The sequence below is a fragment of the Rhinoderma darwinii genome, unplaced genomic scaffold, assembly GCF_050947455.1.
Source record: "Rhinoderma darwinii isolate aRhiDar2 unplaced genomic scaffold, aRhiDar2.hap1 Scaffold_302, whole genome shotgun sequence".
Lineage (NCBI taxonomy): Eukaryota > Metazoa > Chordata > Amphibia > Anura > Rhinodermatidae > Rhinoderma > Rhinoderma darwinii.
Genome location: NW_027463290.1, coordinates 1 through 54,945, shown reverse-complemented (window position 1 = coordinate 54,945; position 54,945 = coordinate 1). Strand labels below are relative to the sequence as shown.

The 54,945-nt window shown below is 41.6% G+C and overlaps 1 protein-coding gene across 1 annotated transcript; it reads right to left on the bottom strand.

Annotated features, from left to right (window-relative positions):
- Nucleotides 1-18,739: 18,739 nt before the first annotated feature.
- Nucleotides 18,740-42,900, bottom strand: LOC142704107 (uncharacterized). The gene is made up of 7 exons (XM_075848260.1): nucleotides 42,684-42,900; nucleotides 42,049-42,216; nucleotides 41,841-41,964; nucleotides 40,003-40,100; nucleotides 29,749-29,863; nucleotides 19,025-19,112; nucleotides 18,740-18,932 (listed from the first exon to the last, which is right to left on the bottom strand). The coding sequence occupies exons 1-7, from the start codon at nucleotides 42,759-42,761 to the stop codon at nucleotides 18,920-18,922; spliced, it is 684 nt and encodes a 227-aa protein (XP_075704375.1). The 5' UTR covers nucleotides 42,762-42,900; the 3' UTR covers nucleotides 18,740-18,919.
- Nucleotides 42,901-54,945: the final 12,045 nt, after the last annotated feature.

The following is a 54,945-nucleotide window of genomic DNA, read 5'->3' as shown; positions in this document are numbered from 1 at the left end:
AGAGGCTCTGTCACCTCATTATAAGTGTCCTATCTCCTATATAAGTAAAGAGGCTCTGTCACCTCATTATAAGTGCCCTATCTCCTATATAAGTAAAGAGACTCTGTCACCACATTATAAGTGTCCTATCTCCTATATAAGTAAAGAGACTCTGTCACCACATTATAAGTGTCCTATCTCCTATATAAGTAAAGAAGCTCTGTCACCACATTATAAGTGCCCTATCTCCTATATAAGTAAAGAGGCTCTGTCTCCACATTATAAGTGCCCTATCTCCTATATAAGTAAAGAGGCTGTCACTACATTATAAGTGCCCTATCTCCTATATAAGTAAAGAGGCTCTGTCACCACATTATAAGTGTCCTATCTCCTATATAAGTAATGAGACTCTGTCACCACATTATAAGTGTCCTATCTCCTATATAAGTAAAGAGGCTGTCACCACATTATAAGTGTCCTATCTCCTATATAAGTAAAGAGACTCTGTCACTACATTATAAGTGTCCTATCTCCTATATAAGTAAAGAGACTCTGTCACCACATTATAAGTGCCCTATCTCCTATATAAGTAAAGAGACTCTGTCACCACATTATAAGTGCCCTATCTCCTATATAAGTAAAGAGACTCTGTCACCACATTATAAGTGTCCTATCTCCTATATAAGTAAAGAGGCTCTGTCACCACATTATAAGTGCCCTATCTCCTATAAGTAAAGAGACTCTGTCACCACATTATAAGTGCCCTATCTCCTATATAAGTAAAGAGGCTCTGTCACCACATTATAAGTGTCCTATCTCCTATATAAGTAAAGAGGCTGTCACCACATTATAAGTGCCCTATCTCCTATATAAGTAATGAGACTCTGTCACCACATTATAAGTGTCCTATCTCCTATATAAGTAAAGAGGCTCTGTCACCACATTATAAGTGCCCTATCTCCTATATAAGTAAAGAGACTCTGTCACCACATTATAAGTGCCCTATCTCCTATATAAGTAAAGAGGCTCTGTCACCACATTATAAGTGCCCTATCTCCTATATAAGTAAAGAGACTCTGTCACCACATTATAAGTGCCCTATCTCCTATATAAGTAAAGAGGCTCTGTCACCACATTATAAGTGCCCTATCTCCTATATAAGTAAAGAGACTCTGTCACCACATTATAAGTGTCCTATCTCCTATATAAGTAAAGAGGCTCTGTCACCACATTATAAGTGTCCTATCTCCTATATAAGTAAAGAGGCTCTGTCACCACATTATAAGTGTCCTATCTCCTATATAAGTAAAGAGGCTCTGTCACCACATTATAAGTGTCCTATCTCCTATATAAGTAAAGAGGCTGTCACCACATTATAAGTGTCCTATCTCCTATATAAGTAAAGAGGCTCTGTCACCACATTATAAGTGTCCTATCTCCTATATAAGTAAAGAGGCTCTGTCACCACATTATAAGTGCCCTATCTCCTATATAGGTAAAGAGACTCTGTCACCACATTATAAGTGCGCTATCTCCTATATAAGTAAAGAGGCTCTGTCACCACATTATAAGTATCCTATCTCGTATATAAGTAAAGAGGCTCTGTCACCACATTATAAGTGTCCTATCTCCTATATAAGTAAAGAGGCTCTGTCACCACATTATAAGTGTCCTATCTCCTATATAAGTAAAGAGGCTCTGTCACCACATTATAAGTGCCCTATCTCCTATATAAGTAAAGAGGCTCTGTCACCACATTATAAGTGCCCTATCTCCTATATAAGTAAAGAGGCTCTGTCACCACATTATAAGTGCCCTATCTCCTATATAAGTAAAGAGGCTCTGTCACCACATTATAAGTGTCCTATCTCCTATATAAGTAAAGAGACTCTGTCACCACACTATACGTGCCCTATCTCCTATATAGGTAAAGAGGCTCTGTCACCACATTATAAGTGCGCTATCTCCTATATAAGTAAAGAGGCTCTGTCACCACATTATAAGTGTCCTATCTCCTATATAAGTAAAGAGACCCTGTCACCACATTATAAGTGTCCTATCTCCTATATAAGTAAAGAGGCTCTGTCACCACATTATAAGTGTCCTATCTCCTATATAAGTAAAGAGGCTGTCACCACATTATAAGTGCCCTATCTCCTATATAAGTAAAGAGGCTCTGTCACCACATTATAAGTGTCCTATCTCCTATATAAGTAAAGAGGCTCTGTCACCACATTATAAGTGTCCTATCTCCTATATAAGTAATGAGGCTCTGTCACCACATTATAAGTGTCCTATCTCCTATATAAGTAAAGAGACTCTGTCACCACATTATAAGTGTCCTATCTCCTATATAAGTAAAGAGGCTCTGTCACCACATTATAAGTGTCCTATCTCCTATATAAGTAAAGAGACTGTCACCACATTATAAGTGCCCTATCTCCCATATAAGTAAAGAGGCTCTGTCACCACATTATAAGTGTCCTATCTCCTATATAAGTAAAGAGGCTCTGTCACCACATTATAAGTGTCCTATCTCCTATATAAGTAAAGAGGCTCTGTCACCTCATTATAAGTGTCCTATCTCCTATATAAGTAAAGAGGCTCTGTCACCTCATTATAAGTGCCCTATCTCCTATATAAGTAAAGAGACTCTGTCACCACATTATAAGTGTCCTATCTCCTATATAAGTAAAGAGACTCTGTCACCACATTATAAGTGTCCTATCTCCTATATAAGTAAAGAAGCTCTGTCACCACATTATAAGTGCCCTATCTCCTATATAAGTAAAGAGGCTCTGTCTCCACATTATAAGTGCCCTATCTCCTATATAAGTAAAGAGGCTGTCACTACATTATAAGTGCCCTATCTCCTATATAAGTAAAGAGGCTCTGTCACCACATTATAAGTGTCCTATCTCCTATATAAGTAATGAGACTCTGTCACCACATTATAAGTGTCCTATCTCCTATATAAGTAAAGAGGCTCTGTCACCACATTATAAGTGTCCTATCTCCTATATAAGTAAAGAGACTCTGTCACTACATTATAAGTGCCCTATCTCCTATATAAGTAAAGAGGCTCTGTCACCACATTATAAGTGCCCTATCTCCTATATAAGTAAAGAGGCTCTGTCACCACATTATAAGTGTCCTATCTCCTATATAAGTAAAGAGACTCTGTCACCACATTATAAGTGCCCTATCTCCTATATAAGTAAAGAGACTCTGTCACCACATTATAAGTGTCCTATCTCCTATATAAGTAAAGAGGCTCTGTCACCACATTATAAGTGTCCTATCTCCTATATAAGTAAAGAGGCTCTGTCACCACATTATAAGTGTCCTATCTCCTATATAAGTAAAGAGGCTGTCACCACATTATAAGTGTCCTATCTCCTATATAAGTAAAGAGACTGTCACCACATTATAAGTGCCCTATCTCCCATATAAGTAAAGAGGCTCTGTCACCACATTATAAGTGCCCTATCTCCTATATAAGTAATGAGACTCTGTCACCACATTATAAGTGTCCTATCTCCTATATAAGTAAAGAGGCTCTGTCACCACATTATAAGTGCCCTATCTCCTATATAAGTAATGAGACTCTGTCACCACATTATAAGTGTCCTATCTCCTATATAAGTAAAGAGGCTCTGTCACCACATTATAAGTGTCCTATCTCCTATATAAGTAATGAGACTCTGTCACCACATTATAAGTGTCCTATCTCCTATATAAGTAAAGAGGCTGTCACCACATTATAAGTGTCCTATCTCCTATATAAGTAAAGAGACTCTGTCACTACATTATAAGTGCCCTATCTCCTATATAAGTAAAGAGGCTCTGTCACCACATTATAAGTGCCCTATCTCCTATATAAGTAAAGAGGCTCTGTCACCACATTATAAGTGTCCTATCTCCTATATAAGTAAAGAGGCTCTGTCACCACATTATAAGTGCCCTATCTCCTATATAAGTAAAGAGGCTCTGTCACCACATTATAAGTGTCCTATCTCCTATATAAGTAAAGAGGCTCTGTCACCACATTATAAGTGCCCTATCTCCTATATAAGTAAAGAGACTCTGTCACCACATTATAAGTTCCCTATCTCCTATATAAGTAAAGAGGCTCTGTCACCACATTATAAGTGCCCTATCTCCTATATAAGTAATGAGACTCTGTCACCACATTATAAGTGCCCTATCTCCTATATAAGTAATGAGACTCTGTCACCACATTATAAGTGCCCTATGTCCTATATAAGTAAAGAGGCTCTGTCACCACATTATAAGTGTCCTGTCTCCTATATAAGTAAAGAGGCTCTGTCACCACATTATAAGTGTCCTATCTCCTATATAAGTAAAGAGGCTCTGTCACCACATTATAAGTGCCCTATCTCCTATATAAGTAATGAGACTCTGTCACCACATTATAAGTGCCCTATCTCCTATATAAGTAAAGAGACTCTGTCACCACATTATAAGTGCCCTATCTCCTATATAAGTAAAGAGGCTGTCACCACATTATAAGTGTCCTATCTCCTATATAAGTAAAGAGGCTCTGTCACCACATTATAAGTGTCCTATCTCCTATATAAGTAAAGATGCTCTGTCACCACATTATAAGTGTCCTATCTCCTATATAAGTAATGAGACTCTGTCACCACATTATAAGTGTCCTATCTCCTATATAAGTAATGAGACTCTGTCACCACATTATAAGTGCCCTATCTCCTATATAAGTAAAGAGACTCTGTCACCACATTATAAGTGTCCTATCTCCTATATAAGTAAAGAGGCTCTGTCACCACATTATAAGTGTCCTATCTCCTATATAAGTAAAGAGGCTCTGTCGCCACATTATAAGTGCCCTATCTCCTATATAAGTAAAGAGGCTCTGTCACCTCATTATAAGTGTCCTATCTCCTATATAAGTAAAGAGGCTCTGTCACTACATTATAAGTGCCCTATCTCCTATATAAGTAAAGAGGCTCTGTCTCCACATTATAAGTGCCCTATCTCCTATATAAGTAAAGAGGCTGTCACCACATTATAAATGTCCTATCTCCTATATAAGTAAAGAGACTCTGTCACCACATTATAAGTGCCCTATCTCCTATATAAGTAAAGAGGCTCTGTCACCACATTATAAGTGCCCTATCTCCTATATAAGTAAAGAGGCTGTCACCACATTATAAGTGTCCTGTCTCCTATATAAGTAAAGAGGCTCTGTCACCACATTATAAGTGTCCTATCTCCTATATAAGTAAAGAGACTCTGTCACCACATTATAAGTGTCCTATCTCCTATATAAGTAAAGAGGCTCTGTCACCACATTATAAGTGTCCTATCTCCTATATAAGTAAAGAGGCTCTGTCTCCACATTATAAGTGTCCTATCTCCTATATAAGTAAAGAGGCTCTGTCTCCACATTATAAGTGTCCTATCTCCTATATAAGTAAAGAGGCCCTGTCACCACATTATAAGTGCCCTATCTCCTATATAAGTAAAGAGGCTCTGTCACCACATTATAAGTGTCCTATCTCCTATATAAGTAAAGAGGCTGTCACCACATTATAAGTGTCCTATCTCCTATATAAGTAAAGAGCCTCTGTCACCACATTATAAGTGTCCTATCTCCTATATAAGTAAAGAGGCTCTGTCACCACATTATAAGTGTCCTGTTTCCTATATAAGTAAAGAGACTCTGTCACCACATTATAAGTGCCCTATCTCCTATATAAGTAAAGAGGCTCTGTCACCACGTTATAAGTGCCCTATCTCCTATATAAGTAAAGAGGCTCTGTCACCACATTATAAGTGCCCTTTCTCCTATATAAGTAAAGAGGCTGTCACCACATTATAAGTGTCCTATCTCCTATATAAGTAAAGAGACTCTGTCACCACATTATAAGTGCCCTATCTCCTATATAAGTAAAGAGGCTCTGTCACCACATTATAAGTGTCCTATCTCCTATATAAGTAAAGAGGCTCTGTCACCACATTATAAGTGCCCTATCTCCTATATAAGTAAATAGGCTCTGTCACCACATTATAAGTGTCCTATCTCCTATATAAGTAAAGAGGCTGTCACCACATTATAAGTGCCCTATCTCCTATATAAGTAAAGAGGCTCTGTCACCACATTATAAGTGTCCTATCTCCTATATAAGTAAAGAGGCTCTGTCACCACACTATAAGTGTCCTATCTCCTATATAAGTAAAGAGACTTTGTCACCACATTATAAGTGCCCTATCTCCTATATAAGTAAAGAGGCTGTCACCACATTATAAGTGCCCTATCTCCTATATAAGTAAAGAGGCTCTGTCACCACATTATAAGTGTCCTATCTCCTATATAAGTAAAGAGACTCTGTCACCACATTATAAGTGCCCTATCTCCTATATAAGTAAAGAGACTCTGTCACCACATTATAAGTGTCCTATCTCCTATATAAGTAAAGAGGCTGTCACCACATTATAAGTGCCCTATCTCCTATATAAGTAAAGAGGCTCTGTCACCACATTATAAGTGTCCTATCTCCTATATAAGTAAAGAGACTCTGTCACCACATTATAAGTGCCCTATCTCCTATATAAGTAAAGAGACTCTGTCACCACATTATAAGTGTCCTATCTCCTATATAAGTAAAGAGGCTCTGTCACCGCATTATAAGTGTCCTATCTCCTATATAAATAAAAAGGCTGTCACCACATTATAAGTGTCCTATCTCCTATATAAGTAAAGAGGCTCTGTCACCACATTATAAGTGTCCTGTTTCCTATATAAGTAAAGAGACTCTGTCACCACATTATAAGTGCCCTATCTCCTATATAAGTAAAGAGGCTCTGTCACCACATTATAAGTGTCCTATCTCCTATATAAGTAATTAGACTCTGTCACCACATTATAAGTGTCCTATCTCCTATATAAGTAAAGAGGCTGTCACCACATTATAAGTGCCCTATCTCCTATATAAGTAAAGAGGCTCTGTCACCACATTATAAGTGCCCTATCTCCTATATAAGTAAAGAGGCTCTGTCACCACATTATAAGTGTCCTATCTCCTATATAAGTAATGAGACTCTGTCACCACATTATAAGTGCCCTATCTCCTATATAAGTAAAGAGGCTCTGTCACCACATTATAAGTGTCCTATCTCCTATATAAGTAAAGAGACTCTGTCACCACATTATAAGTGTCCTATCTCCTATATAAGTAAAGAGGCTGTCACCACATTATAAGTGCCATATCTCCTATATAAGTAAAGAGGCTGTCACCACACTATAAGTGCCCTATCTCCTATATAAGTAAAGAGGCTCTGTCACCACATTATAAGTGTCCTATCTCCTATATAAGTAAAGAGGCTCTGTCACCACATTATAAGTGTCCTATCTCCTATATAAGTAAAGAGGCTCTGTCACCACATTATAAGTGTCCTATCTCCTATATAAGTAAAGAGGCTGTCACCACATTATAAGTGCCCTATCTCCTATATAAGTAAAGAGACTCTGTCACCACATTATAAGTGCCCTATCTCCTATATAAGTAAAGAGGCTGTCACCACATTATAAGTGTCCTATCTCCTATATAAGTAAAGAGGCTGTCACCACATTATAAGTGTCCTATCTCCTATATAAGTAAAGAGGCTGTCACCACATTATAAGTGTCCTATCTCCTATATAAGTAAAGAGACTCTGTCACCACATTATAAGTGCCCTATCTCCTATATAAGTAAAGAGGCTCTGTCACCACATTATAAGTGTCCTATCTCCTATATAAGTAAAGAGGCTCTGTCACCACATTATAAGTGCCCTATCTCCTATATAAGTAAAGAGGCTCTGTCACCACATTATAAGTGCCCTATCTCCTATATAAGTAAAGAGGCTCTGTCACCACATTATAAGTGTCCTATCTCCTATATAAGTAAAGAGGCTCTGTCACCACATTATAAGTGTCCTATCTCCTATATAAGTAAAGAGACTCTGTCACCACATTATAAGTGTCCTATCTCCTATATAAGTAAAGAGGCTGTCACCACATTATAAGTGCCATATCTCCTATATAAGTAAAGAGGCTGTCACCACACTATAAGTGCCCTATCTCCTATATAAGTAAAGAGGCTCTGTCACCACATTATAAGTGTCCTATCTCCTATATAAGTAAAGAGGCTGTCACCACATTATAAGTGTCCTATCTCCTATATAAGTAAAGAGGCTCTGTCACCACATTATAAGTGTCCTATCTCCTATATAAGTAAAGAGACTCTGTCACCACATTATAAGTGCCCTATCTCCTATATAAGTAAAGAGGCTGTCACCACATTATAAGTGCCCTATCTCCTATATAAGTAAAGAGGCTGTCACCACACTATAAGTGCCCTATCTCCTATATAAGTAAAGAGGCTCTGTCACCACATTATAAGTGTCCTATCTCCTATATAAGTAAAGAGGCTGTCACCACATTATAAGTGTCCTATCTCCTATATAAGTAAAGAGGCTCTGTCACCACATTATAAGTGTCCTATCTCCTATATAAGTAAAGAGACTCTGTCACCACATTATAAGTGCCCTATCTCCTATATAAGTAAAGAGGCTCTGTCACCACATTATAAGTGGCCTATCTCCTATATAAGTAAAGAGGCTCTGTCACCACATTATAAGTGCCCTATCTCCTATATAAGTAATGAGACTCTGTCACCACATTATAAGTGTCCTATCTCCTATATAAGTAAAGAGACTCTGTCACCACATTATAAGTGCCCTATCTCCTATATAAGTAAAGAGGCTCTGTCACCACATTATAAGTGCCCTATCTCCTATATAAGTAAAGAGGCTCTGTCACCACATTATAAGTGTCCTATCTCCTATATAAGTAAAGAGGCTCTGTCACCACATTATAAGAGTCCTATCTCCTATATAAGTAAAGAGGCTCTGTCACCACATTATAAGAGTCCTATCTCCTATATAAGTAAAGAGGCTCTGTCACCACATTATAAGTGTCCTATCTCCTATATAAGTAAAGAGGCTGTCACCACATTATAAGTGTCCTATCTCCTATATAAGTAATGAGACTCTGTCACCACATTATAAGTGTCCTATCTCCTATATAAGTAAAGAGACTCTGTCACCACATTATAAGTGTCCTATCTCCTATATAAGTAAAGAGACTCTGTCACCACATTATAAGTGTCCTGTTTCCTACATAAGGAGATCGGCGCTGTAATGTCGGTGACAGTAATGCTTTTTATTTAGAAAAACGTTCTATATTTACCACGTTAGGAGCGATTTTAGCTTTATGCTAATGAGTTTCTTAATGCCCAACTGGGCGTGTATTTCCATTAGACCAAGTGGGCGTTGTAAAGAGGAGTGTATGACGCTGACCAATCAGCATCATGCACTTCTCTCCATTCATTTAGTCACCGCATAGTAAGGGTATGTTCACACAGCTTATTTACGGACGTAATTCGGGCGTTTTCCGCCTCGATTTACATCCGAAAATGCGGCTCGATAGCATCGGCAAACATCTGCCCATTGAAAGCAATGGGTTTTACGTTGGTCTATTCCCACGAGGCGTAAATTTACGCGTCGCTGTCAAAAGATGGCGCGTAAATAGACGCCCGCGTCAAAGAAGTGCCTGTCACTTCTTCAGACGTAAATGAAGCCGTTTTCCATTGACTCCATGGAAAAACAGCTTCATTTACGTCCGTAATTGACGCCGCGAAAAAGCGCCTCAACATGCCATGTCGGCTGAAATTACGGAGCTGTTTTCTCCTGAAAACAGCCCCGTAATTTCAGCCGTTACGGACACTGCCGTGTGAACATACCCTAACACTGCGTTGTTCACTATGTGCTGTCTTAGGCTATGTTCACACGGGGTATTTTGCCGAGTTTTTTTACGCAGAAACCGCGTCGCAAAACTCGGCAAAAACGGCCCGAGAACGCCTCCCATTGATTTCAATGGGAGGCGTCGATGTCTTTTTCCCGCGAGCAGTAAAACTGCCTCGCGGGAAAAAGAAGCGACATGCCCTATCTTCGGGCGCTTCCGCCTCTGACCTCCCATTGACTTCAATGGGAGGCAGGAGAAAGCGTATTTCTCGCTGTTTTATGCCCGCGGCGCTCAATGGCCGCGGGCGAAAAACGACGCGATAATCGCCGCGAAAATCGGCGTGCAGGGAGAGGAATATCTGCCTCAAAGTTCCAAACGGAATTTTGAGGCAGATATTCCTCCCCCAAAATACTCCGTGTGAACATAGCCTGTTTAGACAGCCCAGCCAGGAAGGGATGTCTATTCACAATCCCGACACTTCGTTAACGTATCTGTGGTACTTACAGCAGAGCAAGCGTAATCTCCCTGTAACCTGTGATTTATAGCGAGATCTCGCTATTTAAGTAATAGTACGTCCTGGTAAAAACTGCCATTCCGCCCCCATCCCATCTGTGAGCAATGACAACTGCTGTCACAAACAGCAGTTGTCACATCTCCTTCCCCAGGGTCCCCGCCGATTAACTCCTTAGAAGCCGCGTTCAATAGCGTTTGCGGCTTCTAAGTGGTTAGAACACAATCGACGGCCCCGCAAAGTGATTACATATGCCCTGATGTACTCCGCATAGTTTACATATATCCTGATGTACTCCTCACAGATTACATATACCCTGATGTACTCCGCACAGATTACATATACCCTGATGTACTCCTCACAGATTACATATACCCTGATGTACCCCGCTCAGATTACATATACCCTGATGTACTCCTCACAGATTACATATACCCTGATGTACTCCTCACAGTTTACATATATCCTGATGTACTCCTCACATATTACATATACCCTGATGTACTCCTCACAGATTACATATACCCTGATGTACTCCTCACATATTCCATATACCCTGATGTACTCCTCACATATTACATATACCCTGATGTACTCCTCACAGATTACATATACCCTGATGTACTCCTCACAGATTACATATACCCTGATGTACTCCTCATTGATTACATATACTCTGATGTACTCCTCACATATTACATATACCCTGATGTACTCCTCAGATTACATATACCCTGATGTACTCCTCACATATTACATATACCCTGATGTACTCCTCACATATTACATATATCCTGATGTACTCCTCACAGATTACATATACCCTGATGTACTCCTCACATATTACATATACCCTGATGTACTCCTCACATATTACATATACCCTGATATACTCCTCACATCTTACATATACCCTGATGTACTCCACACAAATTACATATACCCTGATGTACTCCTCACAGATTACATATACCCTGATGTACTCCTCACACCTTACATATACCCTGATGTACTCCTCACAGCTTACATATACCCTGATGTACTCCTCACAGCTTACATATACCCTGATGTACTCCTCACAGCTTACATATACCCTGATGTACTCAACCCAGCTTACATATACCCTGATGTACTCCTCACAGATTACATATATCCTGATGTACTCCTCACAGATTACATATATCCTGATGTACTCCTCACAGTTTACATATACCCTGATGTACTCCTCACAGATTACATATACCCTGATGTACTCCTCACAGATTACATATACCCTGATGTACTACTCACAGATTACATATACCCTGATGTACTCCTCACATATTACATATACCCTGATGTACTCCTCACATATTACATATATCCTGATGTACTCCTCACAGATTACATATACCTTGATGTACTCCTCACATATTACATATACCCTGATGTACTCCTCACATATTACATATACCTTGATGTACTCCTCACATATTACATATACCCTGATGTACTCCTCACATATTACATATACCCTGATGTACTCCTCACATATTACATATATCCTGATGTACTCCTCACAGATTACATATATCCTGATGTACTCCTCACAGTTTACATATACCCTGATGTACTCCTCACAGATTACATATACCCTGATGTACTCCTCACAGATTACATATACCCTGATGTACTACTCACAGATTACATATACCCTGATGTACTCCTCACAATTTACATATACCCTGATGTACTCCTCCCAGCTTACATATACCCTGATGTACTCCTCACAGATTACATATATCCTGATGTACTACTCACAGATTGCATATATCCTGATGTACTCCTTACATATACCCTGATGTACTCCTCACATATTACATATACCCTGATGTACTCCTCACAGATTACATATACACTGATGTACTCCTCACAGATTACATATACCCTGATGTACTCCTCACAGATTACATATACCCTGATGTACTCCACACAGATTACATATATCCTGATGTACTCCTCATTGATTACATATACTCTGATGTACTCCTCACATATTACATATACCCTGATGTACTCCTCAGATTACATATACCCTGATGTACTCCTCACATATTACATATACCCTGATGTACTCCTCACAGATTACATATACCCTGATGTACTCCTCACATATTACATATACCCTGATGTACTCCTCACATCTTACATATACCCTGATGTACTCCACACAAATTACATATACCCTGATGTACTCCTCACAGATTACATATACCCTGATGTACTCCTCACAGATTACATATACCCTGATGTTCTCCTCACATCTTACATATATCCTGATGTACTCCTCACAATTTACATATACCCTGATGTACTCCTCACAGATTACATATACCCTGATGTACTCCACACAGATTACATATATCCTGATGTACTCCTCACAGATTGCATATATCCTGATGTACTCCTTACATATACCCTGATTTACTCCTCACATATTACATATACCCTGATGTACTCCTCACAGATTACATATACACTGATGTACTCCTCACAGATTACATATACCCTGATGTACTCCTCACAGATTACATATACCCTGATGTACTCCACACAGATTACATATATCCTGATGTACTCCTCACAGATTACATATACCCTGATGTACTACTCACAGATTACATATACCCTGATGTACTCCTCACAATTTACATATACCCTAATGTACTCCTCACAGCTTACATATACCCTGATGTACTCCTCACAGATTACATATATCCTGATGTACTCCTCACAGATTGCATATATCCTGATGTACTCCTTACATATACCCTGATGTACTCCTCACATATTACATAAACCCTGATGTACTCCTCACAGATTACATATACACTGATGTACTCCTCACAGATTACATATACCCTGATGTACTCCTCACAGATTACATATACCCTGATGTACTCCACACAGATTACATATATCTTGATGTACTCCTCATTGATTACATATACTCTGATGTACTCCTCACATATTACATATACCCTGATGTACTCCTCAGATTACATATACCCTGATGTACTCCTCACATATTACATATACCCTGATGTACTCCTCACAGATTACATATACCCTGATGTACTCCTCACATATTACATATACCCTGATGTACTCCTCACATCTTACATATACCCTGATGTACTCCACACAAATTACATATACCCTGATGTTCTCCTCACATTTTACATATATCCTGATGTACTACTCACAGATTACATATACCCTGATGTACTACTCACAGATTACATATATCCTGATGTACTCCTCACATATTACATATATCCTGATGTACTCCTCACATATTACATATACCCTGATGTACTCCTCACATATTACATATACCCTGATGTACCCCTCACAGATTACATATACCCTGATGTACTCCTCACAGATTACATATACCCTGATGTACTCCTCACATATTACATATACCCTGATGTACTCCTCACAGATTACATATACCCTGATGTACACCTCACATATTACATATACCCTGATGTACTCCTCACATTTTACATATAACCTGATGTACTCCTCACAGATTACATATACCCAGATGTACTCCTCACATATTACATATACCCTGATGTACTCCTCACATCTTACATATACCCTGATGTACTACTAACAGATTACATATACCCTGATGTACTCCTCACAGATTACACATACCCTGATGTACTCCTCACAGATTACATATACCCTGATGTACTCCTCAGATTACATATATCCTGATGTACTCCTCACATATTACATATACCCTGATGTACTCCTCACACCTTACATATACCCTGATGTACTCCTCACAGCTTACATATACCCTGATGTACTCCTCACAGCTTATATATACCCTGATGTACTCAACCCAGTTTACATATACCCTGATGTACTCCTCACATATTACATATATCCTGATGTACTCCTCACAGATTACATATATCCTGATGTACTCCTCACAGTTTACATATACCCTGATGTACTCCTCACAGATTACATATACCCTGATGTACTCCTCACAGATTACATATACCCTGATGTACTACTCACAGATTACATATACCCTGATGTACTCCTCACAATTTACAAATACCCTGATGTAATCCTCATAGATAACATATATCCTGATGTACTCCTCACAGTTTACATATACCCTGATGTACTTGTCACAGATTACATTTACCCTGATGTACTCCTCACATACTACATATACCCTGATATACTCCGCACAGCTTACATATACCCTGATGTACTCCTCACAGTTTACATATACCCTGATGTACTCCTCACAGATTACATATATCCTGATGTACTCCGCCCATCTTACATATACCTTGATGTACTCCGCACAGCTTACATATACCCTGATGTACTCTGTCCAGCTTACATATACCCTGATGTACTCCGCTCAGATTACATATACTCTAATGTACTACGCAGATTACATATCCTGATGTACTCCGCCCAGTTTACATATACCCTGATGTACTCAGCACAGATTACATATATCCTGATGTACTCCTCACAGTTTACATATACTCTGATGTACTCCGTCCTGCTTACATATACCCTGATGTACTCCGCTCAGATTACATATACCCTGATGTACTCCTCACAGCTTACATATACCCTGATGTACTCCTCACGGCTTACATATACCCTGATGTACTCAACCCAGCTTACATATACCCTGATGTACTCCTCACGTATTACATATATCCTGATGTACTCCTCACAGATTACATATATCCTGATGTACTCCTCACAGATTACATATATCCTGATGTACTCCTCACATCTTACATATATCCTGATGTACTCCTCACAATTTACAAATACCCTGATGTACTTTTCACAGATTACATATACCCGGATGTAATCCTCATAGATAACATATCTCCTGATGTACTCCTCACAGTTTACATATACCCTGATGTACTCGTCACAGATTACATATACCCTGATGTACTCCTCATAGATAACATATATCCTGATGTACTCCTCACATATTACATATACCCTGATATACTCCGCACAGCTTACATATACCCTGATGTACTCCACACAGTTTACATATACCCTGATGTACTCCTCACAGATTACATATATCCTGATGTACTCCGCCCATTTTACATATACCCTGATGTACTCCGCACAGTTTACATATACCCTGATGTACTCCGCTCAGATTACATATACCCTAATGTACTACGCAGATTACATATCCTGATGTACTCCGCCCAGTTTACATATACCCTGATGTACTCAGCACAGATTACATATAGCCTGATGTACTCCTCACATATTACATATACCCTGATGTACTCCTCACATATTACATATACCCTGATGTACTCCTCACAGATTACATATATCCTGATGTACTCCTCACAGATTACATATACCCTAATGTACTCCTCACATATTACATATACCCTGATATACTCCTCACATCTTACATATAGCCTGATGTACTCCTCACATATTACATATACACTGATGTACTCCTCACAGATTACATATACCCTAATGTACGCCTCACAGATAACATATACCCTAATGTACTCCTCCCATTTTACATATATCCTGATGTACTCCTCACATATTACATATACCCTGATGTACTCCTCACAGATTACATATATCCTGATGTACTCCTCACATATTACATATACCCTGATGTACTCCTCACAGATTACATATTCCCTGATATACTCCTCACATATTACATATACCCTGATGTTCTCCTCACATATTACATATACCCTGATGTACTCCTCACATATTACATATACCCTGATGTACTCCTCACATATTACATATACCCTGATGTACTCCTCACATATTACATATACCCTGATGTACTCCTCACATATTACATATACCCTGATGTACTCCTCACATATTACATATACCCTGATGTACTCCTCACATATTACATATACCCTGATGTATTCCTCACAGATTACATATACCCTGATGTACTCCGCACAGCTTACATATACCCTGATGTACTCCTCACATATTACATATACCCTGATGTACTCCTCACATATTACATATACCCTGATGTATTCCTCACAGATTACATATACCCTGATGTACTCCTCACATATTACATATATCCTGATGTACTCCTCACATATTACATATAACCTGATGTACTCCTCACAGATTACATATACCCTGATGTGCTCCTCACATATTACATATATCCTGATGTACTCCTCACATATTACATATATCCTGATGTACTCCTCACATCTTACATATACCCTGATGTACTCCTCACATATTACATATACCCTGATGTGCTCCTCACATCGTACTCCTCACATATTACATATATCCTGATGTACTCCTCACAGATTACATATACCCTGATGTACTCCTCACATATTACATATACCCTGATGTACTCCTCACAGATTACATATACCCTGATGTACTCCTCACATATTACATATACCCTGATGTACTCCTCACATATTACATATACCCTGATGTACTCCTCATATATTACATATACACTGATGTACTCCTCACATATTACATATACCCTGATGTACTCCTCACATATTACATATACCCTGATGTACTCCTCACAGATTACATATACCCTAAAGTACTCCTCACAGATAACATATACCCTGATGTACTCCTCCCATTTTACATATATCCTGATGTACTCCTCACATATTACATATACCCTGATGTACTCCTCACAGATTACATATATCCTGATGTACTCCTCACATATTACATATACCCTGATGTACTCCTCACAGATTACATATTCCCTGATATGCTCCTCACATATTACATATACCCTGATGTACTCCTCACAGATTACATACACCCTGATGTACTCCTCACATATTACATATACCCTGATGTGCTCCTCACATATTACATATACCCTGATGTACTCCTCACATATTACATATACCCTGATGTACTCCTCACATATTACATATACCCTGATGTACTCCTCACATCTTACATATACCCTGATGTACTCCGCACAGCTTACATATACCCTGATGTACTCCTCACATATTACATATACCCTGATGTACTCCTCACATATTACATATACCCTGATGTACTCCTCCCATATTACATATACCCTGATGTACTCCTCACATATTACATATACCCTGATGTACTCCTCACATATTACATATACCCTGATATACTCCTCACATATTACATATACCCTGATGTACTCCTTGTTATCGTTTCTTTCTTTTTAAATATAAATAAATTTTGAGCTAAAACGACTTTATTTCCACTGCTCAATTCTAATACAATCGATGTAACACCTGTGGTGTCAAAATGCTCACTGCAGCCCTAAATGCTCGCCCTGAGGGGTGTAGAATCCAAAATGTGGTCATTTGGGGAGGGTCTCCATACCTCCGAACACTCCCAGATTCCAGGTGGTGTCCCGATCGGCCGCTGGCATGTCCCGGTGTCAACTGCATCTACGTTCTCAGGACACAGACCAGGGCCAGCGTCCACACATGGTCGAATCGGGCAAATGCCGGGGCCCCCTGCTCTTATAGGGGGGTCCACTCAGCTGACGGCTGCTTTATGCTGCCCAGCTCAATTTCACTTTGCACAAACTGGGGGTCTTTCATATTTGTTCTCCCGTTTCTGCCGCCGCGTGAGTTGCTCCGCAAAGAGTCCAATAAGTCACATGGCACACTAGGGCCACATATGTCATATCACTAAACACTGCAGAATCGGGGTAATAAATATTGAGCTGTGATTCTCTGTTATCATCTGCTGTGTTAGTGAAATAAAGGAATAAAATTATATCTGCAGAATAAGAGAAACATTCGGACATTTCACCCCCACTTTTTATGGGGGGGGGGTAATATATTGTCCCTTGTTGGCATTACTTTATCTGTCCTTCTGTTTTATGTCGTTAGAAAATGTATAAATTTACCAGCAATTGTTTATATTTTCAAGAAAAATTCCAAAAAGCCTCCAGACAGATACAGAGTGATATATTCTGCAGATTATTACACCACTGACCTGTCTACAGATCTGCAGAACATTGCTCTGTCCTCTACTGATAGATACAGAGTGATATATTCTGCAGATTATTACACCACTGACCTCTCTACAGATCTGCAGAACATTGCTCTGTCCTCTACTGACAGATACAGAGTGATATATTCTGCAGAGTATTACACCACTGACCTCTCTACAGATCTGCAGAACATTGCTCTGTCCTCTCCACCTCCTGACAGATACATAGTGATATATTCTGCAGAGTATTACACCTATAACCTTCGGACCCCCATAGAACACAGGTTCCCTGGATAAATTCCCCAATCTAGAAATGAAAACACTAAAAATGGTAAAAATAAATCTGTTTATTATAGAATCGGGTAGAATTTCTGTGCGGTTTTCTGTGGCTCCGGCCCTTTAACATGCGATGATCGGTGAGATGAAGAGGGGGAGGGTCCTTCTTCACCCGTGGATATGGCCGCCAGTCCACCCTTACACAGCTCGATCCTGGATCAGAAGAAACCGGAAACGTTTTTCATATTTTTCAAAGTCGGATCCTAGAAAAGGAAAAAATACAAATAAGCAAAAAAATTCACAAAACCTTCACCACAAGGAGAAGATGAAGACGAGCGGAAGACGTCAGACTTACCGGATCTCGCGTCTGCTCATCACTGGAGGAGTCTTCATGGGAATTTCTGATGGTTTAGGTGGTAAAGACCACAATATTGGGGTGACAACTGCAAAACAAATCAGAAATTCAGTGTCCAGGCGGCTGTAGAAGAGTCGTGAGGTGAGAAGATCATCAGTGGACGGCACTTACTTCACCTAAAGATGGTAAATGGGCCCCGAGCGGCAGATGGAAATAAGATGGCCGCTATCTCTCCCGGGGGTTGGGGGCCCTGATGGTAAATGGGCCCCAAGTGGCAGATGTTATTAAATGGCCACTTTCTCTTTCGGGGGTTGGAGGCCCTGATGTTAACCGTAGCCCCCGAAAGGTCGTCCATCTCCACATCAGGAGCTGGAAATTGGCGTCCGCCAACCTCCATCTTCCCATCCTCCATCTCCACGTCCTCTGGAAACTGGCGTCCGCCAGCCTCCATCTTCTCATCCTCCTCCTCCATCTCCGCGTCCTCTGGAAACTGGCGTCCGCCAACCTCCATCTTCTCATCCTCCTCCTCCATCTCCACGTCCTCCGGAAATTGGCGTCCGCCAACCTCCATCTTCTCTACAACACTCATCATTGGAAACATCACCATCCTCCTCTTCTTCATATGAGACACGTCCATGATGAGAGCCAGCAAGAGAAACTGACACCGCGGTCAATGTGTGACCCCAATTTATAAACTTGATGATGTCACAACCTGAGGGCCATTATGTGCAAACGGAACACATGCAGATCACAGGCCCCGCCCTTCACATGACATCACGCTCAGATTCTCTAGAGGACGTCACGCTCAGAGAAATAGAATCTGCCCACATTCTAGATGACATCACAAGAAGCGTATCCCAGTGAACCGTTACAACAGAGCGGCCATTTATAACGTAATATGGTAGAAGAATACAGACAGTCGGGGGTTTTAAATAAAACATTTTTACACCGTTCACTGTGTGAGTCAAATAATGCCATGTTGTAATAGTTCCGGACTTTTACAGATGCAGCGATACCAATTTTATTATTATTTTTTTATTTTTACATTGTGCTTGGTGAAAATGGGAAATGTTTTTTTTTAACTTCAGATTATTTTTTTTTACACACATTTTATTAGTTCCCCTAGGGGACTTGAACCAGTGATCATTAGATCGCTGGTACAATACACTGCAATACATGGATGAGTTACGGAAACAGCGTAACTCGCTGAGCTACGCTGTTTCCGGAACTCCCATAGTAGTGAATGTCAGTTATAGAAGCAGCGTAGCATGCTACTCTGTAGCCTTAACTACTATTCAGTTCTATGGGAGTTGCGGAAACTGCGTAACTCGAACATGTAACCAGGAAGTGAAGTGGCCGGAAGACCGCGGAGCCGGGTAAGATGGAATGGGGCTTAGGGGGCCCCGTTCTAGAGATATTACACCTGTGGATATGTCATAAATGTCCTTCGTAGGAAAACCAATATAAATGCTGCGGTCGCTATTGACCACAGTATTTAACTAGTTAAACAGCGCCATCTCTGTTCCTAGCCGGTAGTGCAGCGTGTCAGAAGCTGACACCTGCAGTGTATGGAGCAGGCTCAGCGCGTGAGCCCGCTCCATACATCATCCCCTCCCCGCCTGATGATGTGCTGGCACATCATGGGTCGGGAAGGGGTTAAGTAAGGAGCGGTCAGGGGGCCCGACACTGCCGACTATAACACGCAGGGACTTTTTAGCAAGATTTATTCTTGCTAAAAACTGCGCCTTATAGTCCGAAAAATACGGTATATATATATATTGATTGTAGATTTTGTCAATTGTATTTTCGGTACATAATTAACCCTTTCATGACCAGGGGTCATTGATGCCCCTGCGTCCAGGGCAAATTTTCCATTTCTGATTTGCACTTCTTTAGACGATAATAACTTTGCAACCGCTTTGAATATCACAACTATTTTAACTTTGATTTTTACAAGACTTATGAGGCTTTCATTTTCTAGATTAGTTTAATTAATTCCATGTTTTACAATTTTATTATGAGCAGAAAAATCACAAAAAAAATTGAAAAATAAACAATTTTGTAATTTTTTAAAATAGATTTACCCGTTATTTATGTGTGTGTGTGCGTATGTTATATATATATATAAATATATACACATATATACACACATACATATATACACATACATACATACACATACATACACACATACATACATACATATATACACATATATATACACATACATACACACATACATATATACACATACATACACACATACATACACACATACATATATACACATACATACATACATACATACACACACACATACATACATATATACACATATATATACACATACATACACACATACATACACACATACATATACACATACATATATACACATACATATATACACATACATACACACATACATATATACACATACATACACACATACATATATACACATACATACATACACATATATACACATACATACACACATACATATATACACACACACACACACATACATACATACATACATACACACACATACATACATATATACACATACATACACACACATACATCCACATACATACACACACATACACATACATACATATATACACATACATATATACACACTGTTGCAGTTCTTTAACGCCTTAACGCTCCATGACCTACTATTAGGTCATGCTAACTGTAGCGTTCGTGCTCAGTGACCTAATAGTAGGTCATGGAGTAAACACGGCGCCGTTCGCGCGGGGCGCGTTCATGAGCTGTGATAGCTGCTGTTTCCGACAGCAGACTATCACAGCTCAATGTGCCGGGACCGATCGCGGAGCTTCCCCGCCGATTAACCCCTCAGAAGCCACGTTCAATAGCGATCGCGGCTTCTTAGGGGTTAATCCGCCATCGCCGGCCTGCTACACGATAGCGGCCGGCGATGGTGACTATGGCAACCGGACACCAAACAATGGCGTCCGGCTATGCCATAGACGGAAGCCTAGTGGTTCCTGACAACGTCAGGACCCACTATGCTTGCTGTCAGTGAGTAGCTGACAGTTCTAATACACTGCACTACGCATGTAGTGCAGTGTATTAGAATAGCGATCAGGGCCTCCTGCCCTCAAGTCCCCTAGTGGGACAAAGTAATAAAGTTAAAAAATAGTTAAAAAAAGATGTGTAAAAATAAGAAAATAAAAGTTTTAAAAGTAATAAAAGTAAAAGTCCCACTTTTCCCTTATCAGTCATTTATTATTAATACAAATATATAAACAAACAAACAAACTATACATAATTGGTATCGCCGCGTCCGTAACGGCCTGAACTACAAAATTATTTCGTTATTTATCCCGCGCGGTGAAAGCCGTAAAATAAAATAATAATAGACCGTACCAAAATCACAATTGTTTGGTCACTTCACATCCCAAAAAATGGAATAAAAAGAGATCAAAAAGTCGCATGTACCGAAAAATGGTCCTGATCGAAACTACAGTTCGTTACGCAAAAAATAAGTCCTCGCATGGCTTTATTGATGGAAAAATAAAACCGTTCTGGCTCTTAGAATAAGGTAACACAAAAAGGGAATGATTGTTTACAAAACGTATTTTATTGTGCAAACGCCATAAGACATAAAAAAACTATAAACATCTGGTATCGCCGTAATCGTATCGCCCCGCAGAATAAAGTGAATATGTCATTTATAGCGCACGGTGAACGCTGTAAAAAAAAAAGAATGAAAAAACAATAGTAGAATTGCTGTTTTTTAGTCACCGCGCCACCTAAAAATAGAATAAAAACTGATCAAAAAGCCGCATGCCCCCCAAGAAAACTACAATGGATTCCTCAAGGGGTCTAGTTTCAAAATTGGGGTCACTTTTGGGAGGTTTCCACTGTTTTGGCACCACAAGACCTCTTCAAACCGGACATGGTGCCTAATAAAAAGGAGGCCTCAAAATCCACTAGGTGCTCCTTTGCTTCTGAGGCCGGTGCTTCAGTCCATTACCGCACTAGAGCCACATGTGGGATATTTCTCAAAACTGCAGAATCTGGGCAATACATTTTGAGTTGCGTTTCTCTGGTAAAACCTTTTGTGTTATAGAAAAAAAATTGCATAAAAAGGATTTTCTGACAAAAATAAATATGTAAATTTCACCTCTACTTTGCTCTAAATTCCTGTGAAACACCTAAAGGGTTCATAAACTTTCTAAATGCTGTTGTGAATACTTTGAGGGGTCTAGTTTCTAAAATGGGGTGTTTGATAGGAGTTTCTAATATATGGGCCCCTCAAAGCAACTTCAGAACTGAACTGGAACCCCAAAAAATAAATAAATGAGGCAATACTTCGCTTCTTACATTATACTGATAATGAGCCGTGCCCACCCCGAGATGACCCCAGTTTTGACCGTTTGTATAAACGGAGACCCCTATTAGACCGTTTCAGTGCCCGGTTTTCCCAAGCATACACCCCCGAGACGTTTATTTCTATTGATGAGTCCCTGGTACATTTTAAAGGGAGGGTTCAATTCCGCGAGTACCTGCCGGGTAAGAGGGCAAGGTATGGCGTGAAGATGTATAAGCTGCGGGAGTGCATCAGGGTATACCTACAGGTTTAGGATATATGAAGGAAAGGCCACCCCCAAACCAGACTGCATCCTGGACTATAATAGGTACATGGGAGGGATGGACTTGTAAGATCAAGTCCTGAAGCCCTACAGCACCATGCGGTGTGGTATAAGAAGCTGGCCGTGCACATCATACAGATGGCTTTGTACAATGTGTTACGTGCTACGTCGATGTGCAGGCCAGACGGGAACTTTCCTGGAATTTCAAGAGGTGATTATCAAGAACCTGATCTTTAGGGACCAAGAAGGGGGGGGCACCCAGTACTTCTGGAAGCGGGGCCACACGCATCGTACCAGGGCAACACTTTCCAGGAGAAGTTCCCCAAACCGGTGGAAAGGGAAAGAGTCAAAAGGGGTGCAGAGTCTGCTATAAGAGGGCGATAAGGAGGGACACAATATACCAATGTGACACGTGTCCTGAAAAACCAGAGCTCTGTATAAAAGATTGTTTTAAAATTGATCATACATCCCTTGATTTTTAATTTAGCCCAGTTTTACTTACCCTGATGCACTCCGCACAGCTTATCCCCCCTCGTCTTTCCCTTCTGAGCCCTGCTGTGTGCCCAGGCAGCTGATAACAGCCACATGTAGGGTATTGCCGTACCCAGGAGAACCCACATTACATCTTATGGGGTGTATATCTCCGGTGGCGCATGCTGGGCACACTACATCGGACACTGACATGCCATATATATATATATATAAAATTGCAAATCTCACTCTGCACCATCTGCTGCGCATTATCTTTTACACAGTACCTGTGGGGTCAAAATGCTCACTACACCTCTAGTCTTAAGGGGTGTCGTTTTTAAAATGGGATCACTTCTCTGGGGTTTCAACTGTACTGGTGCCTCAGGGGCTTCTGCATACATGACTTAGCACCAGAAAAGCTTCAGTAGGCCAAATGGTGGTCCTTTCCTTCTGAGGCCTCCCATGGGCCCAAACGTCAGTTTATCGCCACAAATTGGGCATTGCCGCACTCAGGACAAATTGGGCAACAAAATGGGGTATTTTATTTCTTGTGAAAATAAGACATTTTCACCCAAAACTACATATTATTGGAAAAAATTAATTTTGTTTGAATTCCCAGTCCAATTCAAATAAGTTCTGTGAAAAAACTATGGGGTCAAAATGGTCACAACACCCATAAATGAATTCCTTGAGGGGTGTAGTTTCCAAAATGGGGTCACTTCTGGTGGGTTTCCATTGCTTTGATACCTTTGGGGCTCTGCAAATGCGACATGGCACCGAAAACCAATCCAGCAAAATCTGCACTCCAAAGAACACACAGCGCTCCTTCCCTTCTGAGGCCTCCCATGGGCCCAAACGGCAGTTTATCACCACAAATGGGGTATTGCTGCACTCAGGAGAAATTGGGCAACAAAATGGGGTATTTTGTTCCCTGTGAAAATAAGAAATTTTTATCAAAAATGACATCTTATTGGAAAAAATTTCATTTTTTTAATTTCATAGCCCAATTCAAATATGTGCTGTGTAAAAACTGTGCGGTCAAATGGTAACAACAACCATAAATGAATTGCTTGAGGGGTGTAGTTTCCGAAATGGGGTCACTTTTTGGGGATTCCTACTGTTTTGGCACCTCAACACCTCTTCAAACCTGGCATGCTGCCTAAAATATATTCTAATAAAAAAGAGGCCTCAAAATGCACTAGGCGCTTCTTTGCTTCTGGGGCTTGTGTTTTAGTCCACGAGCGCACTAGAGACACATGTGGGACATTTCTAAAAACTGCAGAATCTGGACAATACATATTTAGTAGTGTTTCTCTGGTAAAACCTTCTTTGTTACAGAAAAAAATTGAATAAAATTGAAATTCAGCAGAAAAAATTAAATTTGCAAATTTCATTTCCACTTTGCTTTAATTCCTGTGAAATGCCTGAAGGGTTAAAAAACTTCTAAATGCTGATTTGAATACTTTGAAGGGTCTAGTTTTTAAAATGGGGTATTTTATCAGGGTTTCTAATACATAGGCCCCTCAAATCCACTTCAGAACTGAACTGGTACCTTCAAAAAAAGGCTTTTGAAATTTTCTTAAGAATATGAGAAATTGCTGTTTATGTTCTAAGCCTTGTAACGTCCAAGAAAAATAACAGAATGTTCAAAAAACAATGCCAATCTAAAGTAGACATATGGGAAATGTGAACTAGTAACTATTTTGGGTGGTATAAGCGTCTGTTTTACAAGCAGATGCATTTAAATTCTGAAAAATGCTATTTCTTGTAAATTTTCTCAAAATTTTGCAATTTTTCACAAATGAAGACTGAATATATCGTCCAAATTTTACCACGAACATAAAGCCCAATGTGTCACAAGAAAACAATCTCAGAATCGCTTGGGTAGGTTTAAGCATTCCGACGTTATTACCACATAAAGTGAAATATGTCAGATTTGAAAAATCTAGGCTGCGTCCTTAAGGTGTCACGGAAAATTTTATTTTTTATATAATATTGCTTTTAGTAGGTCATTAAAATAAATTGTATTTATTTGTGTTGTACTTTTTATTTTTTTCTTTCTTTTTCTTCTCTATGGGGGCTACCATTTTTTTTTTCATCTCTGTATGTGTTGATTAACGACACATACAGAGATGGAATACGGCAGCTACAATGCATAGGAGTCAATGAACGGCTCCCGTCCATTGTATCTGCTCTCTGGCTCTGTACTGAGCAGACGCAGGTCAGAGTCACACAGCAGAGCAGCTGTTTGCAGGGAGAGAGCAGGCGCCATCATGAAGACCAGCTGCACTGCATGTAAGATGTGTGTGTCTGTCCCACTCTCTATCTCACAGACCCCCGCTCTCGTGACCCCCCCCCACCCGACGGCCCCCCCTGTAGTCGTGCAGGAGACTCTGTATAAAGGACACATGATGTAACTGTCCTGGGAATGCTGGGTGATAATATGCCTGGTGTTAGTGTGGTCACCCAGCTTTCCCAGACCCCTGTCACATTCCCAAACAGTCTCAGCACAACTAGAGAGATTTACCGTTCAGGGGTCTGGGAAAGCTGGGTGACGACAATTACCCCTCCTACTGGAGTATGTTTGGGGATGTGACTAATGAACCTCTCACACTCCAGTAGAAGGGGTAATGGTGGTCACCCAGCTTTCCCAGAAGCAGATATAACCGGGAAAGGGCTGGATTGATGGGCTGAGGGTTCACAGGGTTTTTGGTGATCCCCCTCTGTCATGTGATCGGACCTAGGTTACCGGTTCATCAGACGGGGTTCATGTGACTATAAATCTGTCCATAACAAGAGACAGTGCACTCAGGACAAGCCCTGCCCTCATGCCGTAGTTGTGGTTCTGTCTGCAGTGATGGTGGTGGGTGGCTCTGACACCCTCCTCCCCCGTCGGGTCATCTCAGGACAGAAGGGGTGTCCGGATTGGAGACACAGCGCCGCACCTGTCCTCAGGTTGTGTCTGGTATTGCAGTTCACCTCCATTGAAGTGAATAGGACAGAGCTGTAATACCACACCCGACCTGAGGACAGGTGCGGCGCCATGTTTTACTGGACGATCCCTTTAACACTTTTCTCGTGTCTGCAGAGCTGTGTGTGGGGCAGAGCGGAGTGTTAACGCGCGCCGCTGATACTTCATAGCCGCTTATCAGCTCTTTTGAAGAATCAGCGGCAAGCACCCCCCCCCCCCCCACACACACAAACACAAACACGCAAAATCAAGTGTAATCAAGAGGTTTTTGATGTGGTTTTTATAGCAAAAAAGGGAAAGGGAGACCCCGCTGGCTGGCAGGCACAACACTGTAACAAAGTGAAACTAATCTGCGGTTAGGCAAAATAGAGAAGGGTTGCCCTTGTTTCCAGCCAGATACAGGAGTATTCAATAAGATAAAATATAACTTTTATTGGGTAGGATTAAATAAGTAAATGATCAAAGACAAAACGACACTCGTTTAAAAACGAGCCAATGCTCACTGGCAGTAGAAGATCTGCGTGCTGAGATGCAAACAGTCAGTCCAGTGTAATGGGTCAGTGTTTAGACAGCGTCTGCAGTACGCTGAAATTGCAAAACAAGATCATAGCAGCGGCTGACAGTCAGTGAGACATTGCGTATAAAACATAGCGAGAAGCCCCCCCGACATGTTTCGCTACGAACGTAGCGTCCTCAGGGGTTCATATGGGGCTACTGACGGCGTATTGTGCATCCACACCCTTTTAAAGCCTCGGTCCGCCATGACAGTGGGCGTCGGTCCGCAGGGACCCAATGAAAAGAGGCTAAACAGACCGGCCGTCAATAGTGAAACGAGCGGGTCGTAAGGCCAATCAGAATGGCCAATGGACTGCACCAATCAGAAATCCAGGAGGGCGCGCCTGCGCACAAAAAGTCGGCGCACATCCTTAAAGGGTGGGAAGACCTTCTAACCGATAATTCTCTACGCATGCTTCACTACCCCTTGGACTTTGAAAAAAGTGCCTTTGATCAAATTAACCTCCAGTTGCAAAAGGAAATTGAGGATATTAAAATCTTCAGTACCACATCCGAATATAACAACTGTGAAATCAAACTACAAAGAAATATCGAAAGCCTGCAAAGAGAAATGAAGGAACGCAACACCGTAAATATATACGAGACCGCAAAGACTTTGAAACGGGACAAGCGTATTCGTTCCGTAAACACACACACCCCCTGTTATCCATCGTGAAATTAGATCTACTGACTACTCTGAATCTGATATCTCCGGTACAGATGACCCTAGGCCATCCCTTGAGGATAAGAGACTGGGGACAAAGCGAAAAACCAATAACAGGAGATATAATCCTCCAAAAAGAACCTTTTTACCTCTTAAAGTAAATAAACAAATATGCCCTATACAGGGTAATCCTGCCTGTGATGATGAGACGAGTGCTGAGAAATGATCTCTACAGAACAGGAAGGGTCAGTCTATTATGAATGGTGGATTCTTTGTTATCTACATATATAGATGTTACCTGTCAGTGTAATCCTGCCTGTGATGATAATGAGAGGTGTGATGAGAAGTGATCTATACAGAACAGGAAGGGTCAGTCCATTATGAATGGTGGATTCTGTATTATCTATATATAGATGTTACCTGTCAGTGTAATCCTGCCTGTGATGATAATGAGATGTATGCAGAGAAGTGATCTCTACAGAACAGGAAGGGTCAGTCTATTATGAATGGTGGATTCTTTGTTATCTACATATATAGATGTTACCTGTCAGTGTAATCCTGCCTGTGATGATAATGAGATGACTGCTGAGAACTGTAAGGAGCAGTCTACTATGAGACTCATTGGCCAGAGGGAAAACTGCAAGATTAGATAAAGACATAAAAAAAATAATATAAAAAAAACCAACAAAAAAATCATAAAAAATATGTTTAACAGAAACTTGATTTAAACAATAGATCATTTTCTGATGACACATTCTCTGTAAGTGGTTGAGCTGAGCTTTTCTAGATCTCGGCCTAGAGTGCAGCTGTTAATCGCAGCCGCTGCCCCCCAAAATCTGATGCTAAACCTAGTGCATGACCGGATTCATAGAACACCTTGTAGAGAACTTCTATGTGCAGTCACAGCTCCCTCAGGTCCTGCACTATGTATAACACATTGTCTGACGTGTTACTGTAATGTAGAACTAAGGAGGAACCCCACCTTAAAGAGAACAGAAAGGAGAAGACCTTTTCTCTCCTCAGTAGATGTTGACTCGCTCATTGCTGTGACGCTATCTAATCATAGTGGACAGCCTCACAGCGATGCAAAAGACCTGCAGGAAATTTCTCAAAATCAGCAGGTTTTCTGCATCGCTGTGAAGTGGTCCGCTCTGATTGGACAGCGTCACAGCAAAAAGTGAGGCAACGCCTACTGAGGAGAGATGGTGTCTCCTCTTTGTACCTTTAATTACAACACGCATATGTTAGGTGCAAAACGGAGTAAGGGCTGTAGTGGAACAACATGGAGGGGGGCAAAAAAGAAAAAGACAGCGTTGGAATCTGGAGGACGCCAAGTATAAGGGGAGGAATGTGGTTAAAAAAACAACAACAAATAACACAGCAGGTCCTGCTTAATAAACCACGGAGTTCACTTTCTAAATTCATTATTACTGACCTCTGGTAACACCTCCTGGAATTTCCTCCTCCGGTTCACTCTTACACGGTTGATGGCCCCTCACCCGCTCTTCTTCTGCTTCATCCTCTGTTTTAATATTAGTCACATCTTCCCCCTGATTTCACATATGTAACAATTCAGTACAATACAGCAGAGAGTGCGAAGAATCTAACAGATCAACATAAGAAACCACCAAACTCTATGACCCCATCTATGACCGTTAGGGATGCACGATGCCTCGAAACTTCCATACTGTTTAGATACCGTTATGTCATGTATTTCGATACTTAGCTCTGCGGCCGCACAGCTCAGTATAGTAACACATGAATGTATGAGAGCGGGGCTGCGGCTGTGTGATAGTCATTGCTCCGCTCCTGAGTCCTGACAAGTGCGCGGGGTCAGGATGATGCGTTGCGGCCAGCGCTGCACTAATGATTGCCGGCACTGAAGACAGAACATGGCGGGCACGCTGCAAAACACCCCCATGTTCTGTCTTCAGTGCCTGCACCGCCGCTTATTATAGTGCAGCGCCGGCCGCATCACCTCATGCTGACCACGCTCTCACTTATTGTCAGGAGCGGGGCAATGGTTGTATTACACATCCGCAGCCCCCCTCTATAACGGCGGAGATCAGAGAAACCTCTCATCTCCGCCGCTATTCCCCTGAATGCTGCGATCACAGCGGACTGCAGCATTCAGGAGAAAGGGAGATGCCCCTTGGATCGCATCGCAGGAATCCCTGTGACGCGATTGAGGGACATACCATATATGGGCAGACAGCCCAGGGTCCATTGAAGGACCCCAGGGCTGTCCTACCATATTTCCTGTTGTTAGGGCATATTGAGGTATGTCCTAACAGGTGCCTCTGTACTATCCGTACACAGGCTAATATACTGGTATATAGATATATGCCTGTGTACTATCAGTGAATAGCTGTATGCCTGTGTACTATCAGTATATAGATATATGCCTGTGTACTATCAGTATATAGATCTATGCCTGTGTACTATCAGTATATAGATATATGCCTGTGTACTATCAGTGTATAGATATATGCCTGTGTACTATCAGTATATAGATATATGCCTGTGTACTATCAGTATATAGATATATGCCTGTGTACTATCAGTGTATAGATATATGCCTGTGTACTATCAGTATATAGATATATGTCTGTGTACTATCAGTATATAGATATATGCCTGTGTACTATCAGTATATACCGTATATGTCGGCGTATAAGACGACTGGGCGTATAAGACGACCCCCAACTTTTACCCTTAAAATATAGAATTTAAGATATACTCACCATTTCGTGCAGGAGCGCTTCACTATGGCCATCGGCGGCAGGACCCAGGACTCTCTGTCTCTTTGAACTCGCGCATGCGCAGATAGGCTGCTTCATCGCTCGAGATCTGAGAGGCAGGGAATGAGAGGAAAGGGCGGGCCAGAGGATCTTACAGAGATGTTCCCTGGCGGCTAATACCGGCTTCCCTCAGATCCGTGGCGGATTCCGTGCATCCCGGGAGCCTGTGTACCGGACTGCAGGCTCACAAGGTAACACACAACCTGTGTGTAGACAATATGTAGACTAGGGATGTCACGATACCAGAATTTGGACTTCGATACCTATACTTCGTTTAGTATTGCGATTTCGATACCAATTTCGATACTTTTGCCAACAGTAATAAAAAAAATATTCTTCCGTTTTCTGATGTGAGGCGCGACGTGTGATGAATTTTGAACGCGCCTCACATTAATAGTAATTAATCCCATCATGTTTCTCAGTCATATTGGGTTAATGTGCGAGGTACATGATGGGGTTAATTACTATTAATGTGAGGAACATGGAGGGTAAATTCATCGCACCTCGCGCCTCACATTAATAAGTGAATGAAAGCCGTGTTTATTTCATTTTTTTACAGCGTACACATCATAAATGATGCAAAAACATTGTTGTCCGCGCCATTACTGAATGTGTGTATTTTATGTATTGAGACTTATTTTAATGTTTATTGTAAAAAAGGTGAAGGTGTATTTATTTTTTTTACAATTTAACAATACTTTGTTTTTACTTTATTTTTAAACTTTAATGTACTGACATATATCAGATATATGCCAGTACATTAACCTGTGGACGGATAATACACAGGCAGTTGTTAGGACATACTTGGGTATGTCCTAACAACATGAAATATGGTAAGACAGCCCTGGGGTCCGTCAATAGACCCTGGGCTGTCTGCCCATATATGGTATGGCCCTCGATCGCGTCACAGGAATTACCTGTGACGCGATCCAGGGGCATCCCCCCTTCTCACTTTCCCCTGAATGCTGCAGTCAGCTGTGATCGCAGCATTCAGGGGAATAACGGCGGAGATGAGCGGTTTCTCTGATCTCCGCCGTTATAGCGCGGGGCTGCGGCTGTGTAATACAGCCATTGCCCCGCTCCTGACAGGAAGTGCGCGCGCGGTCAGCATGAGGTGATGCGGCCGGCGCTGCACTAATGAGCGGCAGTTCAGGCACTGAAGACAGAACATGGGGGTGTTTTGTAGCGCGCCCGCCATGTTCTGTCTCCAGTGCCGCCGCTCATTAGTGCAGCGCTGGCCGCAACGCATCATCCTGACCCCGCGAACTTATCATGACTCAGGAGCGGGGCTGTGGCTGAATTACACAGCCGCAGCCGCGCTCCCATACATTCATGTGTATTATACTGAGCTGTGCGGCTGCAACGTGCATCCCTAATGTAGACAATATCCGGCATATAAGACGACCCCACACTTTTGACATTTTTTTAAGGGTGTAAAAAGTCGTCTTGTACGCCGATATATACGGTAGATATATTCCTGTGTACTATCAGTATATAGATATATGCCTGTGTACTATCAGTGTATAGATATGTGCCTGTGTACTATCAGTATATAGATATATGCCTGTGTACTATCAGTATATAGATATATGCCTGTGTACTATCAGTGTATAGATATATGCCTGTGTGCTATCAGTATATAGATATATGCCTGTGTGCTATCAGTGTATAGATATATGCCTGTGTACTATCAGTATATAGATATATGCCTGTGTACTATCAGTATATAGATATATGCCTGTGTACTATCAGTATATAGATATATGCCTGTGTGCTATCAGTATATAGATATATTCCTGTGTACTATCAGTATATAGATATATGCCTGTGTACTATCAGTGTATAGATATATGCCTGTGTACTATCAGTATATAGATATATGGCTGTGTACTATCAGTATATAGATATATGCCTGTGTACTATCAGTGTATAGATATATGCCTGTGTACTATCAGTATATAGATATATGCCTGGGTACTATCAGTATATAGATATATGGCTGTGTACTATCAGTGTATAGATATATGCCTGTGTGCTATCAGTATATAGATATATGCCTGTGTACTATCAGTGTATAGATATATGCCTGTGTACTATCAGTATATAGATATGTGCCTGTGTACTATCAGTATATAGATATATGCCTGTGTACTATCAGTATATAGATATATGCCTGTGTACTATCAGTATATAGATATATGCCTGTGTGCTATCAGTATATAGATATATGCCTGTGTACTATCAGTATATAGATATATGCCTGTGTACTATCAGTATATAGATATATGCCTGTGTGATATCAGTATATAGATATATGCCTGTGTACTATCAGTATATAGATATGTGCCTGTGTACTATCAGTATATAGATATATGCCTGTGTGCTATCAGTATATAGATATATGCCTGTGTGCTATCAGTATATAGATATATGCCTGTGTACTATCAGTGTATAGCTGTATGCCTGTGTACTATCAGTGTATAGATATATGCCTGTGTACTATCAGTGTATAGATATATGCCTGTGTGCTATCAGTATATAGATATATGCCTGTGTACTATCAGTATATAGATATATGCCTGTGTACTATCAGTATATAGATATATGCCTGTGTACTATCAGTATATAGATATATGCCTGTGTACTATCAGTATATAGATATATGCCTGTGTACTATCAGTATATAGATATATGCCTGTGTGCTATCAGTATATAGATATATGCCTGTGTACTATCAGTGTATAGATATATGCCTGTGTGCTATCAGTATATAGATATATGCCTGTGTGCTATCAGTATATAGATATATGCCTGTGTACTATCAGTATATAGATATATGCCTGTGTACTATCAGTATATAGATATATGCCTGTGTACTATCAGTGTATAGATATATGCCTGTGTACTATCAGTATATAGATATATGGCTGTGTACTATCAGTATATAGATATATGCCTGTGTGCTATCAGTATATAGATATATGCCTGTGTACTATCAGTATATAGATATATGCCTGTGTACTATCAGTATATAGATATATGCCTGTGTGCTATCAGTATATAGATATATGCCTGTGTACTATCAGTATATAGATATATGCCTGTGTGCTATCAGTATATAGATATATGCCTGTGTACTATCAGTGTATAGATATATGCCTGTGTACTATCAGTATATAGATATACGCCTGTGTACTATCAGTATATAGATATACGCCTGTGTACTATCAGTATATAGATATATGCCTGTGTACTATCAGTATATAGATATATGCCTGTGTACTATCAGTATATAGATATATGCCTGTGTACTATCAGTGTATAGATATATGCCAGTGTGTTATCAGTATATAGATATATGCCTGTGTACTATCAGTATATAGATATATGCCAGTGTGTTATCAGTATATAGATATATGCCTGTGTACTATCAGTGTATAGATATATGCCAGTGTGTTATCAGTATATAGATATATGCCTGTGTACTATCAGTGTATAGATATATGCCTGTGTACTATCAGTATATAGATATATGCCTGTGTACTATCAGTATATAGATATATGCCTGTGTACTATCAGTATATAGATATATGGCTGTGTACTATCAGTGTATAGATATATGCCTGTCTACTATCAGTATATAGATATATGGCTGTGTGCTATCAGTATATAGATATATGGCTGTGTGCGATCAGTATATAGATATATGCCTGTGTACTATCAGTATATAGATATATGCCTGTGTACTATCAGTATATAGATGTATGCCTGTGTACTATCAGTATATAGATATATGCCCGTGTACTATCAGTATATAGATATATGCCTGTGTACTATCAGTATATAGATATATGCCTGTGTACTATCAGTATATAGATATATGCCTGTGTGCTATCAGTGTATAGATATATGCCTGTGTACTATCAGTATATAGATATATGCCTGTGTACTATCAGTATATAGATATATGCCTGTGTGCTATCAGTATATAGATATATGCCTGTGTGCTATCAGTGTATAGATATATGCCTGTGTACTATCAGTATATATATATATATATATGCCTGTGTACTATCAGTATATAGATATATGCCTGTGTACTATCAGTATATAGATATATGCCTGTGTACTATCAGTGTATAGATATATGCCTGTGTACTATCAGTATATAGATATATGCCTGTGTACTATCAGTGTATAGATATATGCCTGTGTACTATCAGTATATAGATATATGCCTGTGTACTATCAGTATATAGATATATGCCTGTGTACTATCAGTATATAGATATATGCCTGTGTACTATCAGTATATAGATATATGCCTGTGTACTATCAGTATATAGATATATGCCTGTGTACTATCAGTATATAGATATATGCCTGTGTGCTATCAGTATATAGATATATGCCTGTGTGCTATCAGTATATAGATATATGCCTGTGTGCTATCAGTATATAGATATATGCCTCTGTGCTATCAGTATATAGATATAGGCCTGTGTACTATCAGTATATAGATATATGCCTGTGTGCTATCAGTATATAGATATATGCCTGTGTACTATCAGTATATAGATATATACCTGTGTACTATCAGTATATAGATATATGCCTGTGTACTATCAGTATATAGATATATGCCTGTGTACTATCAGTATATAGATATATGCCTGTGTGCTATCAGTATATAGATATATGCCTGTGTACTATCAGTATATAGATATCTGCCTGTGTACTATCAGTATATAGATATCTGCCTGTGTACTATCAGTATATAGATATATGCCTGTGTGCTATCAGTATATAGATATATGCCTGTGTGCTATCAGTATATAGATATATGCCTGTGTACTATCAGTATATAGATATATGCCTGTGTGCTATCAGTATATAGATATATGCCTGTGTACTATCAGTGTATAGATATATGCCTGTGTACTATCAGTATATAGATATATGCCTGTGTGCTATCAGTATATAGATATATGCCTGTGTACTATCAGTGTATAGATATATGCCTGTGTACTATCAGTATATAGATATATGCCTGTGTACTATCAGTGTATAGATATATGCCTGTGTACTATCAGTATATAGATATATGCCTGTGTGCTATCAGTATATAGATATATGCCTGTGTACTATCAGTATATAGATATATTCCTGTGTACTATCAGTGTATAGATATATGCCTGTGTACTATCAGTATATAGATATATGCCTGTGTGCTATCAGTATATAGATATACGCCTGTGTGCTATCAGTATATAGATATACGCCTGTGTACTATCAGTATATAGATGTATGCCTGTGTACTATCAGTGTATAGATATATGCCTGTGTACTATCAGTATATAGATATATGCCTGTGTACTATCAGTATATAGATATATGCCTGTGTGCTATCAGTATATAGATATATGGCTGTGTACTATCAGTATATAGATATATGCCTGTGTACTATCAGTATATAGATATATGCCTGTGTACTATCAGTGTATAGATATATGCCTGTGTACTATCAGTATATAGATATATGCCTGTGTATTATCAGTATATAGATATATGCCTGTGTACTATCAGTATATAGATATATGCCTGTGTACTATCAGTATATAGATATATGCCTGTGTACTATCAGTATATAGATATATGCCCGTGTGCTATCAGTATATAGATATATGCCTGTGTACTATCAGTATATAGATATATGCCTGTGTACTATCAGTATATAGATATATGCCTGTGTACTATCAGTATATAGATATATGCCTGTGTACTATCAGTATATAGATATATGCATGTGTACTATCAGTATATAGATATATGCCTGTGTGCTATCAGTATATAGATATATGCCTCTGTACTATCAGTATTTAGATATATGCCTGTGTACTATCAGTATATAGATATATGCCTGTGTACTATCAGTATATAGATATATGCCTGTGTACTATCAGTATATAGATATATAGATATATGATGGACATGTGTCTTTTTTCAACCGTACAAACTATGTACTATCAGTATATAGATATATGCCTGTGTACTATCAGTATATAGATATATGCCTGTGTGCTATCAGTATATAGATATATGCCTGTGTACTATCAGTATATAGATATATGCCTGTGTGCTATCAGTATATAGATATATGCCTGTGTGCTATCAGTATATAGATATATGCCTCTGTGCTATCAGTATATAGATATAGGCCTGTGTACTATCAGTATATAGATATATGCCTGTGTGCTATCAGTATATAGATATATGCCTGTGTACTATCAGTGTATAGATATATGCCTGTGTACTATCAGTGTATAGATATATGCCTGTGTACTATCAGTATATAGATATATGCCTGTGTGCTATCAGTATATAGATATATGCCTGTGTACTATCAGTATATAGATATATACCTGTGTACTATCAGTATATAGATATATGCCTGTGTGCTATCAGTATATAGATATATGCCTGTGTACTATCAGTATATAGATATATGCCTGTGTGCGATCAGTATATAGATGTATGCCTGTGTACTATCAGTATATAGATATATGCCTGTGTGCTATCAGTATATAGATATATGCCTGTGTACTATCAGTATATAGATATATGCCTGTGTACTATCAGTATATAGATATATGCCTGTGTACTATCAGTATATAGATATATGCCTGTGTACTATCAGTATATAGATATATGCCTGTGTACTATCAGTATATAGATATATTGCTGTGTACTATCAGTATATAGATATATGCCTGTGTGCGATCAGTATATAGATGTATGCCTGTGTACTATCAGTGTATAGATATATGCCTGTGTACTATCAGTATATAGATATATGCCTGTGTACTATCAGTATATAGATGTATGCCTGTGTACTATCAGTGTATAGATATATTGCTGTGTGCTATCAGTATATAGATATATGCCTGTGTACTATCAGTGTATAGATATATGCCTGTGTACTATCAGTATATAGATATATGCCTGTGTACTATCAGTGTATAGATATATGCCTGTGTACTATCAGTATATAGATATATGCCTGTGTACTATCAGTATATAGATATATGCCTGTGTACTATCAGTATATAGATATATGCCTGTGTGCTATCAGTGTATAGATATATTGCTGTGTACTATCAGTATATAGATATATGCCTGTGTGCGATCAGTATATAGATGTATGCCTGTGTACTATCAGTATATAGATATATGCCTGTGTGCTATCAGTATATAGATATATGCCTGTGTACTATCAGTATATAGATATATGCCTGTGTACTATCAGTGTATAGATATATGCCTGTGTACTATCAGTATATAGATATATGCCTGTGTGCTATCAGTATATAGATATACGCCTGTGTACTATCAGTATATAGATATACGCCTGTGTACTATCAGTGTATAGATATATGCCTGTGTACTATCAGTATATAGATATATGCCTGTGTACTATCAGTATATAGATATATGCCTGTGTACTATCAGTATATAGATATATGGCTGTGTGCTATCAGTATATAGATATATGCCTGTGTACTGTCAGTATATAGATATACGCCTGTGTACTATCAGTATATAGATATACGCCTGTGTACTATCAGTATATAGATATACGCCTGTGTACTATCAGTGTATAGATATATGCCTGTGTGAAATCAGTATATAGATATATGCCTGTGTGCTATCAGTATATAGATATATGCCTGTGTGCTATCAGTATATAGATATATGCCTGTGTACTATCAGTATATAGATATATGCCTGTGTACTATCAGTGTATAGATATATGCCTGTGTACTATCAGTATATAGATATATGCCTGTGTACTATCAGTATATAGATATATGCCTGTGTGCTATCAGTATATAGATGTATGCCTGTGTACTATCAGTATATAGATATATGCCTGTGTACTATCAGTGTATAGATATATGCCTGTGTACTATCAGTATATAGATATATGCCTGTGTACTATCAGTATATAGATATATGCCTGTGTACTATCAGTATATAGATATATGCCTGTGTACTATCAGTATATAGATATATGCCTGTGTGCTATCAGTATATAGATATATGCCTGTGTACTATCAGTATATAGATATATGCCTGTGTACTATCAGTATATAGATATATGCCTGTGTACTATCAGTATATAGATATATGCCTGTGTACTATCAGTGTATAGATATATGCCTGTGTACTATCAGTGTATAGATATATGGCTGTGTACTATCAGTATATAGATATATGCCTGTGTGCTATCAGTATATAGATATAGGCCTGTGTACTATCAGTATATAGATATATGCCTGTGTACTATCAGTATATAGATATATGCCTGTGTACTATCAGTATATAGATATAGGCCTGTGTACTATCAGTATATAGATGTATGCCTGTGTACTATCAGTATATAGATATATGCCTGTGTGCTATCAGTATATAGATATATGCCTGTGTACTATCAGTATATATTTCTGTCACTTATTATTGTGGGGCACGAGGCGTGATGATGAATGTAACCTCCATGTGCCTCAGTAATAGTAATTAACCCCATCATGTACCTCACACATTAACCCATTATGACTGAGAAACATGATGGGGTTAATTACTATTAATGAGGTACATGGAGGTTACATTCATCATCACACCTCGCGTCTCACATCAGAAAACGGAAGAACTTTTTTATTATTTTTTTATTACTGCTGGTAAAGTATCGTTTTGATATCGAAATCGCAATACTACACGAAGTATCGGTATCGGAGTCCAAATTCTGGTATCGTGACATCCCTAATGACTGCAGGACCGAAAAGCTCCGCACCCCCCTATATAGATCTGGTATACGGCTCAGCTTCATCTACCTGATGATTCTCTGGGACATTGTGATTTTCCTCTGGACAGTCCTGGGAATACAGAGGACTGGGACATCTCTCTGGTGGATTTCTCCTACTGGATCCATCTGTAGGAAACACACAGGGACTGAATACATGACTACTGTATATCTGTCTATATATCAGACACTTCTCTCTACACTTCTATGTTTACTGATCAGAGCCGGAATTACAATGTTGAGGTCCTCACTACCGGTGTCGAGGTCCCTGCACCTTGTAAGCCGCAGGCCTAAAGTAGACTGTGCCCTACCAGAGCGAACGGCGGGGCGTAACTGGCTCCCTGCTCCACCATAGTATTTACCTGTATCTGCCTTCTGTGGACGCGGATACACATGAACGTGGCGGCACACAGGACGCCTCTATTTAGTTACCTGCAACCAAAAATGGTCTGGGTGTCACTTGCTTATTAGCCTCTTAAAGGCTGTGTACACCTCTGTAGGCAATATTTTCTATACATATTAATTAACCCCTTCACGACATGGCTATATACTTTCCAACTCCTGATGCCCTGGGCAGGTGTCACATAAATAAATATTGGCAGAATGGAACAGGGTTGTACTTTCCTGTCCGCCGGCTCTCTCCACAAGTGCCGGCACATCTCCCCCTTAGTTTAATCAAACTTATGCCAAACCCCTGCAGATAGCACCTCATCCCCTGTAGATAGCGCCACTGAAGCTCCCTCTAGGAGCGGAATCATTTGCCAGAGCGTTGCCGTCAACTTGGCTGGAAATTCTGCTTCTAGAGGGAGCCCCTGACGCCTCTGTCCATATATGGACAGTGATGTCAGGGACTCCTCTGGGAGTGGAATCCATGGCCTATTTTTGACCTGTTTAAGAGAACCATTTCTCAAATCTGACGTGTCACTTTAAGGGTATGTGCACACGGGGCTGATAAGATGCAGATTTTCTGCAAAGTATTTAATTGCGAGAAAATCTGCAGCGTATTACAGTAGTAGCAATGAGGATGAGATTTTAACAAATCTCATCTACACGTCACGCCAAAAATGAGTTTTGGACGTTCCGCCGTGTTTACGCCATGTGGAGACGTATCATAAGTGGGAATAAGATTTTACTTATCCAAGACATTGTGAGATTGTTTTTTCAGAACACGTTGTACTTTATATTCGTGGTAAATTTAGCTCCATACATTCTGTGTTACAGTTACTAAGGATGAAGAAAGACACAAGTCCATCAAGACCAACCTATAATCCGCCCGTGTTGATCCAGAGGAAGATAAAACCCCCATGAGGTGGATGACAATTGTCTAATTAGGGGAAAACTCCTCCCCGACTCCAAATCTGGAAATCACAATAAATCCCTGGATCAGCGTCCCATCTCCAGAATCTAGTGCCCATAACTTGTAATATTAAAGAGAACCTCCGATTATACTGACATTATATAGGAAACTATTATACTGCCGGAGTGTGCCGATAATCGTCTTTCTACATGACTTGTATTACCAGGTTTACTTCTGACTACAGCACGACTGCCCATAGTCCTCGCTGCCGGCTGCCCATAACTCTGCATTAGGAGACAGCGCGTCCTGCTCGTCTTCATGGCTCCTGTATCCAGAACGGCCGCCAGCGCTGTACAATGTAATGTGACCTGTAATGCAGTTATGAGCAGCCGGCAGCACGAAACACAGGGATCTAATGTGATGTAAAAGGAGCCGAAATTGTGGAGCTCCTACATTACATGTCATTGTACACACGTGTATATGTGCTGCACATGACGGTATTAAGGCCTCAACATGACCGCCAGTCCAGCCTGTGCCCACAGTAATGCCAGTATAGATCTGTCTCTTCTCACCTTGTGATGTGCGCGGCCGGTAGTCCTCCATCATGACCTCCTCGTACAGATCCTTGTGTCCTTCTAGATACTCCCACTCCTCCATGGAGAGATAGACAGTGACATCCTGACACCTTATAGGAACCTGACACACACAATGATACAGTCATTACCCAGACACCTCCAGTGCTGTTACTGGAGAATTTCCCAGCATTCCCAGCAGTGTCACCTCTCCAGTCAGCAGCTCCGTCATCTTGTAGATCAGTTCGAAGATCTTCTTCTCATGTATCCGGGAGTGAGGGGGAGGCTCTGTGATGGGACTACTGCTCCATCCTCCTGACTCATGGATGATGGGAGTCGTACAGTCACACGATGTCTTCTTCACTATTGTGTACTCCTGTGTATGGAGAGAGACACTTAGAGGACTGAACACAGTATTCCCCCCTCAGTAGAAAGAGGGAGATTGTGACCCCGCTGTATAGACCTCTAGTGACCCCACATCTGTAATACTGGAGACCTCACCTACAAAAAGACATTGAGAAAATAGAACGAGGCCAAAACTAAAAAGGAAATAATATTGGGGGGGTCTAGATGGACCATGTGCTCTCCTCCTGCCGTCATCTCCTATGTTTCTATATAGAGGTCATCCTGATCCTCCTGGTTCCTGGTCATTCTCATTGCTCTACAACATTACTATTGCTGCATTGGTGACATGACACATAACTGACCATATTGGTGGCTGACCTTCAGCTTCTTGACGTCACTTGGAAGGTCTGGACGCTGTTATACAGGACACTGGATTCTTCCTATTATGTATTGTCCCTTCCCTATGTGTGACTTGTTCTATAATGTAGAAAAGTTTACCTCTCCGCTCAACAGGTAGATGATCTCCAAGGTGAAGTCTAATATTCTTCTGCTCATCTCATTCCTGTCCTTGTCCATTCTTGGTGGGTCATTCAGGGGAAGGAACGTTGTGGAGGAGAAGATGAGAAAACTGGAGGACCTGGAGGATCTAGTACTGCAGACGTCTTTATGAAGAAAGGAGAAGATGAGAAAACTGGAGGAACTGGAGGATCTAGTACTGCAGATGTCTTTATGAAGAAAGGAGAAGATGGAAATCATACAGGGGACATCATCACGTGTGACATACAGAACCTCACTTATTGATCATTGAGAGAAACATCTTCTCAGAGCCGTCACCACATGGAATAAAGGGGTATTCCCAACACGGACATTTCCCCCCGGGATATGCCAGAAATGTCGGATAGATGCGGCTCCACCTCTGGGTGGCCTTGTTAGGCGGTTCCTGTAACTCCTATAGAAGTGAATGGAGAGACGCAATCTGCTCAGGTCCTCCTGCTATATAATCTGCTGCCAACAGATCAGACTGGTGGTCAGTGTGACAGATGCCCTTTATGAATGAATACACCCCTAATATACGTTTTTACAGATATTAGAAGTTACCTCAGAGATCCTGGATCTTCAGAGACATCTAAAATTCTTAATTATTATAGTATTCCCCTTTTCCTTGTAGATTATTTTACCTGATAGTAACTTTATTCACATCTGAAAGACAGATACTAACCATGGTTAATAGAAACCGGCTGTCAAGTGTGCAGGCGCGGAAGGTCCCGCCAGACCAGTGTGCAGGCGCGGAAGGTCCCGCCAGACCAGTGTGCAGGTGCGGAAGGTCCCGCCAGACCAGTGTGCAGGCGCGGAAGGTCCCGCCAGACCAGTGTGCAGGCGCGGAAGGTCCCGCCAGACCAGTGTGCAGGCGCGGAAGGTCCCGCCAGACCAGTGTGCAGGCGCGGAAGGTCTCGCCAGACCAGTGTGCAGGCGCGGAAGGTCCCGCCAAACCAGTGTGCAGGCGCGGAAGGTCCCGCCAAACCAGTGTGCAGGCGCGGAAGGTCCCGCCAGACCAGTGTGCAGGCGCGGAAGGTCCCGCCAGACCAGTGTGCAGGCGCAGAACATCCCACCAATACAGTGTGTATGTCCTGGTAGTTTAGTGTGAGGAAGCAGCATGTATTGTGCGGTGTGTGCAGGATCTCTGCATCATCTTATCACTTAGCAGTCACATCTTACACACAGACTTCTGTAAAGCGTGACCTGTCCTCCATCGTCTACATTACTCGGTGCTTTTCCTTTTAAACCTGTTCCCCCACTTCTTCCTTATTCTGTGCTCCTTCTAGACCTGTCCTCTGCTTCTACATTACTCTGTGCTCCTCCTTCTAGACCGGTCCTCTGCTTCTACATTACTCTGTGCTCCTCCTTCTAGACCTGTCCTCTGCTTCTACATTACTCTGTGCTCCTCCTTCTAGACCTGTCCTCTGCTTCTACATTACTCTGTGCTCCTCTTTCTAGACCTGTCCTCTGCTTCTACATTACTCTGTGCTCCTCCTTCTAGACCTGTCCTCTGCTTCTACATTACTCTGTGCTCCTCCTCCAAGACCTGTCCTGTGCTTCTACATTGCTCTGTGCTCCTCCTTCTAGACCTGTCCTCTGCTTCTACATTACTCTGTGCTCCTCCTTCTTCTAGACCTGTCCTCTGCTTCTACATTACTCTGTGCTCCTCCTTTTAGACCTGTCCTCTGCTTCTACATTACTCTGTGCTCCTCCTTCTAGACCTGTCCACCACCTTCGGCACAGTCGATCACACCCTCCTGATACAAATTCTCTAGTCCCTTGACATCACAGACTTGGCCCTCTCCTGGATCTCCTCATACCTTACCAACTAAAGATTTACTATCGCTCCCTCATGGGTCTCAGTGTTCTGGATCCCTTACTCTTCTCCATCTAAATCTTTGGTCAAATTTACCTCTGGTCTTGATGTTACCTCCCTGTTATCTAGAGTGTCTAACAGTTATCTCCTCCTTCTCCTCCCACTTCCTTAAGATTAGCATGGAGAAAACGGAATCATCTTTTCCCCATTTCACTCAACCCCCTTACCAGAACTATCAAATCACAGTTAATGGCTCCACACATTTCCCCGTCTCACAGGTCCGCTGCATTGGGATAATCCTTAATTTCAAATAGCACAGCCAAGCGCTTACCACTTCTTGCTGCCTCAACCTCAAAAACTCTCTTGAAGTCAGTCTTTCCTCGAACAGACATAAATGCTAGTATATATGCCCTCATCATCTACTGTCTAGACTACTCCAACATCCTTCTCTGTGGCTTCCCATCTAAGACTATTGCACCTCTTCTACCCATTCTCAACTCAGCTGCAAGGGTAAATCTACCTTGTCCCCTCATTCCACCTCTGCGGTCACTGGCCACCCATTGCCTACTAAATTAAGTTATACATATTAAAAATGACATGCAAGGCTGTCAACAACCCGTCCCCTCCATACATCTCTGCCCTAATCTCCCAATACCTACCCACACCTAATCTCCGGTCCTCACAAGACCTTCTTTGTTCTCATTTTATCTGTTCCTCACATCATCATCTAGATTTCTCCCGTGCTTCCCCCACATTCTGACCTCTTTAGCCCAACTCATCAGATCTCTCCCACTATCCAAACCTTCACTAGTAACCTGAACATCCCCTCCTCAGAAAAGCTTACACCCTAAAATAACCGGCTGCCACTACTCCACCGGATGACCAGCTTCTACCCTCACCTACTGTCTCCTCTTGTAGTGTCTATGCGGGCAGGGTCTCTCCTATTGTAGAGTGCAGTCTATGTGGGCAAGGTCTCTCCTTCTCTTGTAGAATGTAGTCTATGTGGGCAGGGTCTCTCCTTCTCTTGTAGAGTGCAGTCTATGTGGGCAGGGTCTCTCCTTCTCTTGTAGAGTGCAGTCTATGTGGGCAGGATCTCTCCTTCTCTTGTAGAGTGCAGTCTACACGGGCAGGGTCTCTCCTTCTCTTGTAGAGTGCAGTCTACACGGGCAGGGTCTCTCCTTCTCTTGTAGAGTGTAGTCTACACGGGCAGGGTCTCTCCTTCTCTTGTAGAGTGTAGTCTACGAGGGCAGGGTCTCTCCTTCTCTTGCAGAGTGTAGTCTATGTGGGCAGGATCTCTCCTCTTGTAGAGTGCAGTCTACACGGGCAGGATCTCTCCTTCTCTTGTAGAGTGTAGTCTATGTGGGCAGGGTCTCTCCTTCTCTTGTAGAGTGTAGTCTACGCGGGCAGGGTCTCTCCTTCTCTTGTAGAGTGCAGTCTACGCGGGCAGGGTCTCTCCTCTTGTAAAGTGCAGTCTATGTGGGCAGGGTCTCTCCTTCTCTTGTAGAGTGCAGTCTACGCGGGCAAGGTCTCTCTCCTATTGTAGAGTACAGTCTACGCGGGTAGGGTCTCTCCTTCTCTTGTAGAGTGCAGTCTATGTGGGCAGGGTCTCTCCTTCTCTTGTAGAGTGCAGTCTACGCGGGCAGGGTCTCTCCTTCTCTTGTAGAGGGCAGTATATGTGGGCAGGGTCTCTCCTTCTCTTGTAGAGTGCAGGCTACGCGGGCAGGGTCTCTCCTTCTCTTGTAGAGTGCAGTATATGTGGGCAGGGTCTCTCCTTCTCTTGTAGAGTGCAGGCTACGCGGGCAGCGTCTCTCCTTCTCTTGTAGGGTGCAGTCTACACGGGCAGGGTCTCTCCTTCTCTTGTAGAGTGCAGTCTACGAGGGCAGGGTCTCTCTCCTTCTGGACCAGTCTGTCATTCATTAATATTTGTCTCTTCTTATGTACTTAACCCCTTGGACACGCAGCCAATTCAAATTTTTCCTCCCTCCTTCCAAAAGCCAGAACTTTTTTGTTTTTCCGTTGACATAGCCGTATGAGAACATGTCTTGTGCTGGACGTGAAGTAATTTTAAAAGGGGTTTTACACGATCAGACAACGGATGACCTCCACTGGATAGGTCATCAGTATATGATGGTGGGGGTCCGACACCCGGACCCCGAACAGATCAGCTGCTCCGGCTGCCGGATGTTTTGAACGGTATGCAGCAGTTGGAGCCGGAAGCAAATGGCTCCGACCACTGCACAGCGGATGTTCTGCAGAACTAAAGGCTCTGCTCCTATTCACTTTAAGGCCTCATTTACACGAGCGTGTGCATTTTGCGCGCGCAAAAAATGCAGCGTTTTGCGTGCGCAAAAGGTACTTGACAGCTCCGTGTGTCATCCGTGTATGATGCGCGGCTGCGTGATTTTCGCGCAGCCGCCATCATAGAGATGAGGCTAGTCGACATCAGTCACTGTCCATGGTGCTGAAAGAGTTAACTGATCGTCAGTAACTCTTTCAGCACCCTCGACAGTGCATTCCGATCACCATATCGAGTAACCTGTTTAAAAAAAAAAAAAGAGGTTCGTACTTACCGAGAACTTCCCGGCCGTTGCCATGGTGACGCGTCCTTGGTGACGCGCCTCTCTTGACATCTGGCCCCACCTCCCTGGATGACGCGGCAGTCCATGTGACTGCTGCAGCCAGTGCTTGGCTTGTGATTGGCTGCAGCTGTCACTTGGACTGAATTGTCATCCCGGGAGGTCAGACTGGAGGAAGAAGCCGGGAGTTATCGGTAAGTCAGAACTTTTTTTTTTTTTTACACGTTCACGTATATTGGAATCGGAAGTCACTGTCCAGGGTGCTGAACCAGTTTAACTCTTTCAGCACCCTGCACAGTGACTGTCTCCTGCCGGGTTCGGTCAAAACGAGTTCGGCCGAACCCAGTAAAGTTCGGTTCGCTCATGTCTAAGACACTCCGTTCGGATGTTTGTAAACAGAAAAGCACGTGGTGCTTTTCTGTTTACATTCAGTTTGACAGCTCTTGCGCGAATCACGCAGTTCACACGGAAGTGCTTCCGTGCGACCTTCGTGGTTTTCACGCACCCATTGACTTCAATGGGTGCGTGATGCGCGAAAAACGCACAATTATAGAACATGTCGTGAGTTTTACGCAACGCACTCGCGCTGCGCAAAATTCACGCATCGTCTGCACTGCCCCATAGAGTAATATAGGTGCGTACGACACGCGTGAAAAGCACGCGCGTATATTACGCTCGTGTAAATGAGGCCTAACACTGCAGCACGACCGCTCTATTCCGTGACCGGAGTATCTGCTTTCAGCATGGACGTCTGGTGCCCGGAGGCAGCCGGAGGAGTTGAGCGGTGTGGGGTCCGGGTGTCAGACCCCCACAGATCATATAACGATGACCTATCTGGTGGAGGTCATCAGTTGTCCGATCGTGGAAAACCCCTTTATTGTCCCCTATAATGTGCTGGGAAAGAGGAAACAATTGTGGGCTGGAATAGAGGAAAACGCAGTGAATCCTATTGATTTTTAGGTTTCGTTTTTGCGGCGTTCACCATGCGGTGAAAATGACTTGTTACCTTTATTCTCCGGCTCAATACGATTACGACGACACAAAATTTATAGATTTATCTTCGACAAGGAAAGAAAAATTTGTTCAAAAAAGAAAACAGTTTTGCGTCGCCATTTTGTGAGACAGAACGTTTTATATTTCCGGTGATTGCGCGGTGTGAGGGGTTTATATTTCCGGTGATTGCGCGGTGTGAGGGGTTTTATATTTCAGGTGATTGCGCGGTGTGAGGGGTTTTATATTTCCGGTGATTGCGCGGTGTGAGGGGTTTATATTTCCGGTGATTGCGCGGTGTGAGGGGGTTTATATTTCCGGTGATTGCGCGGTGTGAGAGGTTTTATATTTCCGTTGACTGCGCTGTGTGAGGGGTTTTATATTTCTGGTGATTGCGCGGTGTGAGGGGTTTATATTTCCGGTGATTGCGCGGTGTGAGGGGTTTTATATTTCCGGTGATTGCGCGGTGTGAGGGGGTTTATATTTCCGGTGATTGCGCGGTGTGAGGGGTTTATATTTCCGGTGATTGCGTGGTGTGAGGGGTTTTATATTTCCGGTGATTGCGCGGTGTGAGGGGTTTATATTTCCGGTGATTGCGCGGTGTGAGGGGTTTTATATTTCCGGTGATTGCGCGGTGTGAGATGTTTTATATTTCCGGTGATTGCGCGGTGTGAGGGGTTTTATATTTCCGGTGATTGCACGGTGTGAGGGGTTTTATATTTCCGTTGATTAAGCGGTGTGAGGGGGTTTATATTTCCGGTGATTGCGCGGTGTGAGATGTTTTATATTTCCGGTGATTGCGCGGTGTGAGGGGTTTTATATTTCCGGTGATTGCGCGGTGTGAGGGGTTTTATATTTCCGCTGATTAAGCGGTGTGAGGGGTTTTATATTTCCGGTGATTGCACGGTGTGAGGAGTTTTATATTTCTGGTGATTGCGCGGTGTGAGGGGTTTTATATTTCCGGTGATTGCGCGGTGTGAGGGGTTTTATATTTCTGGTGTGAGGGGGTTTATATTTCCGGTGATTGCGCGGTGTGAGGGGTTTATATTTCCGGTGATTGCGCGGTGTGGGGGGTTAATTACATAGTTACATAGTTAGTACGGCTGAAAAAAGACACATGTCCATCAAGTTCAACCAAGGGAAGGGAAAAGGGAAGGAAAAATTTCTACACATAGGAGCTAATATTTTTTTGTTCTAGGAAATTATCTAACCCTTTTTTAAAGCCATCTACTGTCCCTGCTGTGACCAGCTCCTGCGGTAGGCTATTCCATAAATTCACAGTTCTCACTGTAAAGAAGCCTTGTCGCCTCTGCAGCTTGAACCTTTTTTTCTCCAGACGGAGGGAGTGCCCCCTTGTTTTTTGAGGGGGTTTTACAAGGAACAGGATTTCACCATATTTTTTGTATGTGCCATTAATATATTTATATAAGTTAATCATGTCCCCCCTTAGTCGTCTTTTTTCAAGGCTAAATAGGTTTAATTCTTTCAATCTTTCCTCATAACTTAAATTCTCCATGCCCCTTATTAGCTTCGTTGCTCTTCTTTGTATTTTTTCCAACTCCAGGGCATCCTTTCTATGAACTGGAGCCCAGAACTGAACTGCATATTCTAGATGAGGCCTCACTAATGCTTTGTAAAGTGGCATTATTACATCCCTGTCCCGCGAGTCCATGCCTCTTTTAATACACGACAATATCCTGCTGGCCTTTGAAGCAGCTGATTGACACTGCATGCTGTTATTGAGTTTATGATTTACAAGTACACCCAGATCCTTCTCAACAAGTGAATCCGCCAGTGTAGCGCCCCCTAGGACATATGATGCATGCAGGTTGTTGGTACCAAGATGCATAACTTTACATTTATCTACATTAAACTTCATTTGCCAAGTGGACGCCCAAACACTTAGTTTGTTTAAATCTGCCTGTAATTCATGAACATCTTCCATAGTCTGAACTATATTACATAGCTTGGTGTCATCTGCAAAAATAGAAATAGTGCTATTAATCCCATCCTCTATATCATTAATAAATAAGTTGAATAATAGTGGTCCCAGCACTGAACCCTGGGGTACACCACTTATAACCGGGGACCATTCAGAGAAGGAATCATTGACCACAACCCTCTGGATACGGTCCTTGAGCCAATTCTCAATCCAATTACAAACTATATTTTCTAAACCTATAGTCCTTAATTTACCCATTAGGCGTCTATGGGGGACAGTGTCAAATGCCTTTGCAAAGTCCAAAAACACTAAATCCACAGCGGCCCCTCTGTCTAGACTTCTGCTCACCTCTTCATAAAAACAGATTAGGTTAGTTTGACAACTTCTGTCCTTAGTAAAACCGTGCTGGCTGTCACTTATAATGCTATTTATTGTCACATAATCCTGTATATAGTCCCTCAATAGCCCCTCAAACATTTTCCCCACGATGGATGTTAAGCTTACTGGTCTATAATTACCCGGGGAAGACCTAGAGCCCTTTTAGAAAATAGGCACCACATTTGCCCTGCGCCAGTCCCTTGGCACTATACCTGTCACTAGAGATTCTCTGAATATTATGAAAAGGGGGACAGAAATAACTGAACTAAGCTCTTTAAGAATTCTAGGGTGTAACCCATCTGGTCCCGGAGCCTTGTGCACATTTATTTTATTTAATTTAGCTTGGACCATCTCTACATTCATCCAATTCAGTATATCAGCCGATATATTAACAGCCCTGGCACCGGCTACATCAGCTGCTCTTTCTTCTGTTGTATATACAGAGCTAAAGAACCCATTTAGTAACTCTGCCTTCTCTTGATCCCCTGTGATCAACTCCCCATTACCATTATCTAGGGGTCCTACATGTTCAGACCTTGGCTTTTTTGCATTTATATGCTTGAAGAATTTTTTAGGATTTGTTTTACTATCCTTGGCCACCTGCCTTTCATTTTGTATTTTTGCTAATTTTATTACATTTTTACAGATTTTATTAAGCTCTTTATATTTTACAAAGGCTACAGCTGTACCCTCAGATTTGTATTTTTTAAATGCCCTTTTTTTGTCATGTATTGCCCCTTTCACAGAAGGTGTAAGCCATGTGGGGTTTAATTTGAGTCGTTTATACTTATTACCTGTAGGAATAAATTTTGCACTATAATAACTCAAAGTAGATTTGAAAATCTCCCATTTATCATTTGTTCCATTATTTGACATTAGTTCTTCCCAGTCTATATCCTGAATTGCAGCCCTCATCCTGGGGAAATTGACTTTCTTAAAATTAAATGTTTTTGCCCTCCCAGCCTGTGTTTGTTTTTTACAGTATAGGTAAAATGTAACTATATTATGATCACTGTTACCGAGGTTTTCACGAACATTGACATTCCCAACAAGATCTGCATTATTAGAAATGACCAGATCCAACAGAGCTTCACCTCTAGTCGGGTCTTCCACAAACTGGCCCATAAAATTTTCCTGCAACAGGTTGAGGAAATGTCTCCCCTTTGCAGTTGAAGCCGAACCATGACACCAATTAATATCCCGGAAATTAAAATCTCCCATTATCACTACTAATATTTCGGGTGATTGCGCGGTGTGAGGGGTTTTAGATTTCCGGTGATTGCGCGGTGTGAGGGGTTTATATTTCCGGTGATTGCGCGGTGTGAGGGGGTTTATATTTCCGGTGATTGCGCGGTGTGAGGGGGTTTATATTTCCGGTGATTGCGCGGTGTGAGGGGTTTTATATTTCCGGTGATTGCACGGTGTGAGGGGTTTTATATTTCCGTTGATTGCACGGTGTCAGGGGTTTTATATTTCCGGTGATTGCGCGGTGTGGGGGGGGGGGGTTTAGATTTCCGGTGATTTCGCGGTGTGAGGGGTTTTATATTTCCGGTGATTGGGCGGTGTGAGTGGTTTTATATTTCCGGTGATTGCGCGGTGTGGGGGGGGGGGGGTTTAGATTTCCAGTGATTTCGCGGTGTGAGGGGTTTTATATTTCCGGTGATTGGGCGGTGTGAGGGGTTTTATATTTCCGGTGATTGCGCGGTGTGAGGGGTTTTATATTTCCGGTGATTGCGCGGTGTGAGGGGTTTTATATTTCCGGTGATTGCGCGGTGTGAGGGGTTTTATATTTCCGGTGTGAGGGGGTTTATATTTCCGGTGATTGCGCGGTGTGAGGGGTTTATATTTCCGGTGATTGCGCGGTGTGGGGGGGGAGTTATATTTCCGGTGATTGCGCGGTGTGGGGGGTTATATTTCCGGTGATTGCGCGGTGTGAGGGTTTTATATTTCCCGTGATTGCGCGGTGTGAGGGGTTTTATATTTCCGGTGATTGCGCGGTGTGTGGGGTTTTATATTTCCGGTGATTGCGCGGTGAGAGAGGTTTTATATTTCCGGTGATTGCGCGGTGTGAGGGGTTTATATTTCCGGTGATTGTGCGGTGTGAGGGGTTTATATTTCCGGTGATTGCGCGGTGTGGGGTGGTTATATTTCCGGTGATTGCGCGGTGTGAGGGGTTTTATATTTCCGGTGATTGCGCGGTGTGAGGGGTTTTATATTTCCGGTGATTGCGCGGTATGAGGGAATTATATTTCCGGTGATTGCGCGGTGTTAGAGGTTTATATTTCCGGTGATTGCGCGGTGTGAGGGGTTTATATTTCCGGTGATTGCGCGGTGTGAGGGGTTTTATATTTCCGGTGATTGCGCGGGTGTGAGGGGTTTTATATTTCCGGTGATTGCGCGGTGTGAGGGGTTTTATATTTCCGGTGATTGCGCGGTGTGAGGGGTTTATATTTCCGGTGATTGCGCGGTGTGGGGGGGTTTTATATTTCCGGTGATTGCGCGGTGTGAGGGGTTTATATTTCCGGTGATTGCGCGGTGTGAGGGGTTATATTTCCGGTGATTGCGCGGTGTGAGGGGTTTTATATTTCCGGTGATTGCGCGGTGTGAGGTGTTTATATTTCCAGTGATTGCGCGGTGTGAGGGGTTTTATATTTCCGGTGATTGCGCGGTGTGGGGGGTTGTATATTTCCGGTGATTGCGCGGTGTGAGGCGTTTTATATTTCCGGTGATTGCGCGGTGTGAGGGGTTTTATATTTCCGGTGATTGCGCGGTGTGAGGGGTTTTATATTTCCGGTGATTGCGCGGTGTGGGGGGTTTTATATTTCCGGTGATTGCGCGGTGTGAGGGGTTTATATTTCCGGTGATTGCGCGGTGTGTAATGTTTTATATTTCCGGTGATTGTGCGGTGTGGGGGGCTTATATTTCCGGTAATTGCGAGGTGTGAGGGGTTTATATTTCCTGTGATTGCGCGGTGTGAGGGGTTTTATATTTCCGGTGATTGCGCGGTGTGAGGTGTTTTTTATTTCCGGTGATTGCGCGGTGTGAGGGGTTTTATATTTCCGGTGATTGCACGGTGTGAGGGGTTTTATATTTCCGTTGATTGGGCGGTGTGAGGGGTTTTATATTTCCGCTGATTAAGCGGTGTTAGGGGTTTTATATTTCTGGTGTGAGGGGGTTTATATTTCCGGTGATTGCGCGGTGTGAGGGGTTTATATTTCCGGTGATTGCGCGGTGTGAGGGGTTTTATATTTCCGGTGATTGCGCAGTGTGAGGGGGTTTATATTTCGGGTGATTGCGCGGTGTGAGGGGTTTTAGATTTCCGGTGATTGCGCGGTGTGAGGGGTTTATATTTCCGGTGATTGCGCGGTGTGAGGGGGTTTATATTTTTGGTGATTGCGCGGTGTGAGGGGGTTTATATTTCCGGTGATTGTGCGGTGTGAGGGGTTTTATATTTCCGGTGATTGCGCGGTGTGAGGGGTTTTATATTTCCGGTGATTGCGCGGTGTGAGGGGTTTTATATTTCCGGTGATTGCGCGGTGTCAGGGGTTTTATATTTCCGGTGATTGCGCGGTGTGAGGGGTTTTATATTTCCAGTGTGAGGGGGTTTATATTTCCGGTGATTGCGCGGTGTGAGGGGTTTATATTCCCGGTGATTGCGCGGTGTGAGGGGTTTTATATTTCCGGTGATTGCGCAGTGTGAGGGGTTTTATATTTCCGGTGATTGCGCGGTGTGAGGGGTTTTATATTTCCGGTGTGAGGGGGTTCATATTTCCGGTGATTGCGCGGTGTGAGGGGTTTATATTTCCGGTGATTGCGCGGTGTGGGTTATATTTCCGGTGATTGCGCGGTGTGTGGAGGGTTATATTTCCGAAGATTGCGCTGTGTGAGGGGTTTATATTTCCCGTGATTGCGCATTGTGAGAGGTTTTATATTTCCGGTGATTGCGCGGTGTGGGGGGTTTTATATTTCCGGTGATTGCGTGGTGTGAGAGGTTTTATATTTCCGGTGATTGCGCGGTGTGAGGGGTATTATATTTCCGGTGATTGCGCGGTATGAGAGGTTTATATTTCCGGTGATTGCGTGGTGTGAGGGGTTTATATTTCCGGTGATTGCGCGGTGTGAGGGGTTTTATATTTCCGGTGATTGCGCGGTGTGAGGGGTTTATATTTCCGGTGATTGCGCGGTGTGGGGGGGTTTTATATTTCCGGTGATTGCGCGGTGTGAGGGGTTTTATATTTCCGGTGATTGCGCGGTGTGGGGGGTTTATATTTCCGGTGATTGCGCGGTGTGAGGGGTTTATATTTCCGGTGATTGCGCGGTGTGGGGGATTATATTTCCGGTGATTGCGTGGTGTGAGGGGGTTTATATTTCCGGTGATTGCGCGGTGTGTGGGGTTTTATATTTCCGGTGATTGCGCGGTGTGAGGGTTTTATATTTCCGGTGATTGCGCGGTGTGAGGGGCTTATATTTCCGGTGTGAGGGGGTTTATATTTCCGGTGATTGCGCGGTGTGAGGGGTTTG

Coding starts and splice junctions, on each gene's coding strand:
- LOC142704107 (XM_075848260.1), bottom strand. CDS start 42,761: ATGGACAAGGACAGGAATGAGATGAGCAGAAGAATATTAGACTTCACC. Junction 42,217..42,683: donor TCTACCTGTTGAGCGGAGAG/GTAAACTTTTCT, acceptor CTCCATACACAG/GAGTACACAATAGTGAAGAA. Junction 40,101..41,840: donor CCGGCCGCGCACATCACAAG/GTGAGAAGAGAC, acceptor TGTTTCCTACAG/ATGGATCCAGTAGGAGAAAT.